This window comes from Zalophus californianus, chromosome 5 (assembly GCF_009762305.2).
Source record: "Zalophus californianus isolate mZalCal1 chromosome 5, mZalCal1.pri.v2, whole genome shotgun sequence".
NCBI classification, from domain to species: Eukaryota; Metazoa; Chordata; class Mammalia; order Carnivora; family Otariidae; genus Zalophus; species Zalophus californianus.
In genome coordinates, this window is record NC_045599.1 from 10763808 (window position 1) to 10835896 (window position 72089).

The 72089-nt window shown below is 43.8% G+C and overlaps 2 protein-coding genes and 1 pseudogene across 2 annotated transcripts; all 3 read right to left on the reverse strand.

Moving 5' to 3' along the window:
* Positions 1-1133: 1133 nt before the first annotated feature.
* LOC113929797 (histidine triad nucleotide-binding protein 1-like) lies at positions 1134-1502 on the reverse strand. Its single transcript, XM_035727811.1, has one exon. It carries the CDS (start codon positions 1500-1502, stop codon positions 1134-1136), a length of 369 nt encoding a protein of 122 aa, XP_035583704.1.
* An 11412-nt stretch (positions 1503-12914) lies between these two features.
* TRIM36 (tripartite motif containing 36) lies at positions 12915-46609 on the reverse strand. Its single transcript, XM_027606470.2, has 10 exons — positions 46294-46609; positions 43763-43997; positions 35166-35491; positions 32156-32302; positions 28510-28605; positions 24883-25136; positions 24520-24644; positions 20193-20483; positions 17187-17484; positions 12915-15724 (listed from the first exon to the last, which is right to left on the reverse strand). Exons 1-10 carry the CDS (start codon positions 46318-46320, stop codon positions 15370-15372), a joined length of 2154 nt encoding a protein of 717 aa, XP_027462271.2. The 5' UTR covers positions 46321-46609; the 3' UTR covers positions 12915-15369.
* A 19630-nt stretch (positions 46610-66239) lies between these two features.
* On the reverse strand, positions 66240-66631 carry LOC113928616 (annotated as a pseudogene).
* Positions 66632-72089: the final 5458 nt, after the last annotated feature.

A 72089-nucleotide genomic window follows, 5' to 3' on the forward strand; every position in this document is an offset into this window, starting at 1 on the left:
CTTCAAAACCCTACCCATTTTTGGATGAGGAAACTGGCTTTGAGAGGTCATGAAACTGTGCCAAGGTCACCCCCTAGGAGGAGCAGGTCTGCTGTTTGAACTCAAGCCTCCCTCGCTCCGGAGGCAGAGCTCCTTACACGGCACCAGGATCCCCAGGCGGTGGATCCAAAAAGCGTGCCGAATGAAAACATTGTTGGCAAAAATCCAGGAGAGCAACTGAGTCAGGATTTAAGTGGTACTGAGTTAGGGAGGTGGGGAGAATTTACCAGAAGCCTTCCAGAAGTGGTATAGAGATTTGCTGACAAAATTTTCTAGTGCACTCTGATGAGTGATTGAAGACACCAAATGGATCTTCTAGATTATCTCTCTGATGCATTTTTTTTTTTAAGATTTTATTCATTCACTTGAGAGAGAGAGAGAGAGAGAGAGAGAACACAAGCAGAGGGAACGGTAGAGGGAGAGAGAGAAGCAAGCTCACCGCTGAGCAGAGAGCCTGACGTAGGGCTCAATCCCAGGACCATGACCAGAGCCGAAGGCAGACGCTTAACCAAAGAAGCCACCCAGGCGCCCCTGCACTATTCTATCTTGTAAGATTTGTAATAGGGGCACCTGGGTGGCTCAGTCAGCCAAGCATCCAACTCTTGATCTCAGCTCAGGTCTTGATCTCAGGGTTGTGAGGTCAAGCCCCATGCTGGACCCTGCATTGGGCGCCACATTACTTAAAAATAATAATAAATAGGGGTGCCTGGGTGGCTCAGCCGTTAAGCGTCTGCCTTCGGCTCAGATCATGATCTCAGGGTCCTGGGATCGAGCCCCGCATCGGGCTCCTGCTTGGCAGGAAGCCTGCTTCTCCCTCTCCCACTCCCCCTGCTTGTGTTCCCTCTCTCACTGTGTCTCTCTCTGTCGAATAAATAAATAAAATCTTTAAAAATAGTAATAATAAATAAAAGATTTTTTTTTACTGTAAACCATGCAACATTGTCTTTTATTATGTATGGGTTTTAAAAATTATTTCCTCAATCTCTCCATACACAGGCAAAAGTAAGTATACTGTTTAACATACTGGAACTGGGAAATATTGACCATTGCCTAGAGAAGGGAAAATTACCCTTAAAACATGCTTAACCAGGAGGTCAATTCATCTGCCGACCTCCAAGAATATGGAGATGAACATGACAGACAGACTGTCCCCCATCTGAACTTTCATTCACCACCATTCGATAACCCTTCTTCAGGCCCAGATCAGCAGCACATTTCTTGCCAACAATCATTAAATGTCCAAGAAGACTTTCATCATCTTCTTCTGCTACAGAAATCTGAGATATAGGTTTCTTGGGTATCACCAGAAAATGAGTTGGTGCTTGAGGGGAAATGTCATGGAAAGCAAGACACTGGTCATCCTCCAAAATGATTTGGGATGGGATTTCCTTGCGAATGATCTTCCCAAAGGTCGTGTTGCCACCTGGCCGCGCGGCCTGAGCCTTGGCGATCTCATCTGCCATCTCGGCCTCCCTCCCATGCGGCCGCCCGGGGAGAAGCTCAAGAGCGCTAAATAAAAGATTTTTAATAGCTTGTCTTTTGATAAGAATTGCCGAGTTGGCAGAAAAAGGGTTGAAAAGTCCCTGGGAAATTGCACTTTATTTATGAGGTACCACTGGGCCATACACATGTCTGTGTAAGGGTCTACACCTGATTCCAATGTGGGGGGCGGGGTTCTTCACACATCCAAGTGATTCTCTGGATAAATAGCTGGGTGTCTCCAATTTAACTCAATTCTGACACTACCTACCCAGACAAAGCATCAGATTCTACAGTTCAAGGTATTAAAAACAAAACAACAACAAAGACTAAAAAAAACAAAACAAAAAAAACCCAGAGGGCCAAAATGGTGTCACTTAAACCCAAGTTCCCAAACCAGTGCTTAATACATAATCTAATTGCATTTTTTACCTCCCCCAGAAATGTTGTCTTAACATGTCAGTCAGGAATTTTTTTCAATCCGCACCGAGTCCACACTCGGTTCCTTTCCATGCCCCCAGAGAAAGAGATCATCTGTGGGGTAGGAGACCTTGCTATTTCCCCCTAGAAAGCAGCCTCACCTAGAACCTTCCTTTTCTTGTGCTAATAATTCCTTGCCTTATGCTCCTCCCATAAAAACTTTCCCATTCTGGGCACCTGGGTGGCTCAGTTGGTTAAGCAACCGCCTTCAGCTCAGGTCATGATCCTGGAGTTCCGGGATTGAGTCCCACATCAGGCTCCCTGCTCAGCAGGGAGTCTGCTTCTCCCTCTGACCCTCTTCCCTCTCATGCTCTCTGTCTCTCATTCTCTCTCTCTCGAATAAATAAATAAAAAAAAATCTTTAAAAACTTTCCCATTCTGTACAACTCCTCAGAACTCCCCTCTACTTGCTGGATTGGGATGCTGCCCAATTCATGAATCATTCAATAAAGCCAATGAGATCCTCAAATGTACTTGGTTGAATTTTGTTATTTAACAAAGGGCCCAGTCCTACAAGACTGCCTTCTCCCCATTTCAGAGGCCAATCACAAGTCCAGGTAGTCACCTGTGGTTCTGAGCCACTGGCTATCAATCAGATTCCCATGACCCCCCTCCTTGGGATAGATGAATTTGCTAAAGCAGCTCACAGAACTCAGAGAAACATTTTACTTACTGGATCACTGGTTTGTTATAAAAAGATACAACTCAGAAACAGCCAGATGGAAGAGATGCATGAAACAAGGATACCTTTGGGAAAGGGGCACAGAGCTTCCAAGCTCTCTGAGCATGCCACTCTCCCCAAATTTCCATGGGTTCCCAACTCAGAAGCTCTCCAAACCCCTTCCTTCTGGGTTCTTACGAAATCTTCACTATATAAGCATGGTTGATTAAATCACCGGCCACTGGTGATTTAACTCAATTTCCAGCCCCTAGAGGTGGGGTGGGGAGGGGCTGAAAGTTCCAACCCTCTAATTACCTGGCTGGGTCCACCAGCAACCACCCCCCATCCTTAGGTGTGATCCCCAAGTCACCTTATTAACGTAACAGAGGGCATCTTTGGTGAGCTCTTCCCTTAGGAAGTTCCAAGGGCTTAAGAGCCCTGTGCCAGGAACAGGGACAAAGACCAAATGTGTATTTATTATAAACCACAAAGTCACACCATGGCAAATTGGCAGTTATATAAATGGGGTTGGGTCTCAGGGGTCTAGGCTGGACACACACTGTGGAACCATTGTCAAAGAGGTGGTTACTGAAGTCAAGTGCAAAGACGAGAAGATCTAAGGGAGAGGGTAATGTAAGTCAGAGTTCCATTATGTCGGTAATGTCAATTAACAGCCTGGAATTGCAAAATCCTGAAACCCTAAAAGCAAATACAGATGGTCTAAAATTACTCAAAATTCTCTCCCAGAATGTCAGCATGAGAAAAAAAATGCCATGATCTAGATTCTCTAACCTTTCTCTAAAGACTTAGCTCATCTGTGTAGAAGAGATCGGATCTGTAACACATTTCCTCACATTGGCAATCCAAGCCCCCTAGTAAAGACCATGATGGCCTGCCTAGTTACAGTCGCTATTTTTACAGCACATGTAAGTACCTGTACCTAATGCTTTAGTCTGAGCTTGTCATCCTGCACCCACCTCTTCTACTAATGCAAAAGCATATTCCCCAGATGTCTAGATCCAAATGAACAGTCACCGAATGCCAAATGGAGCCTAATGTCCTTATATCACAGGGAACCCAGATTGGAAAGACTTAGAAAAATGGCCAGTTGGAGAACAAACTGGGGAGGTGGGTGGGGGATGGGTGAAACAGGTGATGGGTACCAAGGAGGGCACTTGTTGTGATGACTGAGTGTTCTATTTAAGTGATGAATCACTAAATTTTGCTCCTGAAACCAACATTACATGATATGTTAACTAATCAGAATTTAAATAAATTTTTTTTTAAATAAAAGGCCAGCAGGGAAAAAAGGGTCAACATCATGGATCATCATAATTTAAGAATATTAAAGCCCATAAATTAAGTCTAGGTCAGCGAGTTACATTCCTAGATTGATTGGGAACTGACATAATTTTCTCAAATAATTGAACTTTATTTCATGTATCTCCATCACCAAAACATTTGTCCTGGGGCTCCTGGCTGGCTCAGTTTGAAGAACATGCGACTCTTGAGCTTGGGGTTCTGAGTTCTAACCCCCTGTTGGGTGTAGAGACTACTTAAAAATAAAATCTTAAAAAAAATTTTTTTGGACCATGTTCAATGTGATGATTTTTTCTTTGCCCCAAATCACATACGGAGGTTAATATAGACTGAAAATCTTTCTCATTTCCATAAATAACCTTTTCAAGTATCAAGTAACATCAGTGGTCAAACTATATACAAATGAACTGTGGATAGGTTGAAAACCTGAAGAGAGGTTTTTGTGTCTTTTGGTTGAATTAAAATGGATGAGGCAAAAAATTTTGCAGGGGGAGAAGCAGTTTTCTCCAACAGAGCTTCGATGAGACTATTTCAGATAGGCAAGCTGGAGGGACGCCATTTTAGGAAGGCTCCATGTCCGCTGTTTTTCTGCTAGACCTATTTACTCATGGTCTAGATTTTGCCTCTGAATAAGCCAAGAAGCCATGTTCCAATTCAAGGGGTAATCAGGAAAGTTATTGATGGTCTGAGTTTCGTCCAAGACCCCAAGCACCTGATAACACCTCAGAAGAGCCAGATCCCAAATATGTTCCAGAACATTCGCTTCAAACAAAAGTTGACTGGCATCAGGACCCCTACCTTCGGTAATTTATGGAGTAATACCCACTGTTCACCTGACACTCACCTGTGATCAGACCTTGCCTTGAATTCCTGAAGGAATACATTCCCTAGACCCTTTTCTAATATAAACCCCTAACCCCAGGCAATGATAACACTTATTCTTCTCTTGGTTCCCGAGTCTCCCAGACACTCCATCTATTCTCTGTCACTCATGCCACTGGATAAAGTCCGTTTTCCCTTTTCTGGCTCACACTGGAGTTCTATCCTGGGTGAAGCCAAGGATGCTCTTGGCTGGTCCTGTGGGACCCTCCCCTGGGTCCCTGTCCTGCCTGCCTCATATTCACACATAAAAATTTTTTCAGGGGCACCTGGGTGGCTCAGTCGTTAAGCGTCTGCCTTCGGCTCAGGTCATGATCCCAGGGTCCTGGGATCGAGTCCCGCATCGGGCTCCCTGCTCCTTGGGAAGCCTGCTTCTCCCTCTCCCACTCCCCCTGCTTGTGTTCCCTCTCTCCCTGTGTGTCTGTCAAATAAATTATTTATAAAATCTGTAAAAAAATAAAAAAATAAAAAAATAAAAATCTTTTTCAAAGAGGGCTTCAACCACCTCCTTTTAGACCTCAGACTTTCTAAATGGATTAAGTTCTTCTTTCCAGCTTCTCTCTTACCTCTGGCCAAAGACCCTGCAGGTAAGGCATCCCTGATGGGAACAAACTACCCCAGCAAGCAATAAGGACTGCCCCGAGCCAGCAAGACCCCGCGTGACAGACCCCAAGACAAGGATCGACGGGACCTTTTTTTTTTTTTTTAAAGACTTGATTTATTTGTCAGAGAGAGAACACAAGGAGGGGGAGCGGCAGGCAGAGGGAAAAAGCAGACTTCCCGCTGAGCAGGGAGCCCAACACCAGGATGGATCCCAGGACCCTGGGATTCATGACCTGAGCCGAAGGCGGACGCTTAACTGACTGAACCACCCAGGCATCCCTCATGCACCTGATCTTTGTCCTGCGTTTTCCTTATATAAACCTGGAAGTATTTCAGCGCTTTGGACACAGTCCTTGAGAGGCCAGTCCGTTGCCTTCCTGGTGTTGGCCTCACTGCAATAATTCCTTTCCTGTTTCCCCACCACTCCTCTCTGCCTTTTGATTTTTTCAGCAGCAAAAGTAAGCTCTACGCCCAACACGGGGCTCAAAATCACAACCCGAGATCAAGAGTCACATGCTCTACCGACTGAGCCAGCCAGGCACCGTCCTGGCTACACTTTCTGAAGCAATTTATATTTTAGGGGAAAGGAAAAGCATGAAGGGTAGTATAGAATATGAATCAAGACAGATTTGGGGGCACCGTCACCAAAGTACACACGTCTCTGCTCATGACTGGACAAGGTGCCACCTAACGGTAATTCTAGACTCTGTAGATAATTATGGAATTTCCCCTAGGTAAAATCCAGTAACTTCATCCACTTTAGAATCGATCATCTATATCTGAAAATGGCCTATGAATACGTCTTACCACCAAATCCTCGACAAATCAACTTGCATTACCAACTTCAGAGTCCTAGTTTGCTTTTGAAAATACTTACATGCTGAGTCCACTAAAGATCTCGAAAAGACGAGAATTTCTTCTCTTCCCAATTCACTATGCCTCCCTTTCCCAAAACTCTGAGCCCTGGGACACCTGGCTGGCTCAGTCAGTGGAGCATGCGACTCCTGATCTCGGGGTCGTGAGTTCAAGCCCCACGCGGGTATAAAACTTACTTTAAAACAAAACAAACAAAAAAAACCTCTGAGCCTTGAAAAACTCAAAGGCTTTCAGAGGCAGAGCAAATAACAATGGTATAAAGTGACCCTGAGAAAGAGGATTGCACGCCCTGCCCAAGAGCAGGAAAGCATTGAAGTTTTCGTTGTTTTGTACAAGATTGGTATTTTTACAGACAGGGAAGCATAACATATGCAGACACATTCCTTGGAGTGGCCACTCTGAAACCCTGTACCTTGGTCAGATTATAAGAGGAGGGGCGCCTGGGGGACTCAGTCGGCTAAGCGTCTGCCTTCAGCTCAGGTCATGATCTCAGGGTCCCCGTGAGGTGGGAAACAAAAGCAGAAAAATACTAAATTTCCTTACTACCTACAGCCCACTGACCGTCCTTGAAACAGGCAGAGCGACATTCCTCTAGGGACTCAGCTGCCTAGATGTTGATACTTGGCTAAGGGCAAAAAAACAATCCTAGCCCAACCCTCTCCCCCGCTCCCAGATCCTCTAAGTCTACTTTAACATATAAAAATGCCTTTGGAAACTCCCTTTCTCTCTAAATCCCAAGATACATGTTGGTAATCATCCCCCAAGCATATGGCTCACTGATACACATCTGAAGGGTCTCGTGACTAAGGTTTTATTAGACCGTAATAAATGACTTTTCCCAACAATGGCTAGCCCCCTCAAGGTCCTGGAAATCTTGCTTCCAAAATTCCTTAGAGACTTAACACTATCTCTAACCCCCTCCCCCAATTTGAATGTATATAATGGGCCACTCCTCCTGACCCCAGGGTAGCTCTTTCTGCCCACGGGTCCTGTCCCGGTGCTTTTTAATAAAACCACCTTTGTGCACCAAAGACGTCTCAAGAATTCTTCCCTGGCTGTTGGCTTTGAATCCTAATGCTCTTATCTACATCACTTGGATTGAGCCCGCATTGCATGGGGCCCCCGCTCAGTGGGGAGTCTGCTTCTCCCTCTCCCACCGCCCAGCCTCCCCTGGCTCGTGCTCTCTCTCTCTCTCTCTCTCTCTCAAATGAATAAACAAAATCTTAAAGTGTAAGAGCAAAGACTAGAAAATCTAACCATCCAACAGTGAAATTCTCTGCTGTCATTAAAAACTTGTTTTTTAAGATTGAATGATGGAAATGATATTTCCAATTACTGTCATTTTAAGGGGCTTAGTACCCAATGAAACTGCATTTCAGCCTCTCCCAGAAAGGTCTTAACCCCATCCGTCAGTCAGGTGTGTTTCAATCAGTGCCTGGGAGTCAGCCATTCAGGGGGACGCTCTCCATCCCCTCAAAATAAGATAAAGTCATCTACATGACAACACCCCTTGCTTTTTCCTCCTAGATGGGAAGGCAGTCTTACCGGTAAGCATCCTTTTCTTCTGCTAAAAACTTTAACCCACCCTCCTTCTATAAAATCCTTCCGCTTTGTACCGTCCCTCTGCTTGTCCCACGAGATGTTACCCAATCCATGAACTGTTTGATAAAGCCAATGATCCCCAAACTTAGTCGGTTGGATTTTGTTGGGGTTTTTTAAAAGATTTTGTTTATTTGACACAGACACAGAGAGGGAACATGAGCAGGGGGAGTGGCAGAGGGAGAAGCAGACTCCCCGCTGAGCAGGGAGCCCGATGCGGGGCTCGATCCCAGGACTTGACCTGAGCTGAAGGCAGACGCTCAACAACTGAGCCACCCAGGCGCCCCTGGATTTTGTTTTTTAACAAATGATACACTCTCCTTAGCAGTGCTGGAGAATTCAAATAAGGTCCCCGATAACGCAGTCAGCCTAGTCTCTGGAACACAGTAGTCAATACACGGCCAGCTTCTGAAATGATCGACCTTTATCGAGGCAAGTCTTTTAGCTGTGGGTTACATTTTGCAGCTAACACATTCTGGTGTCCTTGGGGGCCACAGGTCAGGATCAAGCAAATTCTACTCACACTCTGAAAGACACATGCTGAGATTGGCTGATTTCCTTAAAAGGCTGCAGAGCCTGAGAACCTCTGTGTTCTTTTGGAAGCCTCAACATTTATACCGTACGACACAGGATCCGGGGAGTTTCAATTAAATGTTAGCCTAAATGCCCAAGCTTTTAAAACTGCAGTAAAAGAAAATTTGGCCCTTACCTGTAAATCTCAGGAGGCCTACTTTGGAATACGGCTCCCATTCCAGTCGAGCCGGCTCCATTTTCACCGCAAACGAATTCTGCTCTGGTACCTCTCATCCCAGGTCCCTTAGACGTCTGAAAGCCTAGCTAAAGCCTACCCGGTGAGCCGGGGATCAGCCGCCTTGGCCGCACCTGGAGCTGGTTAGCCATGCAGACGCTCCAGTCCCCGCTCAGCCCTACTCAATTAAAACCGGCATGTTAACCGGATCCCCAGGTGAGCCGCACGCCTTTAACACGTGCTGTGGCTTTTTAATTAACCAGTCCATCCCAGCTCCTGGAGCAGCCCGAGAAATCCATGCTGACCTAAATTTCCCTGCGAAGCTGATGCTTGACTCGGACTAACACGGACTACCTAAGACCTTTTCCTCTGCATGTTATGAGCGCCGGCTCCTTGTTATTTGATAACAAAGAAAGATGCCTGGGCCCTATGATCTTGGTCTCTCAGAATCTAGAGTTATCTGTCCGAATTCTACCTCAAGTGATTCATGTACCTCTTCCAGTTTGGCTTTGGACGTGAGAGGCAAATAATAGCAGGTGAACGTACTATTTACGATTCCCCTGGTACAATCGTGTATTCGAAGATATTCTGATCATTCCTAAAAGATATCTGTGGCGTTAAAAGACCATTTTTGGGACTGCAATTGAAAAGCAGCATGGGTGGGGGGCACCTGGGTGGCTTAGTCCGTTGACCGTCTGCCTTTGGCTTGGGTCATGATCCCAGGGTCCTGGTGGGGCTCCCTGCTCAGTGGGGAGTCTGCTTCTCCCTCTCCCACTCCCCCTGCTTGTGCTAGCTCGCTCTCTCAAATAAATAAAATTTTAAAAATAAATAAAATTAAAATCACACAGGTATTAAATGACAAAACTCACATATGAATCCAAAGCAAAAACCCACACCAACCACCCCTACTTTGGACACGAGTTCCATAGAATCACACAGGCAGTAAATGCTGTGAGAATTCCTGCTGCCAAATATAAAACAAATACCTAATTTTGCCTAACAAGGTAGCACACCAACTTTCCTCCAAACCTGTCAACTCCCACTAGATCACTGCATAAGACTCGTACTGCAATGTACTGACCTCTGCAGCATTTTACAAATGTCTTTAGGCTTCCTCATCACCCAACAATGTGAAGGCATATTAGGTACATTTAAGAAGGAATTCCAATGTCACACGTGAGGGGCACCTGGCGGGCTCATCGGGAGAGCGTGCGACTCTTGATCTCAGGGTTCAGAGTTCAAACCCCACCTTGGGGATAGGGATTACTAAAAAAAAAAAAAATAAAGTTTTGGGTTTTTTTTAATGTCACATGTTAAAGTTATGAGCAGAACTGGCAACTCAAGAAATTTTACCAAGAAAATCATTTCTGGGCTACAGATACTTCCTCAATTATCAGATGTGCTTTGCCTGAAAGTGGAGATCAGTTAGGGCAAAAAGAATCAAAATGGGGAAACAAATTAAGGAGTGACAAAGTACCTTAAAACTCTCAAACTTTATCACATATTGAATCCACTCACCACATACCATAAAAGTTCAACTTATAAGCGATTTTCCAAGACCATGTCTTCAGCCAAGCACAAGGTACACTCCATCATGTAAAAAAAAAAACAACCAAAAACTTGTTTTGCTTAAGAGTCAAGGTGTTATAAAATGAAGATCTGAAAAAGATACTAATTTTATGGATCCATCATTGCAAAAATACTTGTTCTAGTTCCAAGATGGCAACATCCTAACTGCCTCTTCCTCTTGAAAGTCATCCCCCACCCCCACAAAAAAGAAAATCACCCTGAAATAAAAATACACAGGAAACTGAAAAGCCAACTCCAACTTCACCCCAACCAGGAGACCTGTGTAACCATTAACGATGCGGACGTGAGAGCAGATGGACGAATGGCAAATGACCTGGTGGAGGAAAGTCAAATCTGATGAAAGCTTGCAGAGGGAGCACCCTGTGAGCTGCAAGCTGATTTACCCACGCAGATCCCCGGCAGGCTCAGGACCCGCAGGGACCACATAGAGGAAGGCAGCAGAGGGTCCTAGGGCTGGAAAGCAGGAGGGATTCGGGGTGCTGGGATCCCACAGTGATAAAAACTGGATACAACTCTTGTCTTGGTGGAGCTAATATTTTAGAGGATGCAGACAAAAGTGAAATGTCTAAGTGCTTCAAGAAAACAACTCACACAGGGAATGGGGGGTATGGCCTGTTGGGGGGAAGGACACAATTTTAAAGGAGTTAAGGACGGCTGGGTGGCTCAGTCTGTTAAGCGTCTGCCTTCAGCTCAGGTCATGATCTCAGGGTCCTGGGATCGAGTCCCGCGTCGGGCTCCCTGCTCAGCGGGGAGCCTGATTCTCCCTCTCCCACTGCTTGTTCCCCCTGCTTGTGCTCTATCAAATAAATAAAATCTTTAAAAAAAAATTTGAAGAGTTGTTAGGGTTCTTGCTGAGAAAAGATCAAGGTGAAGGATTGTGTGGCAACCTGGAACAGCAGGAATTTGCAAAAGGCTCATGCTTTTCTTTTGCAACTGAGAAAAAGTGACGGTGCAAGGGCTTGAGAGAGACATTATTAGTGCTCGCCCGGATCTGGTGGTCTCCCGCCTGGGCACTTGGAGAAAACCAGATTAAGTTTCTCACTGCCACGCCTGCCGGTTTTAGCACCACGCAATTAGTTCGAGCTAATGAAACATGAACGCAAATGATGTGCTAGGGCATTTGTAGCTGTTGGGGACTTTCCAGCCTCTTTTTCTAGAAACTATGTAAACTTGCAACATTAGAAACCCCGTGCTAAGATGGCATCGCAAAGCGTAGGGAGCATGACCCTCGCATCGACCGCGGAGGAAAGCCAGGGCTGGGCTACAAGGGATTTTGTGAGAGCCAAAAATCCATATGGTTAAGTCCAGAGGTCTCAGGGTTTCTTAGAATTTAGTTATGCAACTAATAACACACAGCTAAAGGAAGGAGACCAGGCAGGAAGCTATTACAGTGACCAGGTGAGAACGCTGGCGGTACCACACAGGCGGGACAAAGTGGACTCTGGAGCGTCTCAAAGTGGAGCCAAGAGACTGTTGGAAGGCTAGTGTAGGGGATGGTTAACCGCCCCCCCAAACCCCGGCTCCCACGTCCCAGGCCCCTCCCAGCTCTCCTGCCCGCCTGGCTCACCAGCACCACTCATTCCTTCCAGAAGTCAGGAGGTGGAGCTTCCGAAGAAAATTGGAGAAGTGACTCAGGGACAGTTAAGGGCACAGAGATCTCCCAGGTAATGGTTTTCTAAGTCTTCTTTTTTGTGTTTTATTATTTCAGGACATCATAAATACCCTTATTTAAGCAGTCCGCACAATGACCAATAGCCTTTTCCTCCTCAAGTACACCAAGCTCCTTCCCAATTGCACCAACTGTTCTCCGTTTAAACCACCCCCCCAGACCCCCCCCACCAGATGCCTGCTTCCCCATCTCCACCCCAGGATGATCCCTGCTGTCCGCATCTGGAGGGCCCTTGCTGGGTGGCCGCCAGCAGGGTTTAGTCAATAGGCAGCACCAACAGATCCAGGGAAGAGTATTTCTGACTCCCTCCGTGTCCTGGTGCCACAACTCGGGGGTTAGCTGCCTCTCATGGTGAACCCAACTCCCACTAAGCAACCCTTCCTTAATGTCTCTCTCCCCCCGACATCCTGGAACACGATTTCCCCTTGCTGTCCTTGCTCTAGAGGCAGCAATTGCTTCGGGTGGTGGCTTGTCCTTCCAGGGCCTCACCATTGCTTGTTTCAAGGTGGCTCATCTCTCTAAGTAACCCTTTCATCAATGTTTCAACGGAACCCTCTAGGGTGAAGGCTACTTCCTGCCAGTATGCTCACCAGTTCGTGCTCTCAAAGCCTTCTTGAGCTCCTTGTTCTCTCTACCCAGCATGCACGTCCCTTGGCTCTTTGTATGGCCAGCTCCTTCACGGTGAGGTGTCAACCTTCTAGTGCCTCCTCAGAGGGGCATCCCTGACCGCTGCCAAGTCTGAGCCCCCTCCTCAAACACTCTCTAGCACTTTCCACTTCCTCAAAAGGAAGCTCCTAAGAGCAGGAACCTGGCTGGGCGGTCTTGGTCACCTCATACCCAGTACAACAGCTCAATGTCTCAGAAACAGCGGGAGTTAAAAACTTTCTGTAAATAAATGAACTGGGTTCCAAATCAAAAACGTAACCAAATTCCTTCAGGTTTATTTGTTGAAGCAAGAGAGTCCTAAGAAAAACTTCAGTTCTCAGGATGTTAATCGCCATTAACAAGACGGTAAAGATCCTCTAAAATGAATGCACACCTGTCTGGTCGAAATTTCTTATGCAGATTCTTGCCTTTAATGCTTGGTTCTCCACTTTCTGTAGCAAGGCCAGGACTGATGATATTCCCACATGGGACACACTCCCAGGGTCTAATCAGATGACGACCCAGAGTGTATTCAGTGCCTTGGAGATAGCTCTGAGTCCTCCTACTTTTCCGAAAGCAACTGCGAATATGAGAATTAGGTTATTATACAGTATCACGGGGATAGCCTGGAATTGACTTTTTTTTTAAAAAAAAATGAAGACCCATCAAGCATGAGTAACAATTCATTGTGACACACAACTCCTAGAGCCTGATGCCCCAGAGTACGAATGTGAACTAAAGGAACAGTCTTCTGATCAAAATCGGATTATGGAGCAGAAAAGGAATAGGAGACAATCTGATCAATTAGCTGAGGTAAGCTAATTTCACGTTAAGCTGTTCTAATATCACTTCGACAAGAGTTAGAGCTAGTAAGTACATGCCCAAAACAACTTTACGTAAAACCTTAGCTCTGAGTTAATATATTCAGCTGAACATCTCTTTAACAATTTGTCTCCATTTTCCACATAAATACACTGAGAATTGCCAGGATGCAGTTCAATAATTACACTTATTTCAATTTTTATTAAAAACGAAAGGAATCCAGGAGAACGATTTCTATACAACTATACAAGGTTTTACGCGCCTTCCCTATTCCCGTTAAAGCTTTATGTTTAAAATGTCTACAGGGTATGTGCTTACACAGGCTTGAGACTCAAACCTTACCCACACGTGACTTCAGCAGCCTTCATGCACAATGATCCACGTTAACACTGCGGATGTGTTTAGTTCAGCCTATGTCGTAAAGTGCTATTCATCGGTGGGAAAGTAACAAAGTCTACGCAACACTGAATTTCACCACAGTATCTCCTACTTGGGTTGGGGATAAAAAAGCTAATTTGATGCTACCAGCCTGAAGAACAGACTTCCACTTAAAAATATATATTAAAAACTAACAAGGAAACCAGGTAAGGCCTAAGATTTTGGTTGGTCTATCAAAATAGGTCAAAAGCCTTTCAAAATCATGAGTGCTACAATGTATAGCAGTCTAGCTTCTGAACATTTTAACTTCTAAAAAATAAGCAGTTTAAATAAAAAACATCTAAGTAAAAGGCATCTTTCAAAAATGAATGTAAAAAATTTCAACTAAAGCATTAATTCTGCAAATCAAAGAACTTTTAAATGGGTACACACAGTCACTATGATTTTCGTTATTATTCCTAACAACTAAATCTGTCTTTTACTTACTTTTACAAATGCTTATTACCAATGGGCCACAGAAAATAACATCCAACTGACCAGTTACTCCATATTTTAGAATAATTTAATGACATTAAAAAGAAATCATGAACTTTCCAAACATGTAAACATAAGCCAGGACAATCTGATATATATATTATCAGTGCCAAAAAATGAAAATCATAAATCATAGGACATGATAAGAGGGCAAAAGAATATGCCAAATATCAGTGAATCGTCACTAATATTTGTGAAAATAAATTATTTGCTATAAGCTCAGATAATCATAGAGTAGGAAAAATTGAAGACAAATTTTACATGAAGTGAAAAGTTCCGTGTGTTAGCCAAGAACTCTTTGTTCCCTGCAAAAGTACAAAAACAGAAACAAAAACAAAAAACCATTTTTAACTACTACACATGCAGGTGTGGAACATGACAGCTAAGGGAACTCTTCAAAATATCCTTAAAAATACAATTTGAAGTCTTAAAAGAAAACGAAAAGCAGTATTCATTTTCCAGGGAATATACTCTGAATATCCATTATACACCTCAAAATACATAATTTTCCATTTAAATATACTACCATTTCTATGGCCTTTTTACCTATCCATAGGTTTGTTTTCCTATGAAAAACATGCGAGACACAAGGCTAAGTATGAATTCCCACCCGTAAGGCATCTAAAAAAATCAAGACAAACATGATACAAAATGAAAAACCAAACACAAAAGAAACATAATAAATACTTTTGTATCCCCCCCCCCCAAAAAAGAAATATAAGTATCAGCAACAGGGCTGACATAAATAAATTAGATTTCCTGTTCGTAAAAAAAAAGAAACACAATCCAGTTACAGAGTTAAGCATTTCAGAGTTAACCAGGAGAAGAGTGTCTCTACTCCCCTGGCTTGTGCAAGTCGGGACAACGACACGGACGAGGCACGACACGGACGAGGCAGGACTGTTTGGGTTTTCCGATTTTAAGAAGAAACACACACAAAAACAAGTGTGGCCACAGACTACTTTGATGATATGTAATTAGTTACGAAGGTTAACACCAAGGCATTATTCTGTTTCCCTTTTCCACCTTAAGTCACAGATGCTTAAACTACATGTGCTCTTGGTATTCTAGGTACTTTGCCGTGATGTGTTCCTCGAGTTGAATTCCTCCACTGCCCATTAATGCAAATGCTGGGTACATGGTGTGCGAACAGTCCACCTGGCGCTCGTAAAGGCATTTCATGTGATCCATGTCATAGAAAGCCACTCTGCCTTTATCATAGTCAAGGAAAACCCCTATGCTCGTGGGCATGGGGAGAACTCTGTTCTCAGGTTCGTTGGCGGAAGTGGCGGACTTGGGGATGAAAAACTTCTTCATGCCTATGGCGACCAATGTGAACGGCTGTGAGGAATCAAAGCACGCATCTTCGCTTCCACTGTCATGGCCGCTGTCTTGCTCGTATCTAGAACGCAACACACGAGAGTCTCAGCTGGGTCGCCAGCCACAGGCCTTCGGCTGGCCTCAAAACATTGTCACAAGATGCTATACATCACTTTAAAATTAAACCATACATCAAAAACTTTCTATTAAAACAAATCAGTTAAAAACATGACTACACACTGCCATTTAGAATGGTACCAGAGACTCCACCCCATATTCTGTGTCATGAAATATCATAAAACATCTATATATACATGCAGATGAGAAAAATAATAAAAACCTGTAAAATCAGGACTTTGGCCTATCAAAACTGAAGTGAGGAAGAGGTGCCTAACTGGCTCAGACTCTTGGTCTCGGGCTCCTGAGTTCAAGCCCCACATTGGGTGTAGAGATCTTAAATAATAATAAAGTAGGGGAAGAAAACTGAAGGGAACTGTCGTAGATTAAATATTCACAGCACATAATCATATGTAAAAAATATATATATATAAAACCAAGACGTGCTCTAATGCAAGGAATTACCAAACTAAAGTAAAATACACGGGCACTGCAAAACAATGCAGGAGAAGAAGTCATGTTTCACGGTCCTAAGAACCCTCTTTCTGGACTGGGATTTCTACGTGGATCTATGAGGTAAGCAAGCACAGTTTTTTTTCCCCACAAGTATAAAACAGTAGCAGCTTATATACATTTTTGATACAAAGGTCCTTCCATTTTCTTCCTATGCATAATTCACTTTTTATATATTTGTGATTACATGGATGCTTTTAATCGGGTTTTCTCACTTCTAATATTTTTTCTGTTACAAGCTTTTTAAACATTAATACCAATACTATCAATATTCTAGGTCTATGGTACTGTGTTTAACTGACCATGTCCCAATTGCAATTTTTATTGTTTTGTCAATTTCTCACCCTTGTGCAAAAAGCTTTTCCTATTAACTCAGATTATTCATTTGGGATTCTGTTCACACAATGATAGGGTCAAAAATGATTTGTGTGGACTAGTAGACCTTATGCCATCTAAAACAACGAAACCATACAATCTCAGTTCAATAATCGATCTTTTTTTTTAAAGATTTTATTTATTTGTCAGAGAGAGACACAGCGAAGAGAGGGAACGCAAGCAGAGGGAGTGGGAGAGGGAGAAGCAGGCTCCCCGCTGAGCAGGAAGCCCGATGCGGGGCTCGATCCCAGGACCCTGGGATCATGACCTGAGCCGAAGGCAGATGCCCAACCCACTGAGCCACCCAGGCGCCCCTCAATAATCGATCTCCTAAGAAACTGAAATTCTTGGGGTGCCTGGATGGTCACCATGGGAATACAAGACAACCGGACCCCTTTCCTTAGCCAAAGCCCCAGAGTCTAGGGAACGCACTCCATCTGTGGTAAGTAGACCCAAGGGGATTTCCGGGCTTGCCTTGCTCAACAAGGATGTTTACTTGTAAAAGAACTCTCGAGTTCTAGATCAGTAGAAGAACCTACCTTGGGCTAACGGCATCGCGGGGAGAACGGAGCCATTCCTGTAGTTTATCACTGGAAGCAACTCCTGCTTTGACCAGGTATGAATATGGCTCCACACGGAAGGCCCAGAAGTGCTTCCCCTTGGTAATTCCAACATCTCCAATGATGTAGTCCAGGCTTGTGTAATAACCCACTTGGATGCGTTCCGCGGCGAGCAGGAGATTAAACCCAGCTCTGCTCTCTACGCGGTCTCTCTTCAAGTTCAGCAAGAGGTGTTCATTATTATAGCCACATTTTTCATCAAAGAGGAAACTGAAAACTGTAAAGAGAGCTTGAAATTAGTCTGATGACTACGTGTTAGCGTTTCTGTAATTGGCGGTTAAATCCGATCAGGTTTTGAACCTGAAATGACGGAAATGAGCCGTGAAGAGGAACGGTTCACACTACCCTTGACAGACTGGGACAAACCAACTCCCCGATGGAGAAATCACTTACAGGAAATTCTCTACACCTGAACATCTTCAGAAAAGTCAAAAGGCAGAAGGGAAGCATTTTAAGTGTATGAGAAAACTTATGAATGGGGTTCCTTGCAACAGATAGAGCAGATCTCTTCTAAATGTTTTTACACTACTGGATCTGTGCCTTTTCTCCTTAAAATAAGGGACTGTACATTTTCATAATTATCTGTACATTTTCCTAAACATGTATTCCACATTTTATAAATGTGTAAAATATTAGCAATTTTAGTAGGGGCTCTTCCTTCTCAATCAGTATGGCAGATATGAGACACAGTGCATGATGTTTAAAAAAAAAAAGGCAAAGGTTTTGGCTTTAGAGAGATGAGTTTTAATCTCTGCTCAAGGATTTAAATGAAAGTTTAACCTAAGCTTTAATTTCCTCAAGTACAAGATGGACATAATGCCACTCTCCTAAGCCTCTATCATCTCAAATACATGAGCATTGGCTGTTAGCCCCAAAGTGGAAACAATTCAAATGTCCATCAACACATGAATGAATAAAGAAAATGTGGTCTATCCATACAATGGAATAGTATTCAGCCTAAAAAAAGCAAGGCAATTCTGGTACATGCTACAAGGATGAAGCCCCAAATACACCAGGCACAGAAGGATTAGATCAATCCCCTTCTATGAGGTACAGGCAATTCACAGAGGCAGAAAGTAGAAAAGAGGTTCCCAGGCTCTGTGGGAAGACGGAATGGGGAGTTCGTGTTTAATGGGTACAGAATTTCATGTGGAAAAAACGAAGATGTTCCAGAGATATGAGTGGTGGTGGCCGCACAACAGTGTGGATGTACTTGATGTCACTGACCTGTACCCTTAAAAATGTTTAAAATGATCATTTTTAACTATATCGTATACCACAATAAAAAAAAAAAAAATGTCTAGTAGCAAGCTAAAGCCATTCTCCATTTATAGGCTAACCACTCTTCCTGGTAATGTCTACTGTCCTGCCGTGATCATTCCTGCTTCCGGTAGATCTCAAAAGTCTCCTGGTTTGCAAAATATATGATTGGTCACGCCATTCACACAGCTTCTCTCAGAAAAAAGCAAGTCAATTTTGGGGGCGCCTGGCTGGCTCAGTCAGCGGGGCGTGTGACTCTTGATTTCGAGGTTGTGAGTTCAAGCCCCACATTGGGTGTTGAGATTACTTAAATGTAAAATCTTTCAATAAAATCTTAAAAAAAAAAAACTTGGAACATGTCCTTGCTTCCTTCCCCGTCCACCACATCACTGAAAACTGCAGCTACTTCCAGGTTTCTTTTTAATTCCACTTTCAGTCAGAGAGACGAGAAAAGAAAGGGGAAACTACATAAATGGTAAAATATGACTTAATACTTGCAAATCCATCCCCCCACTCTGTTGGACTTTATTCAAATTCAATAACAATGCTAGGCAACCCTGATTTGTATTTGTATTCTAATTTTTTTTAAATTGGCCACAATGGCCCTAAAAGTAGTGGCGAGTACACTTCAGACAAAAGAGGAAGGAAAGCCGAGTGTATGAAATCCGGGCACATGAGCCAGTGAAATCTGGTGGGGACGGTGGAGTCTGAAAACCAACTACAGGAACCTCAAAGGCAGTGACCAACAGGCCAGAAGGTTTTCCTGCTAAGCACAAGGAGCAGAACTTTGGTTCTGAAACCGTGTTGTCCATGCAGAGCTGCAGGGAGCATCTAACCTGGTGATTCTCATTCTATAAAAATCTACAGGTGCTCTGTAAGGGGCAGCAGTGGTTTCTGCCTCGGAAGGTGGGGGAGGGGGCTGGGCAAGGGGAGCTTTTGGGGGAGGGGGCAGCTACCATGTGGTTCTAATATACGCCCTCCAACCCCGCCTGCCGGGAATCACTGAGTTAAGAGAGAAAATCCAGACAAGTCAGAAGGAGGTCAATCACAACATTTCATATTATAACAATAATTTTTTTTTTTTAAATCTACCTATAACTATGTTGTAGAGCTTTTTTTTTTTTAGATTTTATTTATTTGAGATAGAGATAGAGAGAGCGAACGGGAGAGCAGGAGGAGAGGAGGGAGAAGCAGACTCCCCGCTGAGCAGGGAGCCCAACGTGGGGCTCGATCCCAGGAGCCTGGGATCATGACCTGAGCCGAAGGCAGACGCCCAATGACTGAGCCACCCAGGCGCCCCTGTTATAGAGATTTCTATAAACTTATCAAAAACACAGAATTCTACTGTTTATAAAACTTGTAAGGTAGCATCTACGCCATTTTAATCTCAAATTAATAGCCCTGCTCACTCAAATGTCTTGTTTTTCTGTATCTGCTGTCAGGCCAAACTCTAATCCCGTTCCCAGCCTACCTGATGAAATTCACGTACTTGGTCTATTTCTAAATCCTAGCTAGGGATGGAACCTATTTTCTAGAATTTTTTTTTTTTTTTTAACAAATGAGAGCTGGTTTCAACGTGGATCTAGACAGAGATGCTGGCTAGGTTATTTTTTCTCAAGGTCTCTTCCAACTCTAAGGCTTTCTGAGTCCCAATATTCACAATACCTGGAGCTGGAGGGGTATGGAGGATCAGCTCCCTGCTGCAAGGGCTGCAGATCGAACCCTTGTAGGCTCTGACTCTGAAAGCATAGTTACAATTGCTTTCCAGGTCTGAGATGACTTTGCTCGTGCCACACACTTCGATCTCACTCCAAGACAACATTTCTTCATCTCTGTTAATCTTCCGATATTCAAGAACATAGCTATCCACTTTATCCTTCTCGGGATGGTACCAGTTGATCAGAGCATTGTTATACACTTTGCTCTGTTCCTCATTGATCTCTGGCACGTCTATGCCTGAAAGCATCAAGAAACAAAAGATGTTAAAATATCGGTCTTTCAGAACCTGTATGTCCCTCAATAAAAATGATGTACCGACGAGACTTTAATCATTTCTGTCCGGTCCAAGACTTTTCTAAGTCTGTAACGCTGTGTATAAGGAAAAGAGGAATTCCGGCAACGTACAACACGGACGGGCCTTGTGACACACAAGCTGAAATACGCCAGACACCAGAGACGTACGCTGACGGCGTGATCCCACTTCTATGAGGAATCTCCAAGAGCCGAGTTCACAAAATGAAAGACTGGAATGCTGGCTGCCGGGGCTGGGGGAGGGAGCAATGGGCAGTTATTAATCAAGTAATCAAGAGGCATGAAGTATCAGTCAAATAAGATGAGGAAGTTCTGGAGACCTCAGTACATCATCATACTCAAGAGTCAAAGCCGCTGTGTTCCATGCTTAGAATTTAAGAGAACAGATCTTGAGGTAAGTGCTCCTACCACAAAATTGAACATGAAAAAGAATAAGCATGGGGCGCCTGGGTGGCTCAGTCAGTTAAGCGTCTGCCTTTGGCTCAGGTCATGATCTCAGGGTCCTGGGATCGAGTCTTGCATCGAGTCCCACACTGGGCTCCCTGCTCAGTGGGGAGTCTGCTTCTCCCTCTCCCCCTGCCCCTCCCCCCCTGCTGTGGTCTCTGTCAAATAAATAAATAAAAAATCTTTTTTGACAGAGACACAGCAAGAGACGGAACACAGGCAGGGGGAGTGGGAAAGGGAGAAGCAGGCTTCCCACGGAGCAGGGATGTGGGGCTCGATCCCAGGACCCTGGGATCATGACCTGAGCCAAAGGCAGACACTTAACGACTGAGCCACTCAGGCGCCCCATAAATAAAAAGTCTTTAAAAAAAAAAAAGAAAAGAGGGCACCTGGGTGGCTCAGTTGGTTGAGCAACTGCCTTCGACTCAGGTCATGATCCTGGAGTCCCGGGATCGAGTCCCACATTGGGCTCCCTGCTCAGCGGGGAGTCTGCTTCTCCCTCTGACCCTCCCCCTTCTCATGCTCTCTCTCTCTCTCTCTCTTTCTCTCTCTCTCAGATAAATAAATAAAATCTTTAAAAAAAAGAAAAAGAATAAGCAATAAAGATTTTTAAAGGTATATTTAGGTTTATAACCAAAAGGAAGAAGGAAAATGACAAATAAGTAAAAAAAAGAATCCAATTTAGCTTTACATGTCATATTCATTCTGAAACACCATAAATCAGTTTTTAACCTATGCCTTTCAATTTCCACCTACTAAAACAACAACACTGGACTTGAAATTTTTCATCTGTGTCCTCCTAGAATTATTTTAGTAAATACTTTTAAATCTAAGTTGGGCAAGTCTAATAAAGTTCAATGAAACATTATACAATTTTCTTTCAGGTTTTCTTCCAAAGAGTTGCAAAGCAATTTAAATGAATTTTTCTTGGCATAAATATGACACATAATAAGAAAATCAGAAACTACATAAAACACACTTTAAGCAACTCAAAAATAATCACCACAATAATTCTGTACAGATCCTGCCAGTATTTTTCTCCCACTGGCATTTCACTCCATGGCTGTATCTACATTTAACAATTTTCAGAAACTGGTTTCCAGTTTTTCATAAAAACTAGGATACAAAAGTATCACAGCTAAACCTTTGTGCATATGCAGAATCCCTTCCATAGAAGAAATTCCAATAAGCTTAAGTGCTTAGGATAAGCTATAAAAGTCACACACGCACGTAACACAGATTTACATTAAATCAGAAAAGTATATGGAATGAAAATGAAAAGTCTCCCTCTTGGCCTCCCCCAGATATATATAAGCAATGTAGAAGCATGTCTGTGTATGGTCCGTTTATGCAACTGAATGTTACACAGCCATATGAGATCTGGAAAGTCATTCAAAATACATTTTGGGGGGCAAAATTACATGAGTAGTACATACCCCAGTCCATACCCCTTTTCTTTTGAAACATAGCTTACTAAAAAAATGTGCATGCAGGACACAATGAGACCATCCATCACAGTCAGAAGCTGGGTAATGACTTTCCATGGTCACCCATCCTCTACACTTGGTTCTTTGTTAGACACTGGTCCAACCCAAGATTACCAACCTTCAACATCATCTTTCCAAGGACTGTTTTGGGACCCCCAGGGACGAGAGGACCTTGTTCTCCTAAGTAAACTAGCATGTATACAAAAAACAATTCAAGTATATGTTTTGGAAAAAGGGAGACTATAGTACCTGAAGTAGAATTAGCATTTGAAAGAGTAACAAATATGTATTTGGAAAAAGATCGTTATAAATAAAATAAGCACATATTCAGGTGCCTGGGTGGCTCAGTCAGTTAAGTGTCCAACTCTTGATTTAGGCTCAGGTCACAATCTCAGGGTCCCGGGATTGAGCCCCACATCGCGCTCTACACGCAGCTTGAGGACTCTCTCTCCCCCTCTCCCCCTTCCCCCCTCACTCGTGTGCACTCTCTCTAAAAATAAATAAATGCTCTAAAAAAACCAATCAATCAATCTTTAAAAAAAAAAAAAAAAGATAAGCACATACCTGAAAGGAGATTCAGGTATAGATGTGAAAGAAAGCAGGTCATGGTAATAATCCTTCCGAGTTTTTAACTTCAATTTTTTTTCTTTTTTTTAGGTAGGTTCCATGCCCAGTGTGAGGCTTGAACTCACAACTCTTGAGGTCAAGACCTAAGGATCAAGTCGGATGCTGTACTAAGCCACCCACCCAGGCACGCCTAGAATTTCTAACTTTAACAGGACAAATTTCCTCCAGATGACTACAAATCCACACATACATACCTACACTGTCATCAATCTGCAAGTATTCCATTCTAACGATTCTAACTGTTCACCAGCACTAGAAGAGAAACCCGGGCAGCAGGGGGGTGGGGTGGGGGTGGAATACGAACCAGGCAAGAAGGGAAAAAGGAAAGGAAGACCTCCCCACTGGGGAACAGCAAAACACAATCATAAGCACGTGTTATGGCCCCAAAATTTGCATGCTCAAGTTCTAACCCACGGTAACTCAGATTGTGACTTTATTTGGAGAAAGAGTCTTTATAGAGGTAAAGTTAAAATGAAGTCATTAAGATGGGAACTAATCCACCATGACTAACATGACTGGTGTCCTTGTAAGTAGAAATTTAGACAGACGTGTAGATGGAAGGCCATGTGAAGACACCAGAAGGCCGCCATCTGCAAGCCAAGGAGAACAGCTTCAGAAGAAACCAACTCTGCCAACACCTTGATCTCAGACTTTGAGCCTCCAGAACTGGAAGAAAATTACATTTCTGTTGTTCAAGGCAGGCAGTCTGTGGTATTTTGTTTCAGCAGCCCTCACAAACTAATTAATACAGCCAGGCAAACACTTAAAACCTCTTAGCCTGGAGACATCATTTCTAGTTTTCTGCCCTAGAGAAAAACCACATACATGTGCACAAGTGAACACTGACGAAGGTGTTCAACACAGCAATGGACAAAAAAACAGAAACAAATCATCTCTCGGTAGGGAAATGGTTTATATAATGAAATACTATAAACAGCTAAAATAGAGCTTTCAACCAGAACTTTGTGAGTCACAAATATCTTAAACTTCATTTTCTTGAAAAACAATTCACAGAAAGGATACATAAGCAATGTGATGCCATTTATTGAATGTGGTTTTTTTTTAAAGATTTTATTGATTTATTAGAGAGAGTGAGTGTGCGTGCACGCATCAGAGCAGGGAGGAGCAGAGGGAGAGGGAGAAGCAGACTCCCCGCCGAGCGAGGAGCCCGATGTAGGACTTCATCCCAGGACCCTGGGAACTTTACCTGAGCCGAAGGCAGACGATGAACGGACTGAGCCACCCACACAGTGTTTAAAAGCCACACAAACCAACAGAATATATACTCTTTGTGCAGAAAAACATGCCTTTTCATACTATCAAACCGAAGGGGGCGTTTTTCCCATGTAATGAGAATTCCGACTACAAGAGTTAAGAAGCTTTTGCCCGTCACTGAAACTTACCACTAGAGAAAAAGGACAATTCTCCAAGAAGTTCTGTTTGTTTAGATGTATTAACAACATAGTCTTCAAAAGAAGTCTGAGCCGCGGGTCTAAAGCTCTTCAAAGATTCCGTAGCTTTCTGTATTCTGTGGACAGATAGAGTTTATATAAAAACAACTCCATAAAAGGCCCGTCAGACTAAACATCTGCAATGTGATTAAAAAAACAAACAAACAAACAAAAAACATCGCTCAAGGTTCCGGTTAGGAGTGCAGCAAGGGTGTCTCTGCAGGGCACAGCATTAGGACCCCAAGAGCTCAAGCTGAAACACAGAGCGGCATTTAAGGTCGCTGCCAAGGAGATTCTAAATTCAAAGCAACGTACCTGAGGTGGAGCTGTTTTGCTGTCTGTACGAAACAGGACTGATCCGTCTCCTTAAGCACTTCTTGGGCATATCCCACCAGCCCACTGTTCTCTAGAAGCCCCTGATATTCCTCCACTTGGGTCTGAAATTTGTCTAGTCTTAGTTTCTTAGAAGCATCAATTGCTTTCAAAACAGATGATTTCCTCTCTTCTAGGATTTCAAAGAGCTTCTCAAAATGTGTGATTGCTTCTTCTTTTGCTCTCTCTCCGTTACACTATTATAAAACGAGCGAAAGTGTTACCTCACCTGCTAAATCCAAATGTCTTTTCTCAAAATAACCAAAATTTAGTTTTGTCCGACTCTGACATTTTCAGAACAATAATTTGGCATCGAGTACACTTAGTGAGGAATGATCGCCGACTCTTAGTTAGACATACTTTGTGATCGTATGATACTGTATTCTCCTTAAACTCTCAACTCCAAAGTTCAGCAGTAAATAATCCCATAAGGAAACAACCTTCAACGTGGATGCAAAGGCACCGGAGGCAGAAATTAACTGATTTAACCGAAGACACTGTACAATATAATTCTGGAGTTTCTAATTTGGGCAACTTTTGACCCCTTCTACCCTCTTCCAATTTTTTTTAAGAAAACTTAAATCACAGCATGAAACTCAGGAAGATGACATCCTTTACTAAGATCCAAAACTGTAACTCTTCTCTTCAAATTAATATAACTTAATTAGAATTAAATCCTGTGTGACTTTAGGCAAATTATTTAACTTCTGTGTGTCTGAGTTTTTCTCTTCTGAAAGCTGGGGATAAGAGAAACCATTTGGGTTTTGTTTTGTTTTAACAGGTTTTTTTTTTTTTGTTATTTATTCGCCAGAGAGAGAGAGAGAGAGAGAGAGAAAGAGAGAAAAAAGAGAGACAGAGCACAAGCAGGGGGAGTGGCAGAGGGATAAGCAGGCTCCCTGCCGAGCAAGGAGCTCCATGACCTAAGCTGAGGGCAGACGCTCAACTGACTGAGCCACCCAGGTGTTGATTTGGGTTTTTTTGAAGATTGAAAAATATTATGTACATAAAATGCCCACGACAATGGCACACACTCTGTACACAGAGAGAATTATTATACTCACTGCACACACAGCTCTTCCTCTACTTGGTCATAAAATGATTCTGTCTGTAGTGCTTACAAAACATTCTGAATGTCCATAAAATCAGGGACCAACTTGATTTTGAAAATAAGACCAGCAGAGCACACATACGCAATCATGATTACAGACCCATAAGCAATAGCCAACAGAAAAAAAAAATGTCTTCAAACACATTCTTAAAAGCTGACAACATATGGAAGAAGTGCATTGTGCACTTCCCAATGGCTTCTGGCCAACATTTCTGATGAAAGGAAATTTTTTCCAGATTCCTTTCTCTGTTTCCTAAACCCAACAGGCAAAAATTTTTGTAAAGGGTGGGCAGGAGGGAAGGAAGAAAGGGGGACAGAGGGTGGTGACATTTTGGTAGTATTTCAGTGATAAAAATCACAACCTTCAATTCAAAAGATCATTCCACATAGGTAAAAAAGAGGGATTTTTTTTCCCCCAGCTAAGTGTAATTATAGAAAAAAAAAAAAAGTGTCACAGTCCTCACTGAGTAAAAGTCAAGAATACAGACAAATTCTCCAGTGTAGGACATTCTTGCTAATGAGCTCACAAATGCAGCTTTGGTCAAAGGGACACAGAGAAGCTAAGTAATTTTTCCAGGATCCCAAGGACTCAGTGTCTGCATGAACACTTGATATGAATCAACAACTCAGCAACGGTGCTGGGGCTCCCTTATTTCAGAAGTCAGGGCAGCATGACTGAGGACCAGGAGTGAAACAAACCTAAAATGACCCAAGATAGGATCCCTGCAGCAAACTCCTCTATGTAGGTGATCACCTGCCAAGAGGGTTGGGGGATGATCCGGCACTGAGAGAGTGGGTCATCAAGACAAACATGAGAAAAACAAAATCCCGCTTTTCAAGTACATGGAAGAACAATTTACTTAGGGTGGTGAATGCAATCAGTGAGTATCAGAAAAAAGTATTAAAAACAAAAGCAGTGGGCGCCTGGGTGGCTCAGTTGGTTAAGCGACTGCCTTCGGCTCAGGTCATGATCCTGGAGTCCCGGGATCGAGTCCCGGGATCGAGTCCCGCATCGGGCTCCCTGCTCAGCGGGGAGCCTGCTTCTCCCTCTGACCCTCCCCCTTCTCATGTGCTCTCTCTCTCTCTCTCTCTCTCATTCTCACTCTCTCAAAAAATAAATAAATAGATCTTTAAAAAAAACAAAACAAAAGCAGTGCTGGTTATCTGGTGCTAATTTGCATAATGTCTCAATTTTTTTTTTAACCCATTTTGGAAAACTAAATTTCAAGAAATTAACAGTCTCATACTAGCCAGGATATTTTTCTATTTCATCATAAGTTCTTAAAGTGATCAGGAATAATGGCTCTTCAATTTATTTCAAGTAGAGAACAGAAACACACATCCAAATCAATGAAGAATATTTGGAATTTTAAAACAACCCAGTCCTATCTTCTTCTACCGTATTTTTTATTTTTTTTAAAGATTTTATTTATTTATTCGAGAGACAGAGAATGAGAGAGAGAGAGAGAGCACGAGAGGGGAGAGGGTCAGAGGGAGAAGCAGACTCCCTGCCGAGCAGGGAGCCCGATGCGGGACTCGATCCCGGGACTCCGGGATCGTGACCCGGGCCGAAGGCAGTCGCTTAACCAACTGAGCCACCCAGGCGCCCCCCTACCGTATTTTTTAAATGCTATCAATTTTCTCCATTTTATTGAAGTATAATATACACACAGAAAAATATATATGAGTGTGGAGACGGACAAAATCTTTGCAAATACACCCATGTAACCTGCATCCAGGTTAAGCAAAGGAACATTACCCAGACCCCAGAGGCCAGTCTTTCCAGACACCCATCCTTCCACTTCCCCACCCTTCCACAACGCCTGTCCCGAGTTCTAACCGTTTCACCTTTGTCGGTACTTTTCATAAGGGCGTCACAGAGTTTGTACCCCTTTGCTGGGGCATCTTTCTTTCAATATTATTGCAAGACTTAGCTACACTGTTGCATCTAGTTGCAGATATTCCCGCTCAAGGCTGATTATATTCCACTGCTGAGGGATACATGGGTAGTTCCCACTTTGTGGCTGTTTAATTGCAGCCATGAACATTCCAATGTGTGTCTTTTGGTGAACATGTCTCAGGCATGTACTTGGGAACAGCGCATTTTAAGTCAACATATAGTACATACTTCAAAAGCAATTTGTTAGTTTCGTAAACTACAGATAACTGTCAAAAATTCCAAAATGTACCTTATGTTACTACTTCTGAGATCAAAACTGCCCAAGTAAAGGGTCAGTCATTCTTTCCCCCCGTGTCTCAGTAGCATTTAATCACCACCTCTCTCAGGCACTGATCACACATTAGAACTTGTTTTTTATACTGGTTTTCCTAGTCCCATAAAAGCAGGGGTGAAATCTAACACAACTTTGTACTCCCAACTCATTTACTACCTTCCGGATTTTATGAATGAATAAATTCTCTAGATGGAGAAATAAAAATACATAAACCAGTTTATCACTTACCTCTGTTTCTTTCATTAGCAAGTTTAGTTCAGAAATTTGACTCTTCACCTGGCTCTCCTTGCCAATAAGGTAATCAATATCCTTTGAAAGCTTTTCCTGTTAGAATATATCAGTAACACAAATGAGCAGAAGTTTAACAAAGGCCTTGCAGATCTTCCTTCCTTCCTTCCTTTTCTTCCTTCCTTCCCTCCTTCCTTCTGTTCTCTTATATTTTTACACACAATTCTTTAGCCTATGATGAACAGGCAGTAAAACCAACCCTGAGGATTCTCCTTATTAACCCAGGGTAAACAGTTACTGGCCTTGAGCACAGAGGCCCACGGATCTATGAGAGATGAGAAGCAGGCTGAATAAAAGAACAGGGCAGTGAGGCTCAGATTAGTCAAAAAACCAGAATACATAAATAATACATTTTTGTTGTCTCTTCATTGTTCCCCGGTCTTCCTCCCCAGGTTTCTAAGTAAATGGAAGAACTAGCAATTCAAATAGGATTGTTTTCCATCAGATTTTATCATTCATTCTCTCTCTCTCTCTCTCTCTCTCTCACACACACACACACACACAAAGACCCAAAAAGCAACAGAGACCCTTCCAAAATGACCTTCGCAGCCTAGCCAAGACTAGATATTCATTAAATAATTACACATACACAATAATATAGATTTATAAAAATACAGCTCATTAAGCTCCCAGAGCTTACTAAAGTAAGTATAAAGTAGTTAGTCTGCTTACCATAGACATAGTATCGTAGGTTTTGGTGAGATCCCTAGTTTAACCCAGAAAAAGTAGTATGTATGACTGAAGTATATTAAAAACCAAACCAAAAACCCCTTGAAGCACCATGGGGTACACAGTTGTAAGAGACAAACGTATGCAGTCTAAATAAGAAGAATGTCATCCAGAAAACTCCACCCAAGCTGGAGCCATGACAAGCGGATCTGAGCATTTCTCAAATGCGGCTGCCCCGAATGAAAGGGTGGGTAAGAAAAGGAGAGGACCAGATATCTAACTTTTAGGAATTCAAGAAGTCAGTCTCCTGCCTTTATCATTTTCCTCTTTGCTCACTCAGACCACGTAATAAAGAGAACGTATGCTGAAATTAATATGGCTGGAAGAGCGAGGTCAATAAACAAAGGCAAGCTACAAAAGAAATGGAACCATGCCATCTGCAACGTGTGTCCACGTAGGCAGGTGTCTTTCTATCCAGGGATTAGCAGGAGTGAGGTCATGTGGAAGCACAAACAAAAACAAAACAAAAAATACATGTCTCACCCCAACAGAAGAACAGAAGACTGCCAGCCAACAGGACCATTCCTCTCCATTATTCACTATTTAGGCCAGTTCACCAGAAAGCGTTAGCACTTTCTGCAACTGGAAGGGCACCCTCAATTACATAGCTTGGTAGAAATTCCAAGGAGAGGCCAGACACTGCAACACAGTCAACCGGTATTAGAAGCCAGATCGAACAGAGGCAGACGGGAAGCCTGGCCCCAGCTTCAGCAGTTTCAACAAAGAGCAGCAGTAAGGTGGACAAGGTTACATCACCGTGATGCTCATCTTTCTTCAGTTCTTGCAACACTCTGTATAACAGGGGCACCTGGGTGGTTCAGTCAGTTAAAGTGTCTGCCTTCGGCTCAGGTCATGATCCCAGGGTGCTGGGATCGAGCCCCGCATCGGGCTCCTTGCTCAGCAGGGAATCTGCTTCTCCCTCTGCCTCTGTCTAGCACTCTGCCTACTTGCACTTTCTCTTCTCTGTCAAATAAATAGTATCTTAAAAAAATAAAAAGTTAAATTTAATTAGCAAACAAAGGGAATGCCACTGGGGGGCACAAATGAGTAACAATCGATTCTCCCACCTGAAAAAAATCTTAAAACCTAACAGAATATATAAAATGGCTCTCAAGACGCTGGACACGGAGAGAGGGGAAACAAGATGGGCCCATGTTTGTGCCCACCATCCTGTCTGGACCCGGCGTCATTCAAGGCCAAGGGCAGAGAACTCAGGTGGATCCAGGGTCTCCCAGGAGCTGAAGAGACGAAACCGAGAGTCCAGGGAGACCAGAGTTTGGAAAGCAAAATCCCCAAGAAGAGAAAATGACAGAATTCTGGAGAATGTACCAAGGGTTCCTCTGGCTTATTCAGCAGAGTACTGACCAATTCCCATGTGTGAGGAAGCTTTCAGAGGCCAGGGGAAGGATCACCCAAGAGGATTACAAGGAACAATTCCAGGAGCTCACATCAGGCTGGGAATAGTGCCTATGACGCACCAAACTAAACAAACAAGCAACAAATTAAAAACCTCTCAAAAAAACCCACGAAACTCAAAATCCAAAAGTCATTGAGAAGAATAAATGAGAAGAGTAGTCTTAGTAAGAGAATTAAATGCTACTCCTTCCTAACTAAGCCTAAAGCAAGACCCAAAAGCAACAAACTGTTCTGAGGTAACTTAATCACACATAGAAGAAAACTCAAGAATATCTGTAGGGCACAGAAGCCACTGCCCAACAAGGTGAAATTTACAAAACTGACCTAGCAATGACAGATGACAGAATTAGCAGACCAGGACAATACAACGATTATACCCATACCCCACGTATATTCAAAGTAGAAGACAGACTGAGCTCACGTGATAGACAAATCATATGCAAAAGATAAAGCTGTGTGGGTAAATAAGAATTAGATCTAGGCCCCAAAGGCAGGTACATACTGTTAAAGGTAGAAACTAATTAAAATGGGAGGTGGATTTACGAATGAAGATATCATTTGAAAGAAAAAAGAATAAAACAAAAAATAGCATCATACCATTGCCTACCATGCTGTAGATTATCGATCAATCTGAAAGTTTTCAAAGGTCCACGTATAAGATTCAGAGACAGGAAGTAACTCAGTTTTAGCTGTTAAGGGTCCCACCAGACCCTTATTGTAAATAGTTTCCACTATTTCTACAGGCAAGCAACAGGAATCAAGTGTCTTAACATGGCTACCGTCCTTTGAGGCGTGGCATTCCCACACACACACTCAACAGGTGTGACATTCCCCCAACACACTCAACAGGCATGTCATTTCCACACACACTCAAGGTGTGACATTCCCCAACACACTCAACAGGTGTGACATTCCCCCAACACACTCAACAGGCGTATCATTTCCACACACACTCAACAGGTGTGACATTCCCCCAACACACTCAACAGGCGTGTCATTTCCACACACACTCAACAGGTGTGACATTCCCCCAACACACTCAACAGGCGTGTCATTTCCACACACACTCAACAGGCTTGTCATTTCCACGCACACACTCAACAGTCTTGTCATTGCCACACACACACACTCAACAGGCGTGCCATTGCCACACAAACACACTCAACTGCAGGCACCAGGCTCACATGGGGATCATCATGGAGTGGCCTTCATCCCTCTCTTTCTTCAGAACTAGCCCATCAGTATGACCAAGGACTGCCGACTCAAACACACTAACCACCTCGTACTGGATCACTGAAGGACCCTTTACGTTGTTGACTCGTTTCAGTAAAACAAGACCACAGGGCAAGCCATGATTTTATAAAGACAAAGTTAAAGGCATAAAGTAACACCAAAGTTATAAAAGACTCAAAAGTTAGTTCCCCAAACACATAAATCCTACCTTTAATGTTTTGTAGGCGCTGCTCATGGTGGTCACCCGGTGATTGGAGTGATTACCGCCCAACTTACAGAGATGACAAACTGGCCTCCGACATAACTCACAGTACATGTTTATTCTCTCCGTTTCATGTTCTGGGCACATTAAAATCTATTGAGTGCAGAACAAATGTGTAATTAAGGGTCCTCAGAGTTTGCAGGATACTCCAAGTCCCAAAATACAAAGACGTGCTTTACAAAATCACTAAATAAAGCCATTTAAATGAATAAAAGTGTAAAAAAATTTGGTGTATTAGAATTAACTCTTTTTCAAATTGAGGGTTCAAATGATCAATTAAATATGCAGATGTTACTGCCACTGAACTTGGTGGTAAGGTGGTGATAGGTTTCATTCCTATCAGACTTACTCGCTGAATCCAGCCAGAAAGGCCCTCTGGCCATACAGACTGGCCCATCTGAATGACACGACCAATATTTTTGTAAGGTACCATAACAAATAACTGTTGGGACCCAGGGCCTCACCATCCTCATAAGAAATGCGCTACTAAGGGGGCGCTTGGCTGGCTCAGTTGGTAGAGCATGCAACTCGATCTGGGGCTTGTGAGCTTGAATTGCACATGGGGTATAGCGATTACTTAAAATCTTAAAAAAAAAAGAGAGAGCAATCTGCTAACTAAGGAGTCCTGGAACACTTCCTGATACAAGCTTCCAGATGTTTGCTTTTACATATTAAAGATGTATACGTTGACCGAATTTAGAACTGCATGTTTCTTTCTTTTTTTTTTTTTTTTTGGACTGTGTTTTTCTGATTTAAGTTTCTACCTTCTTATTTACTCTATAAACTATCACCATAGGTATGTCTGAAATTGTACATGAAGTAACTGGTTTCACATTTGCAAAAAAGAGGAGATTCCTTTAGACTAGTGTGTCAATGAAATCAAAAAGTTGTCTGTGGCTCCAACAGTTCCGATTTTCAGCAATCACACTGGTTTGTAATATCAAGACACAAAGAAATGTCCAATACGAAAAGTCCTAATCCCAATGTGCAGGACCAGGAGAAAAACAACTGGAAAAAAATTCAAAATTTCCAGCATGTCCAAGTTCCTACATTCTCAAAACCACTACATTTATTTCTTTGTTTTAATTTTAATTCCAGCATAGCTGACACACAATGTTACATTAGTTTTCAAAGCCATTACATTTTAACGAAATGTAAAATCTGGCTTTCTACAAGGAAGGATGGTAAGAGCTCAAAGTTAGACGCAAATAATCCATAAGGGACAAGTTCGCAGAATTTTACTAATATGGCATAACGCTGTAATTTAAGGAAAACAATGTTTTCCTCAATATAACCTAACTCCTACCTCTTCAGTTCTCTCTTACCAATCTTTTATTGTATTTCTAAGGAGAATAAGTCTGCAATTTATACTCCATGTGTTTTAAATTATAAAAACCTAAGTCTAATATAATTCATTTAATTATAGGTTCTTTCATAATGGAATAGTATTAATCAACTTAATTAATCTTCTAAAAGAGGCATTTAAAGCCCCAAGCTGAAGTCATAAATTTTTAAGAGTCTGTGACCTGGCGCATTTAAAATGAGATAAGGAACATAATAGGGGATTAAAAACTCTTTGATAAATCTATTGCCACACTGACCCAGTTTGAAGAAAGAGTCAAAGCTGGAAGCACAGACTGTTTTTTGTTTTCATCCACCAGTCCTGCCCTACTGAGAAAGATGTCAGAGGGGAGCCCAGCTGGCTCAGTTAGAAAAGCATGCGATGCGTGATCTCACGGTTAATGAGTTCGAACCCCACGGTGAGCATAGAGCTTACAAAAAATATATATATATGTATATACATAAGAAATAGCAGCTAGTTTCAAAGATAACTTTCGGGATTTTTTTTCCCAAGTAGGCTCCACACCCACCATGGAGCCCAACGTAGGGCTCAAACTCAAGACCCTGAGATCAAGACCTGAGCTGAGCTAAATGGTCAGACATTTAACCAACTGAGTCACCCAGGTGTCCCCCATTTTTCTACTACAAATTAAAGTGACAGCGAAGTTTTATGCTCAAGAATGTAAACAGATTTTCATACTCATGCAAGTTACTGAACTGGAAGGAATAAGAACTTTAATCCAAAGAATCTATTGGGTTTTTTTTCTTTTTAAATCTATCTGAATCAGAAAGCATTATGAATGAGGATATCCAAACATCATTCTGCTTTTCAGTCACAAAGCAGAGCAAACAATAGTGCATAAAGGTCTTCTGAGCATTATTAGAGAGATTACCCAGAATATTTAAGAAACGCAAATTCCACTTCAGATATTATATAAACGTTATACCACAAGCTTCAGAACCTTAGGCTGTACTTACTGTTATGTATCCCTAGCACAAGTTTGGCTAACTAAAAACGTCAGAAAAAAGTTTCCCAGTCAAATCTTTTAGACAACTACGGGTTTATCACATTAAAGCACAAAAGCGTTTGAACTTCACGATCGTTTCGATCTTAGAGAGTACCTCTGAGACAACTCAGCCTGTCCTGTTTGCAGAGGAATCACAACGAACGTTCGTGTGTCATGTTGCATGACACCGTGTATGCATTACACAGCGACCCAGAATAACGCCTTTAGGCTGTGTGGGGTGTGTATCCACATACGAATAACTCCAGATACCAAGGCCTTCATTTCTTGTACGGGTTTTTTTTTTTTTTTTTTTTAAATGTTCTCATTTTCTTCTAACAAACTAAACATAGGTTTCTATGTTCATGAACACCATCCAATTAATTAATTAATTTATTAAAAGTAAGCTCTACACACAATGTGGGGCTTGAACTCACAACCCTGAGATCGAGTCACACGCTCAACCGAACGGGCCAGCGCGGGGGGGGGGGGGGAGGACGGCCCTCTTATGTAGGCTTTTCAAGTTCTTTCCATTCTTGCTGTCAAGCTCCGCACACGTAATAATTCCTTTTGCAATATGACTATTCGAACTCAATCAAAACTTCCCTTACCTTGGGCCTAAAGTTAGTGGTTGGACCCACATACTCGTGCTGAGCTTTCACTGTACCCCAAGGGTGGTAAATTTTGAAGCACTCGTTGCAGTAGCTCGCACTACAGTCCATGCAACTCTTGGTGGACTCCTGGGGTGGTGGCTTACAGAGGTCACACATGATGGCTGTGGCCGCCCTCGCGGCCTGCCGGTACCTCTCGACGATAGTTTCCAAAGTGAAGTTGCGGAACAGACCATTGATTCCTCGTTCTCCCAGATCCACATCGTGCTCACAGCCGGGGCAAGGAAAAGTGGTTGTCCTAGGGGTCAGGGAACCGCGCTTCCAGCCTGTGTAATTGGAAGTCCTTGTTTAGTTATGTCAGTAGGAAAACGAACAGAATGAAGAAGAAAGGAGTGGTGTTTTGCAAAGAGACAGATCTACATAATATAGCTCCCCCTCCGTCCACCCCCCAAAATACTACTCAAAGCGGCTCCACGTCTGTATGCTGAAAAGGCTTAATGCTTGTTTTTCCTTGGTATACGAAAGACAAGCCCAATTTATTAAATAGGTCTAAAAAGGAAAGGAAAATCTATAGTAAACCCCACACAACAGCCTTATCAAACCAAACAGATCCATGGACAAAACACAGAATACAATACTACACAGGGTCAGGGTTTTTTTGAATTATATACTTAACATTTATTTTCATTTCTATATATCATATCCACAGTAATTTGTTTCCATTTAAATGAACACAGCCTTGGCTGATGGATAGGAAATGAGTTCATATGTAAATGACAGGAGTCCCTAACGGGTGCCCCATGGATAGGCTCCAGAAAGATCCAAATAGTTCTGTACACTATTTGAAACTGTAGGCAAATTTTGCATCTATATACCGATGCTTATTTTCTGGTTCAACAATCCATAGCTTTGATCAGATTCTCAAAGGAATATGTGATCACAAAACGGTTAAGAACCACTGCAAAAGAGAGTTTCCCACGGTAGTATTGTTTTATCTGGGTAGGCCAACCAAATCATTAGTTAACTGAGTGCAATCTATCAAAGAGTGAAAAGCTCATCCATAGACCTAGAATCTAGTGACTTTATGAGGGACCAACCATTTAGTATCTTCTTATGACCTGAAAAAAAGAATCATTAAAATTACTTAATTCAGTAAGCCAAGTTAACCCAAAAAGTATTACAATTTTCTAATATATACCTAATACAGTGAATGATTATAAATAGCACACTTTTGTTCAATAGTATCCTGATTTTAACAAGAGACCAAGGCGCGACCATCCTTACCCACAGGTTCACGAGAATCTGGGGTTGTCCCTTTAGCCTAAGTGCATGCATATCATATTCCCTGCTCTCATTTAGAAATTGAGAGGACACAGTCTTGGTTGCCCACAAAGTAACTACCTAATTATAAACACAAACTTCTTAACCTAAAGCCTTCCTTTATTCTGCCATGGATCCAGTACCAAAAACGAATGGCTAAACTTGGTATACCACATTTAGAAAAGGTCTTTCAACAGCTATGTTAGTATCGCCTTGGCACATTACCATCATCACTGAAAACACTGTCTTCAAGTAGGTCTGGCCATGGTATCACTAAAGGTAAAATTTCGCTATCAGCCCACAATAGTATTCGTTTGAAGTGATTCTACAGCATGCCAAGTGGTACTGAGTCCCCAAAACTACTTAATGTGAAAACATGCAGTATTTTTAAGATCTTCATTTACCTTTACATTTCTAAACCTATAAAAAAAAAAGCATGACCAAAAACGCTTGCCCCATAAAAATTAGAAAACGCTACATAAAATATATTCTTATAATAATTCTTAAAACATGCAACACAAGTCCAAGACAGTTCACAACACAGCAGGCATATAACGAAATAAGCAGCAAAGCCACTTTTAAGGCACATGCCAATGAAAATTTCATTCAGTGAAAAGACAAGCCAAAGAATTCTGTTAAGTGATAAGAGTGCAGTGGTCAAGTTGAAACAAATGGAAAGTCACATTTAACTGCATGCCTCCCCACATGACCCAGGTGATAGAAATCAAAATGGAGATTGTTAAAAAAAAAAATGGGTTATTACTGGTTTTATTCACTGAAAGTGGCGATCAGTTTAAGGAACAGGATCAAACCAAATTAAATCATGACAACAAAGTCATGTCATGCTTTAAACTATATACTGGTGACACCCAGATTGTGGCCTTCGTGTTCAGAAATTTCAAATGAGATGTTTTGTCCCTTTTCTGTAAACCTCTTTTATTTTTATAACAAAAATAAGGTGTAAAGCATCACACTAGCCTAATCAGACAAAATATTAAGTCAACATATCTCAGCTGTTTTCCTAAACAGATCTTTAAAAAAGTCTCCCATTTTTCCGTGAATTCCAAAGCATTTATGTTTTATTTCATCTGCCTTGGATTTCCACCATTGTTTTCAAAAACAAACGGTAGAATATATGCTCTGGGCAATAAGGAAACAGAACAGATCTAAGGATATCCTGGGAAGTAAGTCTAGTGAAAAAAAAAAAAAAAATCAAGAAAGTGGAACTAAGAATGAAATGTAAGAGAGTTAACTTTTTAATCGCTATAGCTTTGCTGTTTACTAGAGTAACCATTAGTCGAACGTCACTATCTAAATTCAATTTAAAGATTCAGTTCCTTGGTTGCACCAGCCACATTGCAAATTCTCAAGAGCCACATGTGACCGGTGACTCCCATACTCAATAGTGCAGGGTCAAACAAACATGCCTGTGATCACAGAATGTTCCACTGCGTAAGACTCCTCAACAGCATGACATAATGAAAAGGAAAGTTATGATGACTCTGAAAGGTAAAGAAGCAATGCAGGCCAAGCAATGCAATTGTATATGTCAAACTGCATTTATGGGGCCAATAATATATGCGGATTATTTGAATCCTGTCACCTTGCGGAATCAACTCTTTTCCCCCGTATCCCTTGACCTCAAAGACAGATTAAACAAGTATAAATCATGAAACAATTTTAAAATGAGGACTCCAGAAAAAAATCTTCCAATTGGTTTGTAGCAAATTTCCCCCCAGAATGAGCTTTCTGGCGTTAAGTTTTGTCATTTAAATATCAAAGAGAAAAATCAAGTTATTTCAAAACCGAGTCAATTCAGAACAGGTTCAAAACCTCTGCGAGCTCCATCCTCTCCCATATTCTGACTACCAGCTACTTCCCCTGTTACCTCCCAGGCAGGGAGTGGGTATCTCCCTCTATGCTGGACATTCGGGGTCGGGTTTCTAGGTGCTTGGTGATGGGCTGATGCCTCTTTTAGCACATTCTGATCATCTCATGCTTATGAGTTACAATTATCTTTTGAGTACTATGAGCATTTTCAACCTGCAAAAGCCTTTTTCTCAACTACTGTCTGAATAAAAAAATTTGGAACAAGCAATGAACTTTTTTAAAGCAAACTGCTCCTACCTTTCCTCCTATTTACTAAATCTCAACACTGAAAATTCTCAGGGACTCACTAAAGCCTGTAAGAGAAAGGATGACATGTGGCTTTTAGAACTATAAAGATCTGTAAATTGAGGCACGCAGAGAGGAAGGTAAGGAAGACAGAAAAGGGATAACATTTCAGGTGTTTATTTTCTCCAATAAAATATAAGGTATCACCAGCATTCCACAAAAAAGTAGCCAATGTTACTTTAAAGGTCAACTGGAGTTAAAAAAAAAAATTCCTTTTAATAAGATAGGGTTGGCCCATCGTTCGCCCAGCCCAGAGTCAAATACTTTGGAAAGCCTAAAAAAGCAGTGTGTGTACATTATTTACCCACAAATGGGTGAGACCTCAGTGTTAAAACTGAAAACACTTTAGACCATTAACTGAGGAAAGACACCGTATGCACAAAACAAGCAAAGATTATATTATTAAGTACAAAAAAATTGCCAATGCTGTTCAGCAAATTTTTTTTCAGCCAATTTTTAAATGCAGAAAAAGTACTGGCTCATTCAACCTCCCCAAGGTAGCAAGATGGCCGTGAATGAGCTTTGTTCCACGACGTAAACGCAGAGGATTTTTAAGGTTATTTAAAAGAAAAAAAGCGCACAACATGGGTATGTCATTTTCTTCAAAAACATCTTGTCACGCAGATGGGCAAAAAGGAAGCATGCGGGATCGGAGCTCCCTTTAAAAACCCCAGATGCCTCGCGTGGAAATTTAGTCCTGTTGACCTTTAAGTCATTCGGCCCAATTTGTCCCCTTTCGAGAAAATTCGCAACACTTGACCACTGATGTTTCAAAACTTTACGATATACAAGGTCATTAAATTTTAGAACTCTCACACTACACTGCCTGAGGCCGCACAAGCAAGAAAGCGTTTTCTACCTCTCCACCCCAAAGATCTCCGCTGTGCCGCTGTGAACAATGAACAGAAAGCTGGATTTAGAATTTAATTTCAAAGAGCAGATTCACAACTTGTTGACAAAAGATAAAGCAGCAACTGTGTCCCGTACACAACACAATTCTTGAGTTAACAGTAAGAAAATGTGCTTTTTCCCCTGGCACACATGGTATTCATGGAACCAGCCTCTAAAAGAGCGTTCATCAAGCTAACCTTGGAGTTCAGAATTACTCCTTGTTGGGACAGCCCTCAAAAGGCCCAAACCCGATCTTGTAGGTTCGCATTTGTAAACAATCATAGTTCTTGTAACTGCTGAAGACAGAGCAATAGCAAAGCATCTTTTGTTGGGTTTTTTTTTTTTTTTACTGATGTGTATCAACACTGTACATAAACATTGCTAAAATGGACTGTATCTTCCCGACAAAAAGAAATACAAAATGTGGGGAAAGCTTGCACATATGTGACCCAAAATGTACAGTAATGTGGCTATTTTTACCTAATTGAATGTGTTACAGTATCGAGAACACAAACCCTACCCGCCTTTCGAGGCACCCTTTTATTGTAAAAATCTGTCAAATCTCCAAGGCAATGATATCCAAATGGGGCCAAGTGAGCCAACAGCGTCGGCCACATCTGCCATTTTCAATTTTCCAGGAGCCAGATTGATGAAAAATAAACAAGTGAAATTAATTTTAATAATACCTGTTATTTATTTAACCCAATATATCCAAAATACCATCCCCTCAAAAATGTGAGAGAGATAAAAACTACTAGAGGTGTTTCATATTTTTTTCATTCTGAGTGTTCGAAATTCGGAGTTGTATTTTATGCTTCCAGCACATTTCAGCTCAGACTAGCACATCTGAAGTGCTCAACAGCCACACGGGGCTAGGGGCTACTGTTCTGGGCAGTCCTGGTCTAATTAAACTAATTTTTAGAATTCTACTCCTCCCACACCAGTTGCTCAGAATAGGATTATCCTTCCCAAGTATGTCTAAATGAGGAAAAATAGAAAAGGAAACCTGCCAGGGGAAAAAAAAGGGGGGGTGGGGGGGGAAACGTTACTTCCCTATGAATTTCTCTTTGAATCTCGCCAAAGAAAAATTAGAGGCAAATGCCTCATAAATGGAGGGTGGCATTATATTTGTAATATAATCACCTCTACTAAGTTAAAACTCCCATCGTGAGGAGGAGGGCAATCCTAAAATCCACATTCATTTGATAAAAGCCTCCAGGAATGATTACTACACTTGGGGCCTTCCCACTCTGAGGGCTTTACTTGTATTTGTTAACTTGCTCTGTATGCTCTTAATGAATGACTGGGTTCTAACTATGAAGCTCTGTACAGTGCAGTCTATATGCTTCTTAAAAAGGAGGGACGGATCTATCTTGTTCACCTCTCTTCAAGCATTTAGCCATGTCCGACAACCAGCAGGTAAATGAAATATTTGTTGACTGAATGAATGCAAATGAATGCAAGGTATTGAACTTCAGTGTTGGAGAAGATAAAGCAGTTGACATACAACTGACTCGACCTACCACCCAAGGCAGAAATCCCCTCTACAATGTCTGCAAATGGTGGTCCCTCATCCATTGCTTAAAACAAAGACTTCAAATACTGATGGCCCAAATGCTGGATGGGTCATAGTCAAAGATGTGTTTTGGCTACCCTATCCTATGCTGAGCTGGCATGGAGTTTTTTAAATGATTTGAATTAACTGCCAATGTTTAAAAGACAAAAGGTTTTTGTTGGGGGGGCAGTAAATCTGACAATCTGGCACCCCCAAAACCCATATGATAATGCACACGTGCCAAGTGCCCAGGGCTGTGGCCTCCTCAGACAAGGCATCCAGTCTAGTCTACAGAACCGTGCACTGCTGTCTCTTAACAGGCGAGGCCTGGAGTCAGCCAGCCGCTGATACCTAGGCTGCTGGTTTCCTTACGGCAGCTGAGGTGATGGGAAAATGAACTCTTTACTATCTCTATATCAAAGAAGTAAAAGCAAAGAGGTTCCTGTATTTATTATGCCTGGGACCTGCTTCCCTAATGTATCTGGTCCCTGCAGCATCTCAATGTGACCCCACGTTTGAACACTTCCACAGACAGGGAGATGACAGTCTCATCTTTGGAAAGCCTGTCCTGTCAGTTTTCTTTCCCGCTGAGCCTGAAATCTGCATTCCTAGTTCACTCACTGATCTGGAGCCTCTGCTGTGAAGATTCCCAGTTTACCTTCTCTTTCACAAGACAGGCCATCATATTCTGCAGTCTCTCCCTCTCCAAGTTAAATACTCTTTTTTATTTCCCCTAACTGCCCTTTCCACGTTTTCTAACTCCCCGCCCTCTCAGGACATGATCCAACTTGACAGGGTTCTTCCTAAAGGACAGGGAGGAGGGAGGAACTTCTCAGTAATTCTTTTTCTGATCTAGAAAGTGTAAAGTATGGTGCAATGGATCGCTTGTTCTGCGGGGGGGAAAAGGCCACGATTATTGAATAAAAGCCATCATGGCATGCTTTGTAGAAATCTTTTAGCAGAGGTTTGTCATTCAACAACCACTCCATAAATATTTATTAAACATCCACCAAGTACTATCTAGGTGAGCTCCTAAATTATATATTTTTAATTATATATCATTTATATTTCTTAAGAATATTCATCTGTATTTCACTCAAACTCCATATGAATCACATACCAACCAAATGTTAAGATTAGAAGCCCACATAAGATACAGGATTTCATATAATATGTATAGAAGCACAATCTAATTATAGAAATACTAGTACGTAACAAATTCCTTTGAATGGTCTGTGCTAAATATTAATACACAAAAAGTGAATTTCCTTGGTCAATCAGGGGGTCTGTCCCTAACTAGCCAATGAGGATGGATCTACCAACAGAATCTGTTTTCTCTGGTAGGTAATTTCAAGCTATTGAGATCTGTCCCCTCACCCTATCTGCCCCCCCCCGCCCCCGCCCCCCGGTGCCAGCTAGTTCCTAGCAGGGAGGGAAACATACAAGTGATGAGCTCACAGTAAGCATGACCCTCTCTGACCTCATACTACTCCCTGCAACCCCAATCACTTAATGCTCCTTTTAAAATATAGTCTTACAATTTTTTATATGTGCAAAATAGCTTCCAAGTAATTCGTGATTACCATTTAAAGAAAAATACGTGTTTTTAAAATAGCGTAATACTGCTCTTAGATCAAAGCCACTCTTACCCACTGTCTGATGGAGCACAAAGATGAGATTCCATATCACAGTGCGGACCAAAAAAGACAGCGTTCGCTAAATGCAAATGAGGGGAAGGAGATTCTCTTCGGCTAAGTTTTTTAAGATTAAAAAATAATTCCTATGCTCCAAGGGGGAGAAATAAACAGAGTGGCCTAAAGGACCAAACGTGAAACCTTCAAGACCAAATTGGGCAGAACTGAAGGCCTGAAGTCTGGTGCTCACAGCCACTCACGTCCTCTCCTCCAAACAAAGCGTGTGCCTAACGTGATATTGAGATATTTCTACCCAAACCTCTGCCTCCCCTTGGTCCTCACTGCTGATGTTGGGCCTGAAATCCCCAGTGGCCCTGTTCCCTGGGATTTCAAATTGATTTTGTTCTACCTTACTCCTGCAGTGGATGTCCGGGAGAAACTAACACCATCCAGCGGGAGCCAATGGCCGTATAATAAAGATACAGCACATGTGCCTGTAACATCTGGATCGACCTCTATCCTTACTACAGAATTCTACCCCTAGTTGGCTGGTATTCAAAATCCTGATTTCAAAAAAAGATTTTAAAATGGCTGAAGAAGATAAAATCCTCAGGAAGGACAAAATGACAGTAAATAATTCATCTAAAAAACCTTCGAGGAAGAGTCATTATGGAGTCTTGTCCCTTAATTTGGCGTATTTATTTACATACTACCGTAGACAGAGGATTCCCTAGTTAAGTACTTCCGTGGTCCATCACTTCATCCCTCATATAAAGGACCCCACAGGGTCAGAACACCCCCTAAGACAAAGACGGTTATTAAGGGGTCTGACACAAAGCTGGTGTTCAATATCCAACTTTAAGTGTGTAACAGTTCATTCTGACATTTGAAAAGAGGGAAGGGTGCCTTTACAACTAGTTTTAATTTATTCACCCAGAAAGACCAACCCGCAAAAGGGCACAAATATTTCCCCTCCACAGATTATCGCTGAAACTCCCAGGCCCCGAGCTTCGGTCACATACCTGGTCTGCTAATTCTGTCAATTTTGTCCATGCTAGGGGACGGGAGCCGAAGTCGAGGACTGCTCTGATTGGAGTTGTCCGATCCCACGTCATTGAATGAGTCATCATGGGTCAGTAAGAGCTCTTTTACACACTTATGACAGATACTGTGTTGACAAGGGAGAATCAGCGGGTGGGTGAACAGCTCCTTGCATGCTGGGCAAATGAGCTCTCTTTCGATATTCTTAATCGTAACCTTGAGGAAAAGAAATCAGAATCAAAAGCTGTTAGTGGGTAAATATATTTTTTTAACTTTATTTTATTATGTTATGTTAATCACCATACATTACATCATTAGTTTTTGATGTAGTGTTCCATGATTCATCATTTGCGTGTAACACCTGGTGCTCCATTCAATACGTGCCCTCCTTAATACCCATCACCGGGCTAACCCATCCCCCACCCCCTCCCTCTAGAACACTCAGTGTGTTTCTCAGAGTCCATAGTCTCTCATGGTTAGTGGGTAAATATATTAATGTGCTTATACCTCTTGGATGAGTACGTGTGTAAATTTACCATGCCAAAAGGAATTAAGAAACAGTGTATAATCTGAAATTCCTTTCTGGCAATGAAATTCCCGTACCATCGCCCCCCACTCCAACACCCACAGCCTAGAACTGAACGGACACAAGACATGGAAAACACTGAAGTCGGAGAAAAATCAGCACAAGATATGAGGGGACCGTAATATTCCATCAATTATGAAATTATTCAAATCATCATGAATTCACTGATTTAGGACGTCTGAGAAATCCTAAAAGTAGATGACTTCAATAAAAGACATCACACTAAGAATGAGACCATGTTCCTCCTGAGCACACTAACTCTTACAGCCAGAAAAGGGCTGGCAAAAACTGGGTTAGCCAGCATGTTCGTGGAAGGCTCCTTGAAATCTATTTACAAGCTGAATCATCAGCAATTTTCTACATTAAAATGTGACCAATTTTCATATGCTGCAACTGTAACGTAGCTAAAATGCTTGAGGTTCTCTTGCTGCCTAGCAAAGTGGTTATCTTAAAAGCACTTGATGAATATTGAAAGGGTGGAGAGGACTAGAAAGCACCATTGTAAACGCTCTCAGTACTACAGGCTTGCATTATTTTTCATGAGAAACATTCAGTTTCTTATCACAACCAAAAAGGTTTGATGACCTCATACTCATTTTCCCATCCTTTCCATATGTAGTTTTTCCCCCCAAACTGCAGGTGCTATGAATCTATATTCAGCCTTCTTGTAGCTTTACGGTCCTCTTAACCTTGTACAATCATTTCAATTACTGGAGCTCCACAGAAAATTAGAACTGAATTAATTCACCTGTTTCAATTAAATAAAAATGTATGCTCTTCTATTCCCCCTACAGGGATGCTAAGTGCTTTAATAACCCCCGACAAAAGCACTACATCCAACTGGCTTTATCACTGTCCATGGTCTTTGATGTGTTTCTTGCTGCATCATTCAATAAATATTTCATAGAAGCCCACATCCTCTCAGGATTTTATTAAATTTGGAAGATCGCCACACTTCACAATTCAGGGCAAAGAAAATAGAATATTCACATCCCATCTCATTTCACAAAGAATTTGACACCTAATTCAAAGGAAAATACTGTTCCGAATGTCCAAAATAGATCCAAAGAAAAATATTGTTCTGAAGGTCCAAGATAGATTCCCATTTGATGGAAGGTTTGCTTCCCAGCGGAAGATCTCAAATTATTTCCATCTTTCTGGTACATAAAAAGGAGGACATAAGCTTTTTAAGCACGGCAGATATAAAGGAATTCTTACCCGAAAGAAAAATGAGTTTTCCTTTTAGAGCCACTGAGGGAAACAACCTGAATTAAGAGAAAGGTTGAAGTGGCGGCTCCCACAATTAAGCTGTCCCAAATCAATGGGGTTCGACGGGAAACTAACAAGTCGGAAAGAACTGCAGATCAGACCCTTTCAAACAAAAACACTTGTACCCCGACAGCTGCCAGGGCCAGCCCGCCTCCAGCGCGCGAGCTGGCGAAGCCGGGGAGGAGCCTCGCCCGGGCTGGGCCGCGCCCGCGGGGGTCCGAGAGGAGCCCGAGCGCCGGCCCCACAGCGCTCCGGCACAAAGGGACGGCCGGACACGCGCGGGGCACGCGCGCCCCGAGCCGCGACGGGCACCCGACTCCCCGAGGCGAATGAATTCTACAGCCCGGACCCCATGAAAGAGCCCCGCCCGGACTCCCCAAGGTGCTCAGGTGGGCGATCGCCGCACTCGATCGGCGCCCTCTCGCGGGCCCAGGTGACCCGGGGTCCAACCCTCCGAGGGGCAGAAAGGGGGCGCCCCGGATTGCGGAACCCGGGGCGCGGAAGGCGAAGAGGAAGCGGGGCCACCACACGTCCGCCCTCGCTTCTCGGGAGGAGAGGCTCCCTCCGGCTCAGGGAGGAGGAGAGAGAGAGAGAGCCGGGGGCGGGGGGGGGAGCCGCCATGGAAACGTGAGGCAGAGGCCCCTGTCGCCCACTCACCAGCGAGTCGGAACCATCCCCTTCCATGGTAGCCTTCTGCCAGGTGTCATCAACGGCAGGGTCCAAACAGGCAGACGGACGGCCAGGGCAGGGTCTAGTGGGCGGGTCCCTGCGGCGGCCGTGGGAGCCTGGGTTCGGAGCCGGAAGGCGAGCTGGTCAGCGGGACCCGGCCAGCGGACCGACGCGACGAGGAGCGGAGAGCCGAGCTGCGCTCCCTGCGACGGCCCCGGAATCCTGCCCCGCGGCCAGCTGCGGCGGCGGCTCCTGCGGACTGCGGCTGGGCGGGCGGCCGCGCGGAGACCCGGGCGCAGACGCCGTGGAGGGGCGGGGCCGGGGCGGGGCGGGGCGGCGCCGTCGCCCGGGCAACAGCGCCCACCGCACAAAGGGGGCGGGGCGGCAGCCGGCGGCCGGGCGGGGCGGCGGCGCGCGCCGGGGTCCGGGCTCTCGCCGCCGCCGCCGCCGCCTGGCTCCCGGCCGCTCGCCCCCTCCCGGGCGGCCGCCGCCGTCGCCGCCCGCCGCGGTGGGAAGCCTCGTTGGGGCGGAAGCGAGGGGGCAGGGGAGGTGGAGGGCGGTGCCGGGGCGGTGCCGGGGTGGAGCGGTGGGCGGGGCTGCGGCTGACTGCAGCTCTGGCGGCCGGCCCGGCGCGGCCCCTCTGCCCTTCAGTTTGCTTTCCCTGCGCTTTGGTGAAGCGCGGTGCGAGGCCTCGTCACCTCCAGGCCCCATTTCCTGACTCGAGACGGCCGGCGGGGGCGGGGGCGGGCCCGGGCCGCCTTCCCGGAGCCGTCGCACCGAGCGCTGCAGAGCCGCGCGCTCAGGGGAGGCGATGACCGCCGCGAGACGCCGCTCTCCCCACCCCTTCCCGGGCCGGGGGGTTCCCCTAGTGGGTCCCGATCTCCGCCCGGCTCTTCCTCCTTCTCTTCCAGCCCAGTTCGTCGGGTGAACTTCACATCCCCGACTGGTCGCCAACCACTCGTATTCGACTTCTGCTTCGACACCCCAGGGCGCGGCGCCGTCACACACGACACGTTCTCGCCAAATGGCGCGGGCTTGGGGTCCCGAGCCGGCGACGCGGGAGCGCCGCCCCCTCCCCAGCCCGGACAGCCGCCCTGCGGTGCCCCCTTGGGGACGGAGGGCGCGGGGCAAACGGGCGCCGCGGGTCCTGGGCTGCTCCCGCGACACCCGCGCACCCACGCGGCGCTTGGCCGGCTCAGGGACCGGCTGCGGCAGATCCCCCTGCCACGGCTCCCAAACGCCTTTCTCGTGTCTCGCTTCACCGCGAACCGAAAACAACCTGGGATGGTTGGAAGCCCTATTAGGGGATCAGGCCACTGCCTTCCGGGCTGGCTGACTCCATCCTTCCGTAGAGACAGAGAAAACGGGAGCTCTAAACAGCTGCGTGAAGGGACCCCAGCTGCAGCAGAGGAATCCCGTTCAGGTTGTGCAATTATGCGCACTTTTATTTTCCATCTGGGGGGACGTCTGTCGCTGTGAAAAGTTCCCACCGTCTTCCTGCAGCAGGGTCAGCAGTGGTAGCCTCTTCTCCAAGCCGGCGGTTAAATAATGGTGTAGCGGTGTGGACTTCAGAGCAGCAAGGGAGTAGCAATCGTCTTTAATGGCAAGCCCTCAGTTTACAGATGAGGTGGAGAGAGGGTGAGCGCGTGAGCGCCTTGCCGAGTAGTGACTGGACTATTCTGACCCGGATTAATGCCGGCTCTGCGGCCCCACGTGCTGGAGCTGAGGCTGCTTCCTTCCACAGGTTCTGAAACATCCTAATCTGGAGGGAAATGAGGAAGATAACAAATGCCTGCATAATTTGGTTACCTGTATCGCGTAGGGCACCATGTTCCCATAGAGTTTTTTTAAAAGACTCAGCCATGAAAAAGCATTATATATCAGTGTTTGTTTTTAATACTGGCCTGTGGGTGAAATTATCCCCCTCTGGCTGTAATCTCACATCAGCCCACCTGAATAGCGCTTTGGTCCAAAACTAACTAGTTAACTGAGTAAGAGAGATTAGAAGGTTTCATTAACATGAGCTAAAGATTAAACTCGTACAGACAATATTTGGCTGAAAATAAATTTGAAAGCCCTCCTTCCATTATGCAAATCAGACTTCAATGAGATAGCATTTTCCACCTGATTCTCAAGGTTCAAAAATTATCTTAACTCACTTGGCCAGAATGTGGGGAACTAGGCCCATTCAAGCTTTTTTGTGACACTGTAGCTTGGTACAGCTTATTGGAAGGGAATTTTTGTAAATCCTATCAATTTTAAATGCATATACCTTTGACCAAGCAATTCCACTTCTAAGAATTTTCCTACTTCAAGACTTGCATGGGGGCGCCTGGGTGGCTCAGTCGTTGAGCTGCTGCCTTTGGCTCGGGTCGTGGTCCCGGGGTCCTGGGATCGAGCCCTGCATCAAGCCCCGCTTCAGGCTCCCTGCTCAGTGGGAAGCCTGCTTCTCCCTCTCCCACTCCCCCTGCTTGTGTTCCTTCTCCCGCTGTCTCTCTGTCAAATAAATAAATAAAATCTTTTAAAAAAAAAGACTTGCATGTGTGCACAAAAACGTATACAAAGATCTTGTTGGGACCTTATTTATAGAAACTATCATCCATGATGTACAACAATAGCATGGACTACTGTGGAGCAGTTAAAATGAATGTACTAAAAAAAAAAAGTGAATGTACTGATGAGCAGGATTTCTAAAACATCTTGTTAAAGAAGTAAAAAGCCATTGGATTCTTTATGTTGCCACTTTGGCCAAAAAAAATGAGACAAGCGTAAAAGCTTATATAGGCAAATAAGTAAATAAAATAAGTCTCTGACATAAAAGCACAAAAAATAGCAACAAGATTGTAGAGAAGGGGATGGAATCAGGTGTGGAAGACACTTTTCACTCACATTGTATTGCACTGTTTGCACTTGATATGTGCATGTTTTACTTCTGGAAACTTTTTAATGCAATTTACATAATTAATCCATAAACGTTTTAATCCATATTCATTTAAACTATTAACCCATGAAGTTTTAAGAACAAAAGGGGGGAGGGCTGTATTGGTAGGAAGATTTAAAAAAAAAAAAAAGGTTTAGGTTTGTTTGTTTTTTTAATCTTCCTCTCTGCTTCCCCTGTACCTCTGATCAGCCTTCAAATTCTCCTGTTCCTTCTCAGATCCTATCCTTTCTCATCCTTACAGCTAATTGCCCTGCCCACCCTGAGCCTCCTTGGCTCCCTGTACCTGGATTACAGTAACAGCCTATCAATTGGGTATTTACAGATGACTTTCCATATGGGTATCGCTGTCCCTATAGCTCCATTTGTGACAGGGGCAGAGTAAGCTAAGGTCCTAGACTACAAGGAGCTTAGTGTGGGACTATAACAGGGAGGGCTATATGTGCATGTGAATGGATGTATTTGCATGTTGGCGTGTTGGGGGGGCAAGGGACAGGAGAGGTGGTGAACTTGCAATAATACAAAATGAGTCTAGTGCAGTACGGAGGGCCTGGAATGCCACGCTTCTTTTCTGTAGACTTCAGGAAGCTTCTGAAGGCTTTTAAGTGGGAATGACGTGAGCAATCTGTATTGTTGGGTTTTTTTCAATCATTATTTTCCCAATTTACATTGCACGTACTATCCCTTGGTACCTACCCCTTCCTAGTTTGGAGTATCCTAGCACCTCTGCTTCCAAGACTTTCTTTTAAAATACAGGTCAAGAGGGCGCCTGGGTGGCTCAGTTGGTTAAAAGACTGCCTTCGGCTCAGGTCATGATCCCGGAGTCCCGGGATCAAGTCCCACATCGGGCTCCCGGCTCAGCGGGGAGCCTGCTTCTCCCTCTGACCCTCTCCCTCTCATGCTGTTTCTCTCTCTCTCTCTCTCTCTCAAATAAATAAATTAAAAAAAATAAAAAATAAAATACAGGTCAAGAGGCACCTAGGTGGCTCAGTCATTAAGCGTCTGCCTTCGGCTCAGGTCATGGTCCCAGGATCCTGGGATCGAGCCCCGCATAGGGCTCCCTGCTCCACGGGGAGCCTGCTTCTCCCTCTCCCTCTCCCCCTGCTTGTGTTCCCTCTCTCGCTGTGTCTCTCTGTCAAATAAAATCTTAAAAAAAAAAAAAATATGGGTCAAGGTCCAACCCAAAGAAGCCTTACTCCACACCTATCACCGCCCCCAGCAAGTCCACAGACCTTCAGCACTCTTGCCTACATTATCTCATGCAGTGTTGCTTAATTGCTCTTCCATCACAGAGGCATGAGCGGTCTTCTCTAATTTCGTCAAGTCCAAAAGGTCAGGGAAGAATGTTGTCAATTTCCCCCTACTTCAACTGCCAACAACCACCACACCCCCAACACACACATACACACACACACACACACACACACACACAAACACTCTCTCTCTCTCTCTCTCTCTCTCTCTCTCTACCCCCCATTCAGGTTTGGTAAAGGAGCAGCTCAGTAAGTGTTCATTACCTGACATTTAAAATGTAAACCTGTTACCCTTTAGGCTATCCACTACTCACTAAACTGACCTGGTCTCTTTCCATACTGACTCCTAATACCCAGCAAGAGATTAAGTTCCTGGCAGAGTCAGCTCCTCAGAACCATGGCGCATATTGCAGTCTGTGCTGAGCGACACTATGACTCTTAATCTGTTTGGTCTGAAATCAAACAGCCAGGGTACCATTCTGTTAGTATGTCCTCAACAAGAAGTCGCAATGGTTGGTTAAGCGACAGACTGCCTTCGGCTCAGGTCATGATCCTGGAGTCCCGGGATCGAGTCCCACATCGATCGGGCTCCCTGCTCAGCGGGGAGTCTGCTTCTCCCTCTGACGCTCCTCTCTCTCGTGCTCTCTATCTCTCATTCTCTCTCTCTCTCTCTCAAATAAATAAATAAATAATAAAATCTTTAAAAAAAAAGTCGCAACGCGGGGATGTGGCCACATACTCCTACACGTTGCCCCCTGCTGGGGACCCTAGGCATTGGACAACCTGGGGACAAAATGAAGAGAGCCCTTGGACTTAGGGGAAACAAGGTAGCCGGTGAGGAAATAAATCACGGCGTTTCCCAGTAGATTGGCACATGCGCTGTCTACACTGCTGGGCATCAGCAGGTTACAGGTGAAGGACAATGAATGGCAGTTATCAGTTATTGACCCAAGCCTCTGAGAGGCCAAGCTTACCTGTCATAAAGTGTTTCTATGGGAACAACCTCAGGGGAGAGGAGTCCAGCGAGGCCGGAAGTTCAGATGTCCATTGCCTGGCCAAATCCTACTCATCTTTCAAGCTGCAGATCTAGAGCCTCCTTGGTCTCGTTTTCATTGATCAGCTCCCCTGACTCTTAGAGTCTTTCCACTCAGTTGAACACGATTACATACTCTCATTTCGTACATGAATGTTTGATGTCTTGTAAGCCTTATCTTCCCAGCCATTGAAGCTTCTGTTTGTTTGTTTAAGAGAAAATCCAATAGACATTTACTTACTAAATAGTAGCACCAGACCAGTTATTTGAAATCTGATGAGACGAACGCAGTACTGCTCTGGTAGACATTTTTCCATTAACTGGCAATGTGTACCGGCTGCATCACTGGTGGGCAAAGGGGTCCCTTGTCCAACTTGAGGGGAACCACATTGGCAATATTTAGAAGTTATCAGCAGGTCCCCTTTGACTACATGTTATTCCTACACTTGGGATTGCTAGGTTTAGCAAAAACACAGGGCAGCCAGATAAGTTTGAATTTCAGACACATAATTTTTTTAGTATAAGTATGCCCCATACCTACACCCCAATGTTTATAGCAGCAATGTCTACCATAGCCAAACTATGGAAAGAGCCTAGATGTCCACTGACAGATGAATGGATAAAGAAGATGTGGTATATATATACAATGGAATATTACTCAGCCATCAAAAAAAAAATGAAATCTTGCCAATTGCAATGATGTGGATGGAACTAGAGGGTATTATGCTAAGTGAAATAAGTCAATCAGAGAAAGACATGTAGCATATGGTTTCACTGATATGTGGAATTTAAGAAACAAAACAGGAGCATGGGGAAGGGAGGGAAAAATAAAAAAAGACAAAATCAGAGAGGGAGAGAAACCAAGAGAGACAATTAACCATAGGAAACAAACTGAGGGTTGCTGGAGGGGAGGCAGGTGGGGTGATGGACATTAAGGAGGGCACTTGATGGGATGAGCCCTGGGTGTTATATGCAACTGATGAATCACTAAACTCTCCCTCTGAAACTCATAATACACTCTATGTTAATTAATTGAATTTAAATAAAATTAAATTTAAAAAGTATACCCCATATATTGCAAGGGACCTACTTATAGTAAAACAATTATGTGTTGTTTATCTGAAATTCAAATGTAATTCTACATCCTGTATTTTATCCGGCAACTCCCTATGTCCTCTTGTTAATAATCACAGTTTGGATAGAGGTGTCTCAACACCCAACACTTGTCACAGCAGCTAGATGTAATAGCTTTCACGTATTGAGGACCTACTATGTGCCAATAACAGTATGAGGAACTTTGCATAAAATATTCATTTAATCCTAGCAATAACCCTGTGAGTAGGTATGATTCCCTTCAAAGGGGCCATGTGACAACGACAAAGGCTCTTCACCTCCACCCAGAGATTAAAATACCCTCAAGGTCACATGCCTAGATGCCAAAGAGCCTTGAGATTCAAACTTGGGTCTCCCTCCAGCATCCCGATTGCCCTGCCTGCCCACAGGTGACAATACAACATGCCATTTAGTTGCATAAAAAATATGATTTAAGCATTATTTGCCCAAGTAGTTTAAGATACTCCTTTTTCAAATTATCTTTTGTACAATATAGTAAAAAAAATCAGAGGAAAATTATATTTATGAAACTAGCTAGCTTCAAATGATATTGCTAAAGTCTACGTCCTCTGTGTGCCTTTCCTAACCCCCAACATGCACGCATTTCACCCAGTCCCAAGATACAAAAAATATATATATTTTAAAGAATACTTTGCAGTGGACCCAACCTTAGTATTATCACCCAGTTTAGATTTCAGTTGTGTGAGCAACTACCCGTTGAGCCCTGTGAAACAGATCATTTGGTGGTATTTTTGTTTTGGTCCCAGGAGATGTTTAAGACTTTCCATTTAGTCTAGATTCGAGGATCTTCTCAATCTAATTCTTTCAGAGTACAAGTATCTTCTTGCTTTACGGGAAATTTTGTGTTTGTGAAAGTTCTTGAACTTTTTATGCCTCAGAGATGTTCGAAGTTAAAAGTAATAATTCACCAGATTTTAAGAATCAATGCCTGTTTCTCTACCAAAGTTAAATGTAAGCTTTCCAAAGCCTCTTTTATTTCGCTCAAACTATTGCACTCCTTGGAGGTATCTGAACAGTAACTACTGAACTATGGGAAACAAGTACTTTCTGGCTATTTATACATAAATATAAGTATGTTAAATTGTCTAAATATAAAGAGGTATACTAAATTTAAATTCTTCTATGTTCCTCGTCATCAAATCTTCATTAGATTCCAGAGGAGGGTGTGATGGTGTGAAGGGAAAAGGTGACTGGAGGGCACCTGGGTGGCTCAGTTGGTTAAGGGACTGCCTTCGGCTCAGGTCGTGATCCTGGAGTCCTGGGATCGAGTCCCACATCGGGCTCCCTGCTCAGCAGGGAGTCTATTTCTCCCTCCGACCCTCTTCCCTCTCGTGCTCTCTGTCTCTCATTCTCTCTCAAATAAATAAATAAAATCTTAAAAAAAAAAAAAAGGTGACTGGAGATGAAAACAAAATTAATAAGCCAAATCCTTCTAGAGCCTCAAAGTTTGAAAACACTGCTTTGAGCAATCCTAGATATTGACCACAGATTTGGAAAGGTCTCTTTTAGTGCAAAGAAGTGAGCTACAAAAGAAACAAGAAACCAAAAATATCTTCGAGAAATGGCACAACTTTCCCTAATAGTGAAATATAAGGAAATCCATTTACGTTGAATTTTAAACCTCTTGAGAATTACCATAGGCATTAACTATACTTACAGGGTATTGTGTGATGAGCAGAAAGACCACAATGGTAGAGGTCCCCCATGGACTTTAAATATTAAAGTCATCATCACAACAGAGTAAAATAAGCTGATCAAGTAGGTTATCAAGTTCACCATGTGGGTTTTAGGTTACACTAAGATGAAAGGCTCACTCCCGGCATTCAGAGAACACACAATAAGCTAATTTAATTTGAAATAGACACACGAGAAGCTGCTGCACTGGGGAAGGCAGTTTTTGGAGGTGGGAGTAAAATTCCATTTTTTACTCTGTAAAACTTTCTGTAAAGTCTGGCTGTTTCCACACCAAGCACGTGTTAATGTCAAATTTTAAAGCTATCAGAGAAAAGTGAAAGAAACCAGGGTGATGTCCATCAACCCGTTGGTCTCGACCTCTAAGGAAAGAAAGGAAGGGAAGGGCAGAGGAGGAGAGAAGAGAGGACTGGAGGGGAGGGGGCAGGAAGATTATGGGCTTCTGCTCTCCTAATTTAACTCAGGGGGCTTGGCGTCCTTAGAGCTGTTTCGTATCATCCTTTACATTGTACAAACCTGAACTACAAAGTGGAACCTAACTTCTCAAAGGAAAATAAAGCGAGTCAGCCTCCAAGCTCTGCTACTCCCTGGCTAGTACCCAGAGAGGTATTCAGCTGTTCAACTCCTGTACAACCACAGGCACAGGGAGGTGTTTAAAAAGGGGTGGAGGCGGAGGTATGAGGAGAGTGGGCAGGGAGTAAGCTTGAGCGGAAATGGCTAGGAGGCTACTCCTCATCCCCCACCCCCACCCCATCAAAAAAGGAGGAACCAAGTTCCTACAGTGAGAGCCTGCTTTCCAACCTCAGAGATTTCAGAGGGACACCTGCCTCTCTAAGGTTGGAAGTCAGCTGAGAAAGCTCATGTCTTTGCTGCAAGTAGGTTGCTGAATCCTAGCGAAGAGGGTCTACCCAGCGAGTCAGCGACTGAGTGCCTGTTGAGTGAGGCAGAGAAATTCAGCGGATGATGCCAGGTCATTCTGGTTTTGTGGTTTCATTACAGTAAGCATATTGTGAACACATTGGTAATTCTGAGAGGTTTGCTTTTGGTTTTGTGTACCTGATTTTGTCGTAAGTTTTAAGGGTGCCCTACTTGCCCACTTAGTGTTTGTTGATCGGAAGTTCATCTGTCTGCTTACTAATCAGTCCCCTGAGGTGAACATGCAGATTCCTGGGTCCCACCCCAGAACTATTCTCGCTGAATTTCAACTTTTGCCTGTACTGAAGGAAACTCTTAGCCAACTAGTTCAATTCTGACTTACTTTGCAGACTGAGTGCCACGTGCCTGAACTCACCTCTCAGTCACCCCATTCCTGGCTCCATCGAGAGAGGTCCATTTATTTTGTAATCAACAAAAGGCATCCTCTTTCCTCCCCACCCCCATCCCACCCCCCAGAGTTCCTGGACAGCCAGGGTCCTGCTGTGCGCTTTAGAAGGCCAGGTTCTGACCCCCTGGCTGCAAGCCCCTTCCTCTGAGCCACCGCTTCCTTTTGGCCGCCTCCTTTCCTCGGGGTCGGTCCCCCGGAGGGTGGAGCGGGCTGTGGCACGCACCCCGGGCCCCGGGGGTGGCCAACCGGAAGCTGCGTGGGGCGACGAGGAGCTTGGGTGTGGTGGTCCGGGTGTCCCCACGCCTGTGCGATCGGCCCCTCCGGGTGCAGGCTGGAGCCCAGGGTCGGAAGAAAAGTGGAAAACGGGTCCTCCAAGTGTCCTTCTGGTCCCGGGGTGCAAATGGTAAGGGTGGCTCGAAGCACAGCCCCGATCTTCGAAATGCGAATAAGCATTCTATTTCTGCTGAGCGTACCCCGTGTTTGCTGAGCAGGAGGCTTAATTTCGGGAGGCGCACTGCTCGCCGGGGACACTTGAACCCGGGAGTGCATTAACCGGCTCCCCAGCCCCGGGAGCGCGGGACTGCCCGCCCCTGAAGCTAAAACCTAGCGGAGTTGGGGTTGGTGAGGTGTGAGCCTAACGTTTCAGATGCTCACACCAGGGCTGCAGAATCATCCTTCTGATGACCGCACGCACGAAGTCCTTTTGTCCCGCGCCAGCACTCTCTCGAAACTCCAGGTGCACCAGGCAAACGCAGACGCCGTTTCTCGCTTTCCCGCCCGCTGCGCACCCGGGCTGAGCGCGCCCGGGGCGGCCTTTGCATTTCCCGACACCTCCAGCCGGCAGACCCCTTAGGAGTCTCCCTGGGCAGTCTCTCGGACGCAGCGCGGAGGCCGGCCTCCCGCCAGGCTTTCTGCCTGCCTAGGCGCGGCGCCACCCGGGCCGGCCGAGGGCGTGGTCACGAGGCGCCACCGACCGCGCCAGCCGCGGTTTCGAACCCGCTCCCGGGCAGGTGCCGGGCTGAAATCCGGCTCCTTGGCATCCCCCCACTCCCCTCCAAAGGCAGGCTGCTGGCAATGTTCTCGGCCTCGGGCAGTGGCTAGGGACCTGGAAGGAGGGCTGAAAACGCCAAGGCCACGCCACCTGGGGTTCTGTCCCTATTTACCCGCTATACGGTCGCCCTGCGCGCTGAACCCGACCCCGCCCTCCCGACTACTCACCCGCTAGTCCGAGCCCCTCTCCCCGCTTCGCGCCTGGACGCTCGAGGTCACCCCCTCGAAGTCACTAGGCGTGGGCAGCCCTGGGGGCGTCGCGGAGTACCCCGCACGGCCAACGCCCCGCCCTCCTGTCCATCCCCGGGAGCTGAGCTCTCGTCCCTCGCCCTCCCGGGAGCCCCCCGCAGTCGCCCAGCTGGCCAAGTCCCCTTGGCTCATTTCAGAGATGCCGCGCGATAAAGAAAAGGCGGCTACTTTGCATTCTGCAGCTGCTGGGACGCCCTGGCTGGGAGCGCGGACCCGGGGCTCGGGTCCCCGCCTTCCGCGGGCGCTGGAAAGGGACCGGGACGCCCACAGCGACAAGCCAGGTAGCGCCCGGGGTCGGGGCCCAGGCCGCGACGCCGCGCGCCCCAGCACTTACCTTGCCTCTGGCCAGCAATTCCATGATGTAGCCAAACTCACTTATCTCCTCCGACTCAGACATGGTTACGAACCTTCACCAACTCTGGAGGAGCCAGGCGGGGGCATCTAATGCGTTCCTTTTTTTTTTTCTTTTCTTTTCTTTTTTCTTCCCCCTCCCCTCTCTCTGCTTTATTCTGAGTTTTGCCAAGCGCCCTCCCGTAGGCAGTTAACGAGGAAAAGTGAGCAAGCTGCGGGGGGAGGCCAGAGCGCGGCTGGGGGCGATGGAGGCCATAGAGCGCTCGCGGGCAGCGACGTCCGGCGTCTCGGGCTCCGGGTGCGGCGCTCCGGCCAGGGCTGGGTATCGGAACAAACCAGGGCGGCGGCGGCCGTGGCGGTGAAATGCACACCAGGCGGAGCCCGCCGCCCAGGCCCCGCCTCCTCGGGGGTCGCGGCCCGCGCGCCTCCCGCCCGGGGTCGGGCGGCTGCAGAGACAAACAGCGACACAAAAGCGGGTCCGCTCCCGGCGTGGCGCTGTCCCAGCCCGGACACACCAACCCCCCTGACCCCCCAGGGAGGGTTAAAGCGGTCCCTCCGCCGATACCGGGGGAGGTGGCCGTCCGGAGCTCCCGCAGCGAGGACCGCGAAAAACCCCCATCCCACTGTCTGGAGGTGCGAGGCCAGGGAGACTGAATGCAGAGGCAACAACAAAGGATCTGGCTGCAGGCGCCGGAAAAAAAAAAAAAATTTATGCGAGGGCCCAGGAAATGGCAACGCCGCATCTCAAGTCAACCTTCCTGAAATCCAATAGGTAACAAAGCCCAAGCCCCGCGCTTCTGAGATGAGAACAAACACAAGGATTGTATTTTTAACACTCTTAAGTGTGTAAGAGCGATTGTATCTCTATCCTCCTGATACTCGACTTTCCCTTAATTAAAGGAAAAAGCACCGTTTCTGCCAGCAAGGTTCCTGCCCAAACACTGTCACCCTTCGTGACGACTAACACTTTTCCAACTAACTCGTTTCATTAATTGAGTTACACATTCAGGGCATGTCTCTCACATTTTCTACTTCTTTTTAAAATAGCAGCTCCCCTAGGAGGCTGCAGCTGAAATGGCCCTTCCGTCTAATCCGTGCTTCATTCATACCTGACAACTTCGCTTCCCTTGGAAAAAAAAACTTGGCTTGGGAAGTCTCCCCTGGTCTATTACTCCGCCGCCGTCGGTTGTCTCTTACCTTCCTTGAAAAGGAGGAAAGTGATAACGGCTTGAGTTTTTCCCCAAAAAACAAACAAAATCTGAGGGCCATCATTGGATTAGACTCGAATAGATTTAGGACAAGAGCAAAGCCACTTACCTTCAGCGAGTGGGCAGAGTCAGGCTCTGGGCTCAGCATCCGAGGGGTAGGGTGGTGTATGGAAATGACACACAGCAGTTTGGGAGGCTTGATAAGTAAGACACAGGGGCTTTTCCTCTTTTGCCTTTTCCGTGGGTCATTTTTCGAATTTCTCCCCTCTGGCCCAGAAAGCTATATAACAAGTTCTTGCTTTTTTTCCCCCCAGTGTACCTCTCCTTAAAGCTCCAATAATGTTGCTCCTTGACTATTCATCTACCAGAACTTTGCTACTTCTTCAATGTGTTACACTCCTCTATGAGCTGATGCTGATAGCCTCAGAGCAAAGTAGCAAAAGATAAGGAGCCGGGTATTCCTAGTTGGGGCTCAGTAGGAGATAAGACACAATCATAACACTTCTTGCTTGGAAGCTTCTTGTCCTTTTCAAGTTCTGTAGAAACTCCTGTGTGGTCATTGCTTCTATAAGAAAACTAGGAGCACTGAGAGTTGAAATAAGGCCAGGAGCATTTATGAATGGATTCCTTCCTAATATTAGCAATACCCTACAGATTACCAGGAAGAAATACTGCTCTCAAAGTGAAAGTTCTTCATGCCCAGAATGGATTCTGGCACTTCGTAAAAACCAGTGTTAGAAGTGAACAACTAGGGGCACCTGGGTGGTTCAGTCAGTTACAAAGTGTCTGCCTTCGGCTCAGATCATGATCCCAGGGTCCTGGGATCGAGCCCCACATCAGGCACCCTGCTCCGTGGGAAGTCTGCTTCTCCCTCTCCCACTCCCCCTGCTTGTGTTCCCTCTCTCGCTGTGTCTCTCTCTGTCAAATAAATAAATAAAATCTTAAAAAAAAAATTTAGGAAAAAAAAGTGAACAACTAATCTTAATGTCTGCATTTCGAGCAAGGGACAAAGAGGGCATACAAGCCAAGGTGTTTCCTCTTAAAAAGGTTTCCCTCACACCCCATCCAATGACTTCCACATACCCCTTGTGAGAACTGGGTCATATGTCCACCCCTGGCTTCAAGGAAGGCTGGGAAGGTGATCATTTCACTCTGGGAACATCGCCAGGCTGAATAGTCAAGGACTTGTTAGTAAAGAAGAAACAGATACTGGGTAGGAAACTGGTAGCTTCTGCTATCCCTTGGGTAAGTCCATTCAACTTTCTGAGGTTCGGTTTTCTCTTCTGTAAAATGACTGGTTTTGAACTAACTGGTCTCTAACCCTTCCCGCTCTTAATGCTAAGATCTCTGATCTAAGGCTCCCTTTGCCATCTGGTAGCACCAGCAGTTGCTATTATAAAAGGTCTGTCCAGGGCGCCTGGGTGGCTCAGTTGGTTAAGCGACTGCCTTCGGCTCAGGTCATGATCCTGGAGTCCCGGGATCGAGTCCCACATCGGGCTCCCTGCTCAGCAGGGTGTCTGCTTCTCCCTCTGACCCTCTTCCCTCTCGTGCTCTCTCTCTCTCTATCTCATTCAGTTAATGAGATAGAGAGCTCTCTCTCATCTCATTTAAATAAAATCTTTAAAAAAAAAAAAAAAAAGAAGGTCTGTCCACCTGATCACTTGCTACTAGGAGATACTTCAGGGAACATATCCCTCTCGGTTACCTGGATTCCTACCCAAGACCAGGACCAGGGTTGGGGGCAAGGATCTTAGAATCACCTGCTGCAGTGGCAAGAGTGGACTCGCCCCTGAGAATTCAGAAGTTACAACCTCAGCTGGGTCCTAGCATTTACTCAGATGCCTGGTGGCATTTACCACTCTTGATTGTTGTCTGCGTGTGAGGCACTGTGGAGCATTAAAGACCTTTCAAAGTTGCCAGGCATACCAAATGAAGACCACGCTGAAATCGCCCCTGAAATTCTATGCGTGGACTTCAAAGACACAGGGACAGGCAGCCCATCAACACAAGCTGATTTATCATTTACTTTCTAAGAACAAATGAAGATTAATATCATACACCCTGATATCAATTAAGCTTCTTTCCCCAAAGGAACTAAAATTAAGAAAAAGCTTAATTCACAGTTCTCAAATATAATGAAACTCACAGACATATGCTGCTTCACAGGGAAATTCCCTACCTGAGGGAAAGATATTTGGGGCGACTGGGTGGCTCAGTCGTTAAGCATCTGCCTTTGGCTCAGGTCATGATCCCAGGGTCCTGGGATCAAGCCCCTCATTGGGCTCCCTGCTCAGCGGGAAGCCTGCTTCTCCCTCTCCCTCTGCCTGCTGCTTCCCCTGCTTGTGCTCTCTCTCTCTCAATTGAATAAATAAAATCTTAAAAAAAAAGTTTTTATTTATTTCAGTAACTGCTATACCCCGCATGGGGCTCGAACCCACAACACTGAGATCAAGAGTTGCACACTCTTTGAACTGAGTCAGCTGGGTGCCCCAATAAACCCTCACATTTACTTTGAAGGTTTTTATTTCAAAAGTGCAAGCATAAAATCTGGCTTTCAGACATGAATGCATCCTAGCACCTGTACCCAGAAAGGTCATTTTAAAAAACCCAGTTCTTTTTTTCTTTTTAAATAGCTTTGTTGAGGTATGATTTGCATTCCATAAAATGCACCAATTGTAAGTGGAGAGTTTAGGGTTTTTTAAAATTAAATTATGGAGTTGTGCAATCATCTCATAATCCAGTTTTAGTTAAAGATTTATTTATTTATTTATTTATTTATTTATTTATTTATTTATTTGACAGAGAGAGCAAGCGTGCGTGCACAAGCAGGGGGAGTGGCAGAGGGAGAGGGAGAAGCAGGCTCCCCGCAGAGCAGGGAGCCCATTGCAGGGCTCCATCCCAGGGTCCGGGGATCATAACCTGAGTGGAAGGTAGACGCTTAACTGACTGAGCCACCCAGGTGTCCAATCCAGTTTTAAACCATTGGAGTGTCTCTCCATTTATTGAGATTGTTTTTAACTTCTCCTAGCCATGCTGTATAGTTTTATTTTTTTTTAAGATTTTATTTATTTATTTAATTGACAGAGAGAGAGAAAGCGTGAGAGGGAACACAAGCAGGGGAAGTGGCAGAGGGAGAAGCAGGCTTCCCGCCAAGCAGGGAGCCCAGTGCGGGGCTCGATCCCAGGACCCTGGGATCATGACCTGAGCCGAAGGCAGTCGCTTAACCAACTGAGCCACCCAGGCGCCCCATGCTGTATAGTTTTTGGTGCTGGATATATTGCACTCCTTTTGCTACATGTATTGCAGAATATTTTGTTATTGTGAATGAAACTGATTTCTTAATTTCATTTTTGAGCTGTTCATTGCTTGCATATAGAAATACAACTAATGATTGCATAATTAATTTGTATCTTGTGATGTTTTAAAACTCATTTATTAATTCCTGTAAGTTTTATTTGTAGATTCCTTATCATATTATCTGTAATTAAGCAAGTTTTACTATGCCCTTTCCAGTCTTTATTTTTCTTGCCTTATTACTTTGGTTAGCACCTTCACTACAATATCAAATAAGCACGACAACAGTGGATATCCTTGCCTTATTCCCAATCATATGAGAGAAGTTTTCAGTCTTTAACCATTAAGTATTGATTTAGCTATATTCCATAAATTTTGATGAATTGTTTTTGTTGTCATTCAGTAAGAAATATGTTTTTAACTTAAATTTTGTTAGTTAGCATATAGTGCAATATTGGTTTCTGACGTAGAATTCAGTGATTCATCACTTACATACAACAAACACCCAATGCTCATCATAACAAGTGCCCTCTTTAATACCCATCCCCCATCCCGCCCATCTACCACCCACCACCCTCCATTGACCCTGTTTGTTCTCTGTCATTAAAAGTCACTTATGGCTTATTTCCCTCTCTCCTTTTTTTCTTTTGCCCTTTAGAAATGTTTCCTAAATTACGCTTAGCATTTCTTCACAAGGGTTCATGGGTTATTTAGAAATATGTTGCTTAATTTCCAAATAATTCCAAATTTCTAAATATTTTAGAATTCCCATATTTCTGTGTTGATTTCTAATCTAACTCTGTTTTGAAAAATCATGCCTTAAATGGTTTCAGGGTTTTTATTTTATTTTATTTTATTTTATTAGATTTTTTTTATTATTATTCATTTGAGACAGAGAGATATATATAGAGAGAGAGCATGAGCGGGGGAGGTGCAGGGGCAGAGGGAGAAGCAGGCTCTCCGCTGAGCAGGGAGCCAGATGTGGGACTCGATCCCAGGACTCTGGGATCACAACCTGAGCAGAAGGCAGAGGCTTAACCATCTGAGCCACCCAGGCAGCCCTCAGTGTTTTTATTTTAAAGATTATTTATTCTGGAGGGGGGCAAAGTGAGACAAGCAGACTCCAGCTGAGCGAGGAGTCTGACACAGGACCCCGAGATCATAACCTGAGCTAAAACCAAGAGTTGGACACTCAACTGACAGAGCCACCCAGGTGCCCCTGATTTTGGTGTTTTTAAAATATATTGAGGCTTTATGTGACATGGGAGTTGGCACATTTTTTCTTAATGGGTGAGATATCAATTAAACATTTTACACTTGCAGCCATATGGTCTTTTTTGACTACTTACCACTGCAGTTACAGGATGCAAGCTACCATCAACAATAAGTAAACAAGTGGATAAGGTCATGTTCCAACAAACATTTATTTACAAAAACAAGCAGCTGAATAACCACATGAAAAGATGTTCAACAACATCAGTCAATGGAGAAATACAAATCAAAACTGCAATGGATTCCACTTCATATACCTATTAGGAGGGCTGTAATTAAAACAAACAAAAATGAGGGCGCCTGGGTGGCTCAGATGGTTAAGCATCTGCCTTCGGCTCAGGTCATGATCCCGGGATCCTGGGATCGAGTCCCTCATCGGGCTCCCTGCTCCTTGGGAGCCTGCTTCTCCCTCTGCTTCTCTCTCTCTCTCTCCCTCTGTCTCTCATGAATAAATAAATAAAAACCTTTAAAAATAAATAAATAAAATTATTTTAAAAAAATGGAAAGTAAGTGCCAGTGATGATTTGGAGAAACTGGAACCCATGGCTAGTGGAAATGTGAAATGGTGGAACCACTGTGGGAAACAGTTTAGTGGTCCCTCCAAAAGCTAAACATTAAATTATCATGCAACCCAGCAATCCCACTTCTCGGTGTATACCCCAAAGCATTGAAAACAAGGACTCAAACAGATGCTTAAGAAACAAACAAACAAAAACAAAACCCAGATACTTATTCACAAATGTTCACTGGTGCATTTTTTTTTACAATAATCAAACATAAAAACAACCCAAGTGTTGATCATAGATGAATGGTAAACAATGTATATGTTTACATATATACCACATATATATACATATAATGGTATATACATATAATGGAATATTACTTGGCTATAAAGTGGAATGAACTTCTGATAAATGCTACAATATGGATGGACCTTGAAAACATTATGCCAAGTGAAATAAGCCAGACACAGAGGCACAAATATTGTATGATTTCACATATATGAGATATCTAGAATAGGCCAACTCATAGGGATACAAAGTTGATTAGAGGGGCTGGAAGGAATGGGGAATGAGGAGTTACTCTTTAATGGGGACAGAGTTTATGTTGGGGATGATGAAAAAGTTTTGAGTGTGGTTAATGGTGATGGTTGCTCATTATGAATGTAATTGATGCCATTGAATTGTACACTTAAAAATGGTTTTGAAAATTTAGGTGGCTGGCCCTGGGGCTGTAGCTTATTGACCCCCGCCTAGAATATCATCTATTTGAGGTAACATTCCACATGTGCTTCCAAAGAACATGTGTTCTGCGGTTGGTAGAATGTTCCACGAATCAGTTAGGTAAAGTTGGTTTCTTCTGTCTTTGTTCTCCTGTTTCTCCTTCCCTGTCTTCTTTTGTGTGAAATACTTTTTCGTATACCTGTCCCATTCTTCTGCTGATTTTTAAACATTTTTATTTCTTCATAGTTACTGTAGGAGTTTAGTATAAATATTAACTGATCACAGGGCACCTGAGTGGCTCAGTCAGTTAGGCATCTGACTGTTGGTTTCGGCTCACTCATGATCTCACGTTCGTGGGATCAGGCCAGCGACTGGCTCCACACTCAGTGGGGAGTCTGCTTGGGATTCTCTCTCTCCCTCTGCCCCTCCCCCCTTTCTCTTTCTCTATCAAATAAATAAATAAATATTTTATTTTTATTTTTTATTTAAAGATTTTATTTATTTATTTGAGAGAGAGAGGCAATGAGATATAGAAAGCATGAGAGGGAAGAGGGTCAGAGGGAGAAGCAGACTCCCTGCTGAGCAGGAAGCCCGATGCGGGACTCGATCCCGGGACTCCAGGATCATGACCTGAGCCGAAGGCAGTCACTTAACCAACTGAGCCACCCAGGTGCCCCAATAAATAAATATTTTAAAAAAATATTAACTGATCACAATCTACACTAGGTTAATACTGACTTAAATTCTGGTAAAACATAGCAACTTTACAATGCAGTTATAATGCTCCTCCCTTCATTATCTATTACATCACATCTATATATGCTATAAACCCAACAGTACAGTGTTACAAGTATCGCTTTAGGGCGCCTGGGTGGCTCAGTTGGTTAAGCGACTGCCTTCGGCTCAGGTCATGATCCTGGAGTCCCGGGATCGAGTCCCGCATCGGGCTCCTTGCTCAGCAGGGAGTCTGCTTCTCCCTCTGACCCTCTTCCCTCTCATGCTCTCTGTCTCTCATTCTCTCTCTCTCAAATAAATAAATAAATAAAATCTTTAAAAAAAAAAAACAAGTATCGCTTTACACAATCTAACAAAAGACTGTGTGTTCTTTAAAGAAATTAAGAGAAGAGAAACAATTAATTTACTCACAAGTTTATAATTTCCGGTGCTTATCATTTCTTCTTATCTGTAAGCACTTCCTTTTACCCTGAAGACCTCCTGCAGTGTACCCTGTAAGACAAGCTATTAGTCATGAACTCCTCTTCAATCTTTTAATTAAGCTGTAAATCCAAAACAATCACAATAAAAATCTTAAGAATTGTCCAGGAACTGGTCGAGTTAAAAAAAATTTTTTTTTTAAGTAGGCTCCGCACCCAGCATGGAGCCCAACGTAGGGCCTGAACTCACAACCCTGAGATGCAGACCTGAGCCGAGACCAAGAGTCAGATGCTCAACTGACTGAGCCACCCAGGTGCCCCTGGTTGAGATAATTCTAAAGTCAATTCAAAGGAGAAATGCATAAGAATGCCCCCCCAAATTTATAAAAGAACAATGCTCTATCAAATACAAAAATGAAGTCATAATAATTAAAATAACTGGCATAAGAATAGACAGAATAAAGACTCTATAGAATCAGAAGACAGAATAAAAACTCTAGACTCCAAGCCCATGATTAGATTTTACATGATTTATAATTATTTACTAAAAATAAAGGTGATATTTATTTTTTTATTTTTATTTTTTATTAAAAGTTTGCTTTATTTTTCTGTTGAATCAAGGATTAGCCCCCCGTTTAAAGTTTGATAATTTTATGCCTTCCAAACAGTAGCACAGTTAATATCACCTTATCAATAACCAAATAATAAATCAAATTAGTCCCAGTGGTTATATCCACATCTAGATTGTTCGGGCGGTCAGGAGCTCTTATTTGCTTTAGCTTTTAGTTCTTGGTTATATCTCCAAATACTAAAGACCTGAGAAACTCCTGCTGCCCCCACAAAGAAATTAACAGCCAACAGACTCCAGTTTTTTGGGATAATTATAAGTGAGTATCTTGACCAAATAAACCCTGCGGCCATCAGAACAGCAGACTGAACTGTGCTGAGCTTCTCTGCAGGTCTGGCCATGTCAGCCAATCCAGCACACACCAACCCCCATTTCATAATTGGAGCCCAGAAAAAAAACTGTTTTGGGACCTGCCGGGTGGTTGTACACCAGCCTCAATCTCTCTGGCAGCAGGAGCTCCCACTTTATCGAGGACCCGGTGGTAGGTGGCCTGAAAGGCCCAGGCACCAGCGGTTGACATCTCTGTGGAGGAGTTGGTCATGGGCGGTCAAGTGGGAGAGTGGCTGCGTGCTCCTCCCTGGATGACAACGAAGGGCACTCGTCACTTTCGCCTGTCACAGTGCCTCGCATCCTCCTCTCCCCTAGGGTGCCCTTCCCGTGACTCATGCTGCCCCCCTACCTAAAGGTGATATTTAGAATCAGCAGTAAAAGGAGAGGCAAATCAAATACTGATGAAAAAAGTCTGTACAACAAGATACAAAGATGAAATCAGAGAGACTGGGAGAAAATATTTGTAATATATATAACAGATAAAAGGATACATTTAAGAATATATAAATAATGGGGCACCCGGCGTCTGACTTCAGTCCTGGTCTTGATCTCAGGGTCCTGGGATTGAGCCCGGGCATCAGGCTCCTTGCTCGGCGCTAAATTGGCTCATCCCTCTGCCTCTTCCCCAACTCGCGCACACTCTCTTTCTCTCCCTTTCTCTCAAATAAATAAAATCTTAAAAAGAAAAAAGAATATATGAATAACCTCCTACACATCAATGAGAAAAAAACAAGTAGCCCAACAGAAAAATGGGTAAGGGATACGGATAAATTATTTGTAAATGAGGGAAAACAAATGACCAATAAACATGAAAAGATGCAGAACCACAAAAGTGATCAGGGAAACAGAAATTAAAACAATGAGACATCATCATGCATTCATTAGATTATCAGAAATTAAAAGAATGAAAATTTAAAATTTTCTAAAGAGTGTAAGGGAATGTGTCCCTTTAAGAACTTCGGTTTTGAGTACTGAAACAGCTACTTTGGAGAGCAATTTGGCAACAGTGATTACAATGTTAAGTGATGCAGCAATTTCACTTTTCAGTATCTATTCAGAGAAGCACTTTTCAAGGAGGCATGTATAAATATGTTAATTGTAACATTGTTTATAATGGTAAAGGACTGGAAGGAATTTAATTTTCACCAATAAAGGAATGCTTGAATAATTTATGCTATATCCATGTTCTTGTTTTTATATAGCATACAACTTATGTATATATATATACATGTGTATATGTCATATATATAAATGTGTGTGTATATATATGATATATATATATTCCATTATATACAATAATGGAAGCAGCCCAAATGTCTATCAATTGACAAATGGATAAAGAAGATGTGGTAGAGGGCGCCTGGGTGGGCTCAGATGGTTAAGCATCTGCCTTCGGCTCGGGTCATGATCCCAGGGTCCTGGGATCGTGTCCCGCATCGGGCTCCCTGCTCCTTGGGAGCCTGCTTCTCCCTCTGCCTCTCTCTCTCTCTGTCTCTCATGAATAAATAAATAAATAAATAATTTAAAAAAAAAAGAAGATATGGTAGAATCATTGCCATTTGCAAGGACATGGATGGAGCTAGACAGTATAATGCTAAGCAAGTAAGTCAGGCAGAGAAAGACAAATACCATATGATTTCACTCATGTGGAATTTATGAGACAAAAAAATGAACAAAGGGGGAAAAAGGAGAGAGAAAAAAGAGACAAACCAAGAAACAGACTCAACTATAGAGCACAAACTGATGGTTACCAGAGGGGAGGGGGTGGGAATGGCTGAAGTAAGTGAAGGGGATTGAGGTGTGCACTTGTGATGAGCACCGGGGTGATGTATGGAAGTGTTGAATCACTATACCGTACACCTGAAACTAATATTACTCTGTATGTTAACCAATTGGAATCAAAATAAAAACTTTAAAAAAATAAAAATAAAATTGCATAGGGGCGCCTGGGTGGCTCAGTCGTTAAGCGTCTGCCTTTGGCTCGGGTCATGATGCCGGGGTCCTGGGATCGAGCCCTGCTTTGGGCTCCCTGCTCGCTGGGGAGCCTGCTTCTCCCTCTCCCACTCCCCCTGCTTGTGTTCCCTCTCTCGCTCTCTCTGTCAAATAAATAAATAAAATCTTTAAAAAAATAAAAAATAAAAATAAATAAATATTGTCAGAAAACTAGGCATGCCTACCTAACATTTCTGTCTCTTTTAATAATATGCTTTTTTATTTAATCCCATAAAATGTTGACTATTAGGAAGAAAGGTAGTACCCTTTTTTTTAAGAGACTTTATTTATTTATTTACTTGAGAGAGTAACAGAGAGGGGGAGGAGAGAGAGGCAGACTCCCCCGCTGAGCAGGGAGCCCGATGTGGGGCTCGATCCCAGGACCCTGGGATCATGACCTGAGCCGAAGGCAGACGCATAACCGAATGAGTCACCCAGGGGCCCCAGAAATGTAGTACCTTGACCAAAGTTGTCTATAATGGAGATACGTCACAATATGCCTTTACTAGATGGCTTTCAATACCAGTTTGGGACAAATTCTTAGAATTTCTTCTTGGAATGAACCAGTTCGGTCAGCTACCAAATTTTTTTCTCTTCTATATCAGAATTGGATTTTTTTTTTTTTAAATAAAGTGTTGATTACCTCAGCGGCATTAAGAACAGTATTCTTAGGGTGCCTGGCTGGCTTCGTCGAGAAGCATCCAACTCTTGATTTCGGGGTTGTAAATTTGAGCCCCACAATATTATTTTTCAAATCATCTACTTGAAAACAAAATCTAAATTGATTTACATGAAAATAAAATTCTAAAAAAAAAGAATAGAACTCTTTTTTTTTTTTTAAAGATGTTATTTATTTATTTGACAGAGAGAGAGAGACACAGCGAGAGCGGGAACACAAGCAGGGGGAGCAGCAGAGGCAGAGGGAGAAGCAGGCTCCCCGTGGAGCAGGGAGCCCGACGCGGGGCTCGATCCCAACACCCCGGGATCACGACCCGAGCCGCAGGCAGACGCCCAACGACCGAGCCACCCAGGCGCCCCAGAATAGAACTCTTTTCAAGTCCCTTTTCCCTGAGGTGAAAAGGACATTATATCTTCTAATATTTTCTTTTTTTCAGAAGTTGATCACGGCTAATCTTTGGCCCAAAGAGTGGGGCCAATTGCTTTGGGATTGTGTGTTTAAGGACAAAGGATCAATCTTTGTCTTAGGCTTTCCCAAATGGCACAGTTGGAACTGTGTGCCCATATCCTAAATCCATCATCAATCTAAGATGGCAGTAAATAAGACTTTACCCAAGGGGAAGCCTAGAATGGCCCGCCCAGGCTATCCGGGGAGCCAGCAACTCCCTCACACGTGCCGTTGAGCACACAGCATCCATTGCCTGAAGCCCGATATAACCAACAACATTCACTCCCTAACCATGACCACCTACTGTGTGCCTTGCAGTGTTCTTGCAACGCGGACTCAGCAGTGAACACAACAAACAAGGTTCTTGATACCAGCATGTGTTTTGAAAGCTTCAATTTTGTATTAGGCTTTTGGATGCTGAGGTAATGTGATCTGGACAGGGAAGGCAGAACCTTTTTTTCCTTCAGGGTACACTGTGAAATGATACACCATTTCTTTCCTAGGAAATGAGATATGTGAAGAGATCGTTTGTTTATTTGTTTGTCATGAGATATGACAGAACTCTAATGGATAACCAGTCTTCTCTTAACCAAGGTCCCGACCAGTAACCCACCCCTCACTGCCACCCGTCTGCATCGTGGTGTAATGCTTTGGGGGCAGGTGGCAGCTCCTGGAGGTCCAGGGAAGGTAAGGTTGAGAGAGAAAACCGCCTCTGATCAATACAGCTGCAGCAGCATCATAAATAATTTAAGCACATACTCCGTTTTTAGTTTCTTTGATCTGCTTCTCTCATCATGCAGTGTGACTGCCACAAAAGTTTACTCTTTCCAAGGCTGAAGAACCTTTCCCGGCACCTCAGTCATCTTCCTGGGGCAAAGGTCCACTTTGTATCAAACCTTCAGCTTCATAACCCAGCATCGATGTTTTTGCCATCCTGAAGGATCTCAAGTGCATTGCTGCTTTGAGACGTCACAAGCCAGAGATAGGGCTGGTAATAAGCCAAATGGGGTGGCTCTAAGAGCCGTCTTCCTGTTGTTCCTTATTTGTTTTAGAAGGTGGTTTTGTTGGGGGAGGGAAGAAACAGGGAGGAAGGTGGAGGGACGATTTATAGGATCTCAGATTCTGATCTAGTATTGTTTTTGACGGCAATGAATGAGGAGATGGGGTATATTAAGAGGTATCAATTGGTATAGGATTGGCTGCTAATTATCAAAACAAGGAGCTGACTGGCTCTGGCAAAAAAATGACAAAGTGTGTCTATTGTTCTATTTTGCCACCAAGGTATATATTAAAAATCTCCTTGTTGTGCTGGGGTTCCTCAACAAAGGGCACAGTTCGTACCTCCATTATTTTGAAATTAAGAATATTACCACCACCAATATAGGCTGATTTATTGATTAAAGTATTTGCTAGGGCTCGAGCTTGCTGTTCTATTATAGGGGAGGGAAATATCTGGGAAGAAATTTGCAGAGGAGAAGCAAATCCTGCTATAAAAATAACAGTGACTTTGAGGAGCAGGAAGGACAACATTTTGGCCAAGAAGTAGGCACATTTTTACCTGTCTCCAAACTACAAGCCAAGGCAAGGGGAGGAGCTATAGTATAGATTTAAAATAATATACCACCTTTTTCTGAATAAGATCAAGGGCACCACAGGGAAAGCATGTTGAGAAGTGTATTTATTAACTGCGTTTTTGTATCTGCCATACTGACTCTCAACAGAACATTCTCCTTCAGAGTCTCGCTATTCTAGCTGCCTCTCTTCTCATTGACTCTGCTTTACTTCACCTGCTTCTTATTTGGACCCATAATTGAAACGGAGGGTGCTGTGTCTTTTCTAATTTCAAGTGAATATGCTCTGTTCTAAGGCCTCAAACCACTTTTGGGGTGCCTTTCCCCCATGCCCACACATTTAGATAGGTCTCTAACTGGTGTACCAAAAAGCTCCTCGGTGCTCTGAGGCTCCTCCCACAGCCCACCGGGGAGCTGTGTGCTGGCAAACAAAAGGGGAACAATTCAATGGTTTGAATGGCTCGGTCTGGTGTCAGGAGGTAATCAGAATTAGTAACGAACCCAAGACAAACCACAACATCGCAGCCACAGCCTGAGGCTCTGACTCTGAACTCATGTCTCTTAATTTACTGAGACATGCACAATTCTGAATTCTATCAGGGGAAACATTTTTATAATATTTTCCACCATAATGGAGTCTTCCACTCCGCTTATCCTCCTAATACGTTTCTGGAACACAGGAGTAATATTTACAAATGTTTCCTTAGAGAAGTAATACGGTTTCATTAATATAATGAGAAGAATATTTTCTGCAAATATATCCATTGTAGAGTTACATCAGCTTGCTAAGGGAAAGCACTGTATTTCACGAAGGCATTTCACAGCATGTCATTTACTCTTAGAAAGGAAAATCGTTAATATTTATCTTCCCGGATCCTTACATACAAAGATTCCTAATATGTTTGCTATGTGTAATGTCTACTTAGTTGAAACAATTGCACCTCGTGATTCCAAAAAGG

Bases quoted from the DNA above. Each gene is read 5' to 3' on its own strand.
- LOC113929797 (XM_035727811.1), bottom strand. From the start codon at position 1,502: ATGGCAGATGAGATCGCCAAGGCTCAGGCCGCGCGGCCAGGTGGCAAC.
- TRIM36 (XM_027606470.2), bottom strand. From the start codon at position 46,320: ATGGAAGGGGATGGTTCCGACTCGCTG. The intron at 35,492-43,762 runs GTATGTGACCGA...CCAATTACACAG, and splicing joins TGACAGAATTAGCAGACCAG to GCTGGAAGCGCGGTTCCCTG. The intron at 17,485-20,192 runs GTATTGTGAATA...CTCTCTTTACAG, and splicing joins CCATACCCCTCCAGCTCCAG to TTTTCAGTTTCCTCTTTGAT.